The sequence below is a fragment of the Salvelinus alpinus genome, chromosome 19 (assembly GCF_045679555.1).
Source record: "Salvelinus alpinus chromosome 19, SLU_Salpinus.1, whole genome shotgun sequence".
In the NCBI taxonomy this organism is placed as follows: Eukaryota; Metazoa; Chordata; class Actinopteri; order Salmoniformes; family Salmonidae; genus Salvelinus; species Salvelinus alpinus.
Genome location: NC_092104.1, coordinates 52,005,143 through 52,077,231, shown reverse-complemented (window position 1 = coordinate 52,077,231; position 72,089 = coordinate 52,005,143). Strand labels below are relative to the sequence as shown.

The window sequence follows — 72,089 nt, the reverse complement described above, 5'->3', positions numbered from 1 at the left end:
GCTTGAATCTGGAAAGGAGAGGAGAGAGGGTATGATATGATGTTAAGAGAGGCAAGGATCTGGTCAATAAAGTTCCCTGCAGCACCACTAACACTGTAGACACAGCATATGAGGGACAGTAAACTAGTGTGATGGACACTAAAAAGAGTTTAGCGATAAAGTGATGAAGAGGGAATATTCACTCCTGCCCCAGGAGGTGGAAGATCACGTGACCATCCCTCTGCTCTCGTGGATCCCGGGTTGGGAAGTACTGGACACCGCTGGAGCTGGTGCACTCCTTGACCACAATAAAGACAGAGCCCCAGCTGTCTCCATCTGTGTCGCTCTGCCGCGGCAAAGCGCGTGACCCTTTCCTCCATGGGTTCAGGCTCTGATCCAGAGTGTTCACTGAGGGAGGGAGAGAAGCGATGAGAGAACTGACGCTCCCGAAGTAGGTTATCCAGGCAGATGGCCATCGCAATGAGTGCGTCCAAGGAGAGGTTGTTGTCTCGACAGGCCAGTTCCGTCTAGACCTCCTCTCGCAGACCTCTTCTGAATAGAGTACGTAGCGCCGGCTCATTCCATCCACTGGATGCTGCTACTGTCTGGAAGGTGACTGCGTACTAGACAGCCGTCTGGTCCCCCTGCCGTAATTGGAGTAGGCGCTCACCCCCTTCTCTGCCCTCCGGTGCATGATCGAAAATACATTTGAACAGAGCCACCCTTCATATGAATCTAGCTCCTCCTCTCCTCTCTCCCAGGTGGCCGTGGCCCATTCCAACCCCCCCCCACCCACCCATCCAGCAGAGGAATAACCGTGGTAACCTTGTATTTGTATTTATTATGGATCCCCATTGCATCATCAGGGTTTCAAATGTGGGGCAAGACACATCAGTTGACCATTGGCCAAGGCAGCAGCTACTCTTCCTGGGGTCCAGCAAATTAAGGCAGTTTTTACAATTTTAAAAACATTACAATACATTCACAGACTGTGCGCCCTCAGGCCCCTACTCCAGCACTACCACATCTATACAGTACAAAATCCACGTGTACGTGTCTGTATAGTGCATATGCTATCTTGTGTGTGTGGATGCATGTGTCTGTGCCTATGTTTGTGTTGCTCCACAGTCCCCTCTGGTCCATAAAATGTTTTTTAAAATCTAATTTTACTGCTTGCATGAGTTACTTGATGTGGAATAGAGTTCCATGTAGTCATGGCTCTATTTAGTACTGTGCACATTCCATAGTCTGTTCTGGACTTGGGGACTGTGAAGAGACCTCTTGTGGCATGTCTTGTGGGGTATGCATGAGTGTCCGAGCTGTGCGCAAGTAGTTCAAACAGACAGCTCGGTGCATTCAACATGTCAATACCTCTCATAAATACAAGCAGTGATGAAGTCATTCGCTCCTCCACTTTGAGCCAGGAGAGATTGACATGCATATTATTAATATTAGCTCTCTTTGTACATCCAAAGGCCAGCAGTGCTGCCCTGTTCTGAGCCAATTACAATTTCCCTAAGACCTTTTTTTGTGGCACCTGACCACACGACTGAACAGTAGTCCAGGTGCGACAAAACTAGGGCCTGTAGGACCTGCCTTGTTGATAGTGTTGTTATCATGGACATACTTCTCCCCATCGTAGCTATTGTTGTATCAATATGTTTTGACCATGACAGTTTACAATCTAGGGTAACTCCAAATAGTTTAGTCACCTGAACTTGCTCAATTTCCACATTATTTATTACAAGATTTAGTTGAGGTTCAGGTAGTGAATGATTTGTCCCAAATAGAATGCTTTTAGTTAAAAAAATATTTAGGACTAACTTATTCCTTGCCACCCACTCTTAAACTAACTGCAACTCTTTTTTAAGTGTTGCAGTCATTTCAGTCGCTGTAGTAGCTGACAGGTATAGTGTTGAGTCATCCGCATACATAGACACTCTGGCTTTCCTCAAAGCCAGTATAAATTCATTAGTAAAGATTGAAAAAAGTAGTGGGCCCAGACAGCTGCCTTGGGGAATTCCTGATTCTACCAGGATTATGTAGGAGAGGCTTCCATTAAAGAACACCCTTTGTGTTCTGTTAGACACAATATAGCAGGGGGTGTAAAACCATAACACATACAGTGGGGAGAACAAGTATTTGATACACTGCCGATTTTGCAGGTTTTCCTACTTACAAAGCATGTAGAGGTCTGTAATTTTTATCATAGGTACACTTCAACTGTGAGAGACGGAATCTAAAACAAAAATCCAGAAAATCACATTGTATGATTTTTAAGTAATTAATTTGCATTTTATTGCAAGACATAAGTATTTGATCACCTTCCAACCAGTAAGAATTCCGGCTCTCACAGACCTGTTAGTTTTTCTTTAAGAAGCCCTCCTGTTCTCCACTCATTACCTGTATTAACTGCACCTGTTTGAACTCGTTACCTGTATAAAAGACACCTGTCCACACACTCAATCAAACAGACTCCAACCTCTCCACAATGGCCAAGACCAGAGAGCTGTGTAAGGACATCAGGGATAAAATTGTAGACCTGCACAAGGCTGGGATGGGCTACAGGACAATAGGCAAGCAGCTTGGTGAGAAGGCAACAACTGTTGGCGCAATTATTAGAAAATGGAAGAAGTTCAAGCTGACGGTCAATCATCCTCGGTCTGGGGCTCCATGCAAGATCTCACCTCGTGGGGCATCAATGATCATGAGGAAGGTGAGGGATCAGCCCAGAACTACACGGCAGGACCTGGTCAATGACCTGAAGAGAGCTGGGACCACAGTCTCAAAGAAAACCATTAGTAACACACTATGCCGTCATGGATTAAAATACTGCAGCGCACGCAAGGTCCCCCTGCTCAAGCCAGGGCATGTCCAGGCCCGTCTGAAGTTTGCCAATGACCATCTGGATGATCCAGAGGAAGAATGGGAGAAGGTCATGTGGTCTGATGAGACAAAAATTGAGCTTTTTGGTCTAAACTCCACTCGACGTGTTTGGAGGAAGAAGAAGGATGAGTACAACCCCAAGAACACCATCCCAACCGTGAAGCGTGGAGGTGGAAACATCATTCTTTGGGGATGCTTTTCTGCAAAGGGGACAGGACGACTGCACCGTATTGAGGGGAGGATGGATGGGGCCATGTATCGCGAGATCTTGGCCAACAACCTCCTTCCCTCAGTAAGAGCATTGAAGATGGGTCGTGGCTGGGTCTTCCAGCATGACAACGACACGAAGCACACAGCCAGGGCAACTAAGGAGTGGCTCCGTAAGAAGTATCTCAAGGTCCTGGAGTGGCCTAGCCAGTCTCCAGACCTGAACCCAATAGAAAATCTTTGGAGGGAGCTGAAAGTCCGTATTGCCCAGCGACAGCCCCGAAACCTGAAGGATCTGGAGAAGATCTGTAGGGAGGAGTGGGCCAAAATCCCTGCTGCAGTGTGTGCAAACCTAGTCAAGAACTACAGGAAACGTATGATCTCTGTAATTGCAAACAAAGGTTTCTGTACCAAATATTAAGTTCTGCTTTTCTGATGTATCAAATACTTATGTCATGCAATAAAATGCAAATTAATTACTTAAAAATCATACAATGTGATTTTCTGGATTTTTGTTTTAGATTCCGTGTCTCACAGTTGAAGTGTACCTATGATAAAAATTACAGACCTCTACATGCTTTGTAAGTAGGAAAACCTGCAAAATCGGCAGTGTATCAAATACTTGTTCTCCCCACTGTACATTTTGCCAGCAGCAGACTATGATCGACAATGTCAAAGGCCGCAATGAAGTCTAACAAAGCCTTGGACCTCTCGGTGGTGGGGGATCCCATCTGGTGCACAAAGAGGAGGGAATACTGAAGTAGGAAGCCACGGCATTTAGATGGGGTGCCGTCATATTTATCCGGGAGGGACAAATGGGCATCCGTGACCTGAGTGGGTTGCTGAATGGGCTGTTGTGCAGGCTCGCTGGGTCGACTGGTCGTAGAGTATCCTTCGCTAGTTGATGGCAACGCCTCCTGGATATGTTCGAGACATTGCACACTGCAAAGAACCTCTTCCATAGCCGTCCCCAGTTGTGCCAGTTGGTCGTGGTGTTGACGAAGAAGGTATCCCTCCTCGTCGACCGTCTGGGAGATATACTGTTTTCCTGCAACTGAAACATAAGGTGATGGCGGCGGATGAATGGCACGACTATGGGCCTCAGGATTTTATCACGGTATATCTGAGCCTTCACAACAATGACATCAGCGAACCGCTCACCCATACGACACCATACACACTCTCTGCCATTTGCCCGGTACAGTTGAAACCGGGATTCATCCGTGAAGAGCACACTTCTCCAGCGTGCCAGTGGCCATCGAAGGTGAGCATTTTCCCACTGAATTCGGTTACGAAGCCGAACTGCAGTCAGGTCAAAACCCTGGTGAGGACAACGAGCAAGCAGATTAGATTCTCTGAGCCGGTTTCTGACAGTTTGTGTAGAAATTCTTCGGTTGAGCAAACCCACAGTTTTATCTGCTGTCTGGGTGACTGGTCTCAGACAATCCCGCAGGTGAAGAAGCCGGATGTGGAGGTCCTCGGCTGGCGTGGTTACACGTGGTCTGCGATTGTGAGGCCATTTGGACGTACTGCCACATTCTCTAAAACAACATTGGAGGTGGCTTATGGCAGAGAAATTAACATTCAATTCTCTGGCAACAATTCTGGTGGACATTCCTGCGGTCAGCATGCCAATTGCACGCTCCCTCAACTTGAGCAATCTGTGGCATTGTAGTGTGTGACAAAACTGCACATTTTAGAGTGGTCTTTTATTGTCCCCAGCACAAGGTGCACTTGTGTAATGATAATTCTGTTTAATCAGCTTCTTGATATGCCACACTTGTCAGGTTTATGGATTATCTTGGCAAAGGAGAAATGCTCACTAACAGGGATATAAACAAATGTGTGCACAAAAGTTGAGAGAAATAAGCTTTTAGTGCTTATGGAACATTTCATGTTTGTTCAGTATAACAGCCTTAAAACGTTTGTGGTGGTATTATAACACCAGTCACTGTAAGGATCAACACTGAAGACGAGAAGCAGGTACAGGGAGTGAACATTTAATGAAACACAGACATGAAACAGAACAGGAACAGCGTCTGGACAGGGGGAAAATAACGACATCAATGCTGACACAGGGCACAAACAAATATAAAGGGGGTAATCATCAAAGTAATTAAGTCCAGGTGAGTCCAATATTGCGCAGCTGCACGTAATGATGGTGCCAGGTGTGCGTAATGAAGGGCAGAGAGGGAGAGCGGGAGCAGGTGTGACAGGTCACCAATAAATATGACCACCTTCTGTCTCTCTACTCTGACATATATTTCACTTTATCTCTCTGTTTCGCTCTCTCTCACACACACTCGCTCACACACTAACAGTGGCGTCATGTCCATAGGGGACACAAAGGCATGTGCCCCATCAGATGTATCATTTTTTTTAGTTTTCAGATGTAAACTTAATTACAAAACTGCATTTTTAAGCCCACGTTTTATCATCATTATTTATAAAAGAACTGTCAGCTGTATTTTGTGGAGGGGGCACACTGACTGAACCAAGAAAAGAGTACCCCCGCCCCCTAGTAAGTGGTTCCTTCCAAGGTGCACAGAGCAAAGAGATGCCTAGGCAGGTGGAGGAGGAGAGAGCGTGTGAAGTGACACATGCAGTATTTGATTTGATTTTAGCTGCTGGTGATGGGCAGGAGGCATGCTTGTAAATTAATTTTATCATCTAATTAAGTTTACATTTGAAAAGGTACTACAGATGAAAATTTGCTATCTCGTTAAATCTGGTGCATTGACATCTTGGTCCCTGACAATTAAACCAATTAAAAATACAAAATCAAGCTATGTAGCCTATTGATCCCTTCTTGATGAATTAATCAATCTAAAATGTTTTGTTGTTTCTCCGTAATACTATCCACCTAGAAATTTTATGAAGTTGGCTTTAGCTAGCCAGCTAGATATAGGTTCCCAATCTCCCAATCTCATAACTACATACCAAGCCATTTCAGGCCATCAATCAAGTTACCGTAGCTTGTCTAACTAACTATGCCTGCTGGCAATGTTGCTAGACTTTAGGGAAATACCCTGACTTCATCGTTCGCACCGCATGCGCGAGCATTGCAAAAATAAATGTAGGAATCTATGTTATTCAATTATTGCACCCACACTGCTCGCGCGTGCGCCAACGAGCGTCTGCGTTGCCAAGGGCTAAAATAGAAGTAATTCCTATTTCTGACGCAGATCGCGCTGCAAGTCCTGCCTCTCCCATCTCCTCATTGGTTTATAGAAGCAGGTATCCATGTGCCATCTCCTCATTGGTTATACCCACGTGGGTGATTGAAAGATGAACTGTTTTGCCGGTTGTCGTGGTAATACTATGAAAGTGTAGATGCCAATCACCATATAAGTTCAAAGATGGAAAAAGCCTGGAAGGAGGAGAGATGACTAGAAACTATTCGGTTGGCCGTTTTATGTGTGGATTAATTGTCGGAGTAGAGGACCTTGTGCATTTCAGGTAAAATAACAACTCAATGTTTTTATCCCAGGACAAATTAGCTAGCAACAGTAAGCTAGCTAAATAGGACAAATTAGCTAGCAAGTGCAAGCTAACTAGCTAAATTGCCATACATGTTTAATGCTTTTCGACCTGTCCCCAAATTAGTGTCATTGGTTCAGAGTTTGTTTTGATATTTTAACCTGCGTGTAGTGATCGCATTTGGTGTAGGGGGACAAAATAAATGTATGCACTATGGCGCACGCGCGCAGCCGGTTTGAGTTCCGTGTTAGGGATTGACAGACATTTTGATTGTTATTTTCAAAACTCAAATGACAATAAATAGATACACAATTTACTAAATTTACTTTAATTATTGGGTTATGATACTATATACCAGTGTGGCAGTTGTACTAAATTCACAAGGCATAAAATATAAAAAATCAATGTCCATAATTTATTAAAATGCTAATTGAACAGGTAAAGAGGTATGCTTAAAAAACAATGCAGAAAAAAACGTTTTTTTTTACACATAATTGGGCATAATTATTATGGCTCTAGATTGCAGGAAAAAGCTGTTTCAGTTCTTTGAAAAATGCAAAATTGCATGATGCCCCTGCACACACCCATACACACACACACACCCTCTGGGTGAGCCATTTTGAAAGAGGCCTTGATTAGTGTTAAAACTTATTTGGGATAGGGGGCGGTATTTTGACGTCCGGATGAAAAGCGTGTCCAAAGTGAACTGCCTACTACTCAGGCCCAGAAGCTAAGATATGCATATTATTAGTGGATTTGCAAAGAAAAAACTCTGAAGTTTCTAAAACTGCTTGAATCATGTCTGTGAGTATAACAGAACTTATTTGGCAGGCGAAACCCCGAGGACAAACCATTCAGAATTTTTTTTGTTTTGAGGTCACTCTCTTTTCAATTAGATTTCATTGGGAATCCAGATTTCTAAGCGACTTTCTTGCAGTTCCTATCGCTTCCACTGGATGTCAACAGTCTTTAGAAATTGGTTGAGGTTTTTCCTTTGAGAAATGAAGAAGTAGCACTGTTCAGAACGAGGGTAGAGGGAAGTGTAATCTTTGTTAGAGGCGCATGACCTGAAAGCTTGCTACACTTCGTTTTCCTCCGGTATTGAACACAGTATATCCCGTCTTAAATTTTATTGATTATTTACGTAAAAAAAATACCTAAAGATGTATTAGGAAAGTAGTTTGAAATGTTTGGACAAAGCTTACAGGTAACTTATGAGATATTTTGTAGTCATGTTGCGCGAGTTGGAACCGGTGCTTTTCTGGATCAAACCCGCCAAATAAATGGACATTTTGGATATATATCGACGGAATTAATCGAACAAAAGGACCATTTGTGATGTTTATGGGACATATTGGAGTGCCAACAGAAGAAGCTCGTCAAAGGTAAGGCATGAATTATATCTTTTTTCTGCGTTTTGTGTCGCGCCTGGAGGGTTGAAATGTGATTGTCTATGTTTGTTTGCTGGGGTGCTATCCTCAGATAATAGCATCGTTTGCTTTCGCCGTACTCTTTTTGAAATCTGACACATAGGCTGGATTCACAACAAGTGTAGCTTTAATTTGGTGTATTGCATGTGTGATTTCATGAAAGTTAAATTTTTATACTAATTTATTTGAATTTGGCGCTCTGCATTTTCACTGGATTTTGGCCAGGTGGGACGCTAATGTCCCACCTATCCCTTATTAATCGTGGATCAGATTGGGTTAACAGGAGCTGCTCAGTCTTGGCCCTACAGTGTACACTGTTGTTGGATAACAAGCTCTTTTGAACTACTTTTGGAGTATGTAGTGCAGACCTGCTGTGCTTTATTTGTACTACTCCTGCTGAGACTGAGGCTGTCCTAATATGGACACCGTACTTATGGATCACACAGTGGCTTCATTGTGATTCATCCCAGTCTCCTTTACTTCTATTGGACAAGTCATCATGGGTCAGTGTTTTATCATACATCCATGTGGGTCAACATGTACTGTTCTGAAAGAGCTGCAAAACCTGGACCCGTATAAATCAGCTGGGCTAGACAATCTGGACCCTCTCTTTCTAGAATTATCAGCCGCCATTGTTGCAATCCCTATTACCCGTCTGTTCAACCTCTCTTTCGTATCGTCCGAGATCCCTAAAGATTGGAAAGCTGCCGCGTTCATCCCCCTCTTCAAAGGGGACCCAAACTGTTACAGACCTATATCCATCCTGCCCTGCCTTTCTAAAGTCTTCAAAAGCCAAGTTAATAAACAGATCACTGACCATTTCGAATCCCACCGTACCTTCCCAGCTGTGCAATCCGGTTTCCGAGCTGGTCATGGGTGCACCTCAACCACGCTCAAGGTACTAGACTATATCATAACCGCCATTGATAAAAGACAGTACTGTGCAGCCATCTTCATCGACCTGGCCAAGGCTTTCGACTCTGTCAATCACCGTATTCTTATCGGCAGACTCAATAGCCTTGGTTTCTCAAATGACTGCCTCGCCTGGTTCACCAACTACTTCGCAGACAGAGTTCAGTGTGTCAAATCGGAGGGCCTGTTGTCCGGACCTCTGGCAGTCTCTATAGGGGTATCACAGGGTTCAATTCTCGGGCTGACTCTTTTCTCTGTATATCAATGATGTCGCTCTCTTGATTCCCTGATCCACCTCTACGCAGACGACACCATTCTGTATACATCTAGCCCTTCTTTGGACACTGTGTTAACTAACCTCCAAACAAGCTGCAATGCCATACAACACTCCTTCCATGGCCTCCAACTGCTCTTAAACGCTAGTAAAACCAAATGCATGCTTTTCAACTGTTTGCTGACCGCACCCGCCTGCCCGACTAGCATCACTACCCTGGACGGTTCTGACCTAGAATATGTGGACAACTACAAATACCTAGGTGTCTGGCTAGACTGTAAACTCTCCTTCCAGACTCATATCAAACATCTCCAATCCAAAATCAAATCTAGAATCGGCTTTATATTACGCAACAAAGCTGTATGTTCTAGTCGGCTGGCCCTCGCCACATATTCGTCGCCAGACCCACTGGCTCCAGGTCATCTATAAGTCTATGCTAGGTAAAGCTCCGCCTTATCTCAGCTCACTGGTCACGATAACAACACCCACCCGTAGCACGCGCTCCAGGAGGTATATCTCACTGGTCATCCATGTGTAACTCTGTGTTGTTGTTTGTGTCACACTGCTTTGCTTTATCTTGGCCAGGTCGCAGTTGTAAATGAGAACTTGTTCTCAACTTGCTTACCTGGTTAAATAAAGGTGAAATAAAAAAAATGTATAATAAAATAAATGTACAAACCTACATGGACAACCGTTGTACAGTCGGTCAACCTCAGCTGTAGTACAGTGACCTCCTGGGTGTTTGCTTTGATGCTTCGTTGTGTGAGAAGTTAGAAGTAGAGCAATCATTTCAGTGAAGAATTAGTGTTAACAAAGAGTAAAGTCATGTGTGTACACACACGCAGGCACATGCATACATCCATGCGCACACACGCAGACAGACAGACAGACAGACAGACAGACAGACAGACAGACAGACAGACAGACAGACAGACAGACAGACAGACTTTTAATATGAAAATTAGTGGTCTGTTTTGTGGAATGCAGGATCAGTCATGGGACGTGTTTGATGGCTCTAATAAACACCATGGATCATTGTAGAACATTAGATTAGGGCAAGAATGTGTCACAGTGGCTAGTTGCCATGATGACGGAGGAGCTTTATTGCCAAGGAGGTGATGTGGAGATCAGAGGATCAGAGAGAAGCCTTGTTCCTAGAGGAAGTAAACAAGAAAATGGATTCCGCACCATAACACATTACACAATACCCCATTGTGTCTTCAGAAACATCAAACCATGAAAAATACCTGAATGTCTGGTCTATGGCCTTTCTCCTTGTCAGGCAGGCAGAGAAAGGGCACCCCTCCATCCCTCCAGTGTAGGCTGTATATCTTGTGTTTTTTCCCCTTTGTAAATCTCATATTTTATTTAGTAGGGATTCATCAAGCAAACAGTGGATCTGTGCCCCTGTCTACATCAGGGCTAAGGGGGGGGGGGGGGTGTAATCTGATTGTTTTTTTCATATTGTTTCACATATTTCCCTGGGTGTAATCTGCTGTTGTGACCCCCCCCCCCACCCCCGCCCGGGCTCTGTGATCCCGTCTGATCTGCTGTGATCCGATTGCCTGGCAGGCAATGTGGGATGCAGGGCTAAGCCTCTTTAGCACAAGTGTTTAATAACTCAGCAAAATCTGCTTACGTATCCCTCTTGTCCCCCCCCCATACAGTCACTGCTCACCGTGATAGTCAGGATTTTGCACCCTTCCACACCAACACACACACACACACTCCCACCCTCACGGAATAAGCATGTGTTTTGAAACCAAGGTTATCATATTAAACTAAACTATTATATTTGACACCAAAACTAACATCATAAATTATGTTCCGCTTTAGTTTTTTCTCTTCTAAACTTTGGTGAATCCAATTAGGTTTTTGTGCTTTTTTCAAGCAGGTAAATGCTGCCAGGAGATGGCGATGTTTCTAATAGGCCTAGTTTGTGCATCACTTTCACTTGCAGTTTCTCTAGACAGGCGGATTGTCTCCTGCAATGTACCAATGTTCCAGCATATACGTCTGTAAAAGTACTTGCGTCAGTCAAGGCAGAAAGGAGTCAGAACATGGGAAGACAGTCACTGCCTTTTCCAGTGACGTCACCCCCTTATCCGCTTGCTGCCCTAGCATAAGCATTCCCGCCGGACACAAAGTAGTAGCTAGCTAGCGAGATGGAGAAGGCAGAGGTTAATTTTAATGAGTGCATTTCGCTAGTTTGCACCATCTACTACGAAAACCGCGGCAAAGGTTTTGCCTTCAAACCTTGGTTTCAAATCGCAACGGTCTGAAATGTCTGCCTACAGACTAGAGGTCGACCGATTAATCAGAATGGACGATTAATTATGGACGATTTCATGTTTTCATAACAATCGGAAATCGGTATTTTTGGACACCGATTTGGTCGATATTATTATTATTTTTTTTACACCTTTATTTAACTAGGCAAGTCAGTTAAGAACATTCTTATTTTCAATGATGGCCTAGGAACGGTGGGTTAACTGCCTTGTTCAGGGGCAGAACAACAGATTTTTACCTTGTCAGCTCGGGAATTCAATCTTGCAACCTTACGGTTAACTAGTCCAACTCTCTAACCACCTGCCTCTCATTGCACTCCACGAGGAGCCTGCCTGTTACGCGAATGCAGTAAGAAGCCAAGGTAAGTTGCTAGCTAGCATTAAACTTATCTTATAAAAAACAATCAATCAATCATAATCACTAGTTAACTACACATGGTTGATGATATTACTAGTTTATCTAGCGTGTCCTGCGTTGCATATAATCGATGCGGTGCGCATTCGCGAAAAAGGTACCTAACCATAAACATCAATGCCTTTCTTAAAATCAATACACAAGTATATATTTTTAAACCTGCATATTTAGTTAATATTGCTAACATGAATTTCTTTGTGTCACTTCTTTTGCAACAGAGTCAGGGGATATGCAGAAGTTGCCTGGCTCGTTGCGAACTGTGTGAAGACTATTTCTTCCTAACAAAGACAGCCAACTTCGCCAAATGGGGGATGATTTAACAAAAGCGCATTTGCGAAAAAAGCACAATCGCTGCACGACTGTACCTTACCATTAACATCAATGCCTTTCTTAAAATCAATACACAGAAGTATATATTTTTTAAACCTGCATATTTAGCTAAAAGAAATCCAGGTTAGCAGGCAATATTAACCAGGTGAAATTGTCACTTCTCTTGCGTTCATTGCACACAGAGTCAGGGTATATGCACCAGTTTGGGCCGCCTGGCTCGTTGCGAACTAATTTGCCAGAATTGTATGTAATTATGACATAACATTGAAGGTTGTGCAATGTAACAGGAATATTTAGACTTATGGATGCCACCCGTTAGATAAAATACGGAACGGTTCTGTATTTCACTGAAAGAATAAATGTTTTGTTTTCGATGATGTTAGATTCCGGATTCGACCATATTAATGACCTAAGGCTCGTATTTCTGTGTGTTATTATGTTATAATTAAGTCTATGATTTGATAGAGCAGTCTGACTGAGCAATGGTAGGCACCAGCAGGCTTGTAAGCATTCATTCAAACAGCACTTTCGTGCTCTGCATGGGTAACGCTGCTTCGAGGGTGGCTGTTGTCGATGTGTTCCTCGTTCGAGCCCAGGTAGGAGCGAGGAGAGGGACGGAAGCTATACTGTTACACTGGCAATACTAAAGTGCCTATAAGAATATCCAATAGTCAAAGGTATATGAAATACAAATGGTATAGAGAGAAATAGTCCTATAATTCCTATAATAACTACAACCTAAAACTTCTTACCTGGGAATATTGAAGACTCATGTTAAAAGGAACCACCAGCTTTCATATGTTCTCATGTTCTGAGAAAGGAACTTAAACGTTAGCTTTCTTACATGGCACATATTGCACTTTTACTTTCTTCTCCAACACTTTGTTTTTGCATTATTTAAACCAAATTGAACATGTTTCATTATTTATTTAAGGCTAAATTGATTTTATTGATGTATTATATTAAGTTAACATAAGTGTTCATTCAGTATTGTTGTAATTGTCATTATTACAAATACATTTTTTTTAAATTATTATTATTAGTTTTTTTTTTTTTTAATCGGACGATTAATCGGTATCGGCTTTTTTTGGTCCACCAATAATCGGTATCGGCGTTGAAAAATCATAATCGGTCGACCTCTACTACAGACTACGGAAAGAATTCCATTTTTCAGGATTGGCCGGAGAGTCTGGAGAGTTCTCTGTCTGAAGAGGACCCTCCCAGGAATTTTTTCCCTCCGAAATGTCCAAGACAATCTGACATCCTCCTCAGACCTAGTGCTGTTGCTTTCCAAGACTACTAGCTATCACTCGCTAACAGGAAAGAAAAACAACCTACACCACAACCATGGTTACTTGCCTCCCACGCATAGGCTACTTTCTGTTCCTAACACTTAAACTAAAACTGAAACTTAATAATATAAAAACGAAATAGAAATGTTTTATCAAACTAAAACTGAATAAAAACTAGTAAATTAAGTCAGAAAACTAACTGAAACTAAACTAAAATTTTTATAAAAATAGAAAAACACAAAACTATAATAACCTTGTCTGAAACTAATCACTTTGAATTTAGCCACATACAACAACAAACAAGCTGAGTCGTTGAGTTAACTTCTCTAGGATATGTGGGACGCTAACGTCCCACTTGGCCAAAAGCCAGTAAAAATGCAGAGCGCAAAATTCAAATATATTACTATAAAAATCTAACTTTCATGAAATTACACATGAAAGACACCAAATTAAAGCTACACTTGTTGTGAATCCAGCCAACATGTCTGATTTCAAAAAGGATTTAAGGCGAAAGCACACCAAACGATTATGTTAGGTCAGTACATAGCCACAGAAAAACACAGCCAATTTTCCGGCCAAAGAGAGGAGTAACAAAAAGCAGAAATAGAGATAAAATGAATCACTAACCTTTGATGATCTTCATCAGATGACACTCATAGGACTTCATGTTACACAATACATGTATGTTTTGTTCGGTAAAGTTCATATTTATATCCAAAAATCGGAGTTTAGGTGGGACGCTACTGTCTCACTTGGCAAAAAAACAGAGAAAATGCAGAGCGCCAAATTCGAATTAATTACTATGAAAATTACTCTAAAAATCAAACTTTCATTAAATCACACATGAAAGTTACCAAATTAAAGCTACACTGGTTGTGAATCCAGCCAACATGTCAGAATTCAAATAGGCTTTTCGGCGAAAGCAAACAATGCTATTATCTGAGGATAGCACAATAGTAAACAAAGACAGAGAAGCATATTTCAACCCTGCAGGCGCGACACAAAGCACAGAAATAAAGATATAATTCATGCCTTACCTTTGACGAGCTTCTGTTGTTGGCACTCCTGTTACCTGTAAACTTTGCCAAAAAATGTCAAACTACTTTTGTAATACAACATTAGGTATTTTTTAACGTTAATAATCGATAAAATTGAAGACGGGATGATCTGTGTTCAATACAGGATTAAAACCAACTATAGCCAGCTTTCTGGTAACGCACTTCTATCTAACAGGACACTTAATGTGACTCTCGTTCAAGATGGCCGTACTTCTTCATTACACAAAGGAATAACCTCAACCAATTTCTCAAGACTGTTGACATCCAGTGGAAGCGGTAGGAACTGCAAGCAGGTCCCTTAGAAATCTGGTTTCCCAATGAAACTCATTGAAAAGAGAGTGACCTCAACAACAAAAAAATCTGAAAGGTTTGTCCTCGGGGTTTCGCCTGCTAAATAAGTTCTGTTATACTCACAGACATGATTCAAACAGTTTTAGAAACGTCAGAGTATACAAATATACTAACAATATGCATATCTTATCTTCTGGGGATGAGTAGCTGGCAGTTGAATTTGGGTATGCTTTTCATCCAAACGTGAAAATGCTGCCCCCTATCCTAGAGAAGTTTTAAGGTGACATGAATAGAGTGAGAAAAACAGAGGGATTTAGACCAGCTTAAAGAGAGAGAGAGAGCGAGAGGGAGAGAGAGCAAGAGAGAGAAAGAAAGAAAGAGGGAGGGTAGGTCAGTAAAGCATGCACAAGCAATTGAAAAGCGAGGTTTGGATACAGGAGGCTGAGAGGTTGTAAGGCATATGTTTTTCCTGATGCTGCTTCTTACTTTATCCCATTTCTCAGTGTGTGTTTTAGTTTAGTTTAATTGTACTAGAGGTTACTCATAGGGCTGAGAGTCTCAGTGTCTAAGCCTGCCTACTGGATTAGCAAGTCAGCTGAGGAGATTTCACACACATAAACACACACCATCCGCACTCACCACATTCAAATTATACACACACAAATGCAGACATGCAAAGTCTACAAACATATGAACCTCCCACAAACAAACAAGAATATACAAATAATATGCTGTATGCGCACACACACACATGCATGCACACACAGACACACAGGGCAATTAGTGTGAGTATAGGCCCATATAGGGGCACATGACCACAGCAAGTTGCCATTATTAGCCTGAGTTAGGGTATTTCCCAAAGTGTGTTTTCATTAGTGTTAAACAAATGCTGTTTATCCAACTATGGAGCCATCTTTGTTCCCCTTGAGCTTTACAGTAACCCATGTCACTCAGATCGCTGGTTCATTATAACTGAGCTCTCTGTAAAAAACACAAAGTGAATGCCTTTTACAGAGAAACGTTTCAATGTACAGAGACGCATCAAAAGTTGATTGAGCTAAATACATTTTTTTCTTTTACAGACATAAAATAATCTTATGCTGTTGAATGAATTGACAAGTACAGCCCAGAAAAAATACTGCTTTCTTTGTTATGTCGTCAGAAAGAGAATGTTTCAAAGAGAATGGGGAGATCAAGCAGAATGCCCTAACATACATTAGCACTGTCATGGTGTTTGCTTGAAAGAAAATGTACTTCTCGTGTGTGTGTGTGTGTGTTACTTAACCCCCAACCCTCTGTAGGGAAAACATGACCAGTGCAGTTCAAACATAGCCAAACCACAACAAGTCAAAATAAAACTGGTGCTGGTGTAACGGATGTGAAATGGCTAGCTAGTTAGCGGGTACGCGCTACTAGCGTTTCAATCAGTTACGTCACTTGCTCTGAAACCTAGAAGTAGTGTTGCCCCTTGCTCTGCAAGGGCCGCGGTTTTTGTGGAGCGATTGGTAACGACGCTTCGTGGGTGTCAGTTGTTGATGTGTGCAGAGGGTCCCTGGTTCGCGCCCGTGTCGGGGCGAGGGGACGGTCTAAAGTTAAACTGTTACATTGATGCTGTTGACCCGGATCACTGGTTGCTGCGGAAAAGGAGGAGGTTGAAAGGGGGGTGAGTGTAACAGATGTGAAATGGCTAGCTAGTTAGCAGGTATGCGCTACTAGCGTTTCAATCAGTTACGTCACTTGCTCTGAAACCTAGAAGTAGTGTTGCCCCTTGCTCTGCAAGGGCCGCGGCCTTTGTGGAGCGATGGGTAACGATGCTTCGTGGGCGACCGTTGTTGATGTGTGCAGAGGGTCCCGGGTCGGGGCGAGGGGACGACATAAAGTTATACTGTTACATTGGTACTCTGTCCTAACTGCACATAAGTACTTCTACGTTTCATTGATGAAATGAAGCATCTATCTTTATGCTTTTGATAAACGTCATGCCCTCCACCGGTTAGAGAGCTGTGAGCAGGACAGGGTTGCAGTATGGCCTGTGTGTTGTTGGGTGGTGTTAAGCATTTCTAATCAGAGGGCAAAGCCCCATCTCTTCACAGAGAGTTTATGAGCCACTCAGGCGTTGGACACCTGATTTGCATTATGAGTTCCACAGCTACACGTGTAAGGAAACACAGACAGAGCAACCACCACCCCCTCCTTCTCATCACATACACAAGCATGCATGCACGCAACCATGTCACGCACACACACACACACACACACACACACACACACACACACACACACACACACACACACACACACACACACACACACACACACACACACACACACACACACAGTGTTATATTCACAAATACCCTACTGAAAGTATCTAATCTGTGCGGGACACCCATCAGAACGGCTGTCGCCCATCTGGGCCCAATATCCCGGTCGGAACCAAAGCAGCTCCACATGTTGCCTTTGAAGTGGCTCTGAGCCCAGCTGAGGCTAATAAACCAGGGGGGGTATTTTGGTTCAGAGGTCGGCCTGGAGGGGTAGGGAGTGGGGAGGTGGGGGTGCACAGCGTGTCATTTACATATTCTCTGGTATTCGCCCCCCACATGTTTTCCTTTTTTTCTTTTTCAGCCCTCCTGTGAAATCTCATAGCGCTTCTTGGGATGGGGCTGCTGTGGCTGCTATGTCACTGTGTGATCATGGGGTCCGTCTGCTAGTGTCTCTGGTGGATTCACTCACCCCTCTGTGCTGTTCCTAAGTCAGTGCTAGACAAACACACAGACAGACAGAGTTTATTTTTGTCAAATTATGCCCTTGGATATTAAGACAAGACAGACAGGAATTTTGCCCCCTTTTTCTTTTCAGTTTCAACGCAATCAAACACAATGCATTCAGGGGCTATAAGAGAAATTAGTGCAATATAATGTGGTACCATCTATCAAAAATAAATATCTTACTTAGTCTTCACAATTGAATAACACCATCGTGTGGAACGTCCACCGCTATGCCTGAATTACTGCACCATGAAGCCGAGTGAAACAAATGACTGGCTTCATAGAACAGCTCAACTGAAAACCTCAAGAAAATGTCCATTGCTGACACACCTCAGGACCATGAATCCTGCGTAGCAGCCCTCTCCTCTTCTATTGTGGTGAGTGACTAGAGTGGGATCACTCCATTTAGCCTCCCACATGAAGTTGCTTGTTCAGCCATTATCTGTGAGAGTTTCTCATCACTACAGCAGGACTGACACGGTCACTGCTGAAATAGCCACTTCTCCTGGCTGTCTCTCTTGTTCTTTATAAAAGCACAGTAATTTGTTTAGCCACCAAATCAGAAATGAATGAACATTTGCAAACCAAATAGAGGCTTGTATGCTGGTTATATCTGTCCTTCAAAGCAGGTGATAATGGTGTGCGTCTCCACTCTAAACAAATGTAGGTGGGGGGAACAGAGAAATAGGCCAAAGAGTGGTTTGCGAGGAAAATAAAGTGACAATGATCATGTCATGATCATGTCATGTCAATATCTACCCTGTCTGTCAAAATACAAAAAGACCAAACGTTGTTGAAAATGTCAGGCAGCGTTCTACCTTTGGGGTTTGCCTGGAATACACCTTCTTGTTTACGCTAAACTGGATAGCACAGATGGAATCAACATATAGGATTGGATTGTAGGGTTAGTAAGTCATGCACTTACATCACTTACTAATTTCGACAAGCATAAGTACTTAGATGTCTCTACGGATAAGGTGTACGTATCTAGACGTATATGTGTGGCAGAAAGCGCCATCTAGTATACTTAACAGCTTGTTAAAGTCTACCCAGAACTCCCAATCCCCTTATCTACTCACTCAATACTATAGTTTCCAAATCTTGCCACAGGACAAACATCAATGAGAAAACCATCACATATTCTAAGGTTGAATACATATTGTAAGGCTTATCCCACCTGTTTTATGACAAGTCCCGCATTGGGTAAAGACACGCAAGATTCAATCATAATGTCTATCTATTATCTATACATGTCTATTATGGTTGGGAGAGGCTATACGGACACGCCTGCTGCCCAAATTGATGACGTTTGAGAGTCGAGTGGATACGAACTAATTCGGTTTAGGCAGTTCAGGCAGTGGCTACACTATCTAGCTACTTCCCTCTCCTTACTGCGGCAAGTGGGAGCGAAGGACACTGTGCCCGGTGTTGTTGTGTTGTAGACTTGCAGCGCAAACTCTCCCCATTGAGCAGTGTAGACTGTTTCCCTGTGGCATCAGATAGTTAGTATCAATATTACAAGTTATTAGTCATGTAGGCTGCTATCCTACTCCAAATAAAAAGAGGGATGGAACAAATTGGAGATGGTGACCAAATCCAAATGGTGACCAATACTACACATTTTTCTCCCACGCCCATCAAAATAGACATCACTTTACTTGACAGGTTTTAACTAGCGCCATGCTGCTGTTGTTGCCATCTAGCCAGCATAAACTAGCAAGCTGCGATGGGCTTATCAGGACAACCGACTGAACCAAATCCATTTGTTGCCACACTCAACTGTTGTCATGTGTTGTGTTGTTGTGTTAGGTTTCTCTTTATGTAGTGTTGTGGTGTCTTTCTTGTCGTGATGTGTGTTTTGTCCTACTTTTTTATTTATCCCAGCCCCGTCCCCACAGGATGCCTTTACCTCTTGGTAGGCTGTCATTGTAAATAAGAATTTGTTCTTAATTGACTTGCCTGGTTAAATAAAGATTAAATAAATAAAAAGTTTAATTCTGCTTCTTCTTCTTTGGTATTATGGCGGTCCACAAACAAATGTTATAGGTGCATGCCGCCACCTACTGTATTGGTTGTGTATCAGCCTACTATTCTGTATGAATTCATTACACTTTGTGAGAAAAAAAATGTGCCCTACCAACTAACCCTACACCCATTAAAACCTCACCCCTATTCCTTTACATTGTCCCCATCTAATCCTACAGAAGGCCAGCAGACTGGGAGGACAAGACATTATCGTTCAAAACACCTTGTAACTCTTCTGCAGTAAAATCTCGTACACCCAAGTACTTACCTGCTGCTGCCACCGCAACATCTAACATCTGTGATTTATGTTCCTTTCCTGATGTACAGTTGACAACCATGGCCGTGAGCACCAAAAAAAACACACAAAAAAACCTTACTGGAGCGCGTTATTCCTATCACTCTCTATTGGCCTCGGCCAACTCACAGGGATCCTCTTAGGATCTCTCACCCTGGACCCATCTTCCTCTACTACTCTCTTCACTGCCTCAGCATACAACACCTTCTGCACTACTCTGGTACTATTCTGATCCTGGCAACCTCAAACTGCCTTTCTCTCACCGGCCTCCTCTGATCTCCATCACCATGGGTATCCCTACAGTTTACACATACACATTCTTCCACCGATACTTACTACACATTCCTTTGTCTCATGTCCTCCTGCACACTTCTCACATCTAGGAATCTCCCTCCTACACATTACTGCCACATGACCATCAGCTTGACACCTAAGACACTGTAATGGGTTCGGGACAAATCTCTCACGGGATAACTGACACATTCTAACTTGACTTTATCTGGTAAAGTCTCTGCATCAAACCTCAGTAGTACCAGACAGTGTCTTCTCTGTTTCACCACTCTCTCCACTGGGTCTGCGTTGCACCAAACGGCGGGCGTCACAGACACCGGGAATCTTCAACTTCAGTTGACTCTCCTGAACATTTAACGCCACTCCAGTACTGACTCTTTTCAACGGCGCCCTGAGAGGAACGCTAGTCACAGTTCTTGTCCCCAGTTGCGCGGGGCAACGCACAAGCTCCCCTCTGGATGACAGACACCCAACAAAATCTACACAATTCCACTTCGAGTCACTTTCACCGACCCAACATTCCCCGACCTCTTCTCCACCCAACCTGACACCACACATGGATCAGCCAGAAGGCAAGGATCCATTCTTCAAAAATCTTACTCCAACTGGGCTCAAACTCGGCGGTCTTCACCGCACCTGCCAGAGCAGTTAATTCATCCTCACTCTTGTCGTGTTCAATTTCCTTCTGCAGCACACTATATTTACTCTTAATATGTTCCCCTTTCTTCCCTTTTTCTCTTCCAGCCTTCTTACCAACCTCTATGGGTTCCTCTGACTCCATTCGGGCGTACTTGCCATCTTCCCTCTTCCTCAAGACCGCTGAGAAAACTTGAGACGACAACTTGTTCTTCTATACTATTGTTGTTTTTATCCCCACCAAGTAAATTATGTTTATTTCACCTCCCTCATGGAACCCAGCCCTGTCAACGAATTCACTTTGTCAACCGGGCTCATCACTGGTTACCACCCAGCTCCAAACAAGACTCTCAGCTTCGTGACATACGTCATTCATTTGGGAACCAGGCGTGTCTGTTTAACCTCCCATTATGGCTACAGTATATTCACCCGGTGAAGACACAACTACAAATTTCAAATAGCAGGGCGTTCAAAGAATTGGTCTGATGGGGGATTCGTGATATCATCGCGCATTTAAGGACCTTTAACGGCACCACGTTACTTTGATTGACAGCTGAGATCTGTCACTCTTCAGTAGCTAGCTGTTTTGTGCGCCATTCCTCGCTAAACCTATCTGTCATTCGGGATTGGCTAGTGTCTGTGTTGCTCAAACTAATCGCCAGGCTTGAATACATGTATAGAACATCTATTGGAGGATTCTACCACTCGCATCATTTTGCCACGTGAAAAGACCTGTGGCTATTGGCCTGTGCAATTTTCGGGGGCGGTTCATTTTTTGGTTAGCTGGGTGGAGGCGTTCGATTATCTGGCACTGGCTTTCCCATGAGGGGAGCATGAACCTGGTTGAAAAGGGATTGCATTCGTTATGGAACTGGGTTACCTCCGGGCGTGTGCCAGGTTCCCCATCCAAAGCCCACGGCTAAATAGGTTCAAAACAAAAGTGAAGTAGCCTAGGCTAGATTAAGCACTTGTAGTAAAGAGTATGATTCTGTGTTCTGACATGCAAAAGTGATTGCTTATTTGCTTGATCAAAACGCTTTATCTACCTTCCTAATGAAAATTCGTTTAAAAAAAAATCGAACATATATTTTATGGAAAAGAGATTTTTATGGACGATGGTTCTATGCTGACAAATTGACCAAGTGGTGCAGATTGGTGTTCGATTTGAGTAGGGCGCTCCTCGCTGCTTTTGCCCGTTCACCATAGAGCGGTGCACCGCGGCTCAGGTTAATAGAACTCCCTCCGTCTGAAACCGCGTGAGAAAGTTGCTTTTGAGGCAAGCTAACGTTATATTTTGTTGTGCTGGTAATTATCAAAACAACAAAAACATTTACGAAACCTTTCTTGCACTACAGCCCCCCGCCCCATTTATTCGAATACAGGTTATTCTTCGGTTAACGAATATTAATTTATACCGAGCATTCACCACAAGCTATTGCGGCAACTCAAATTGCAATTAACTTCTGTCGATTTGTTTTAGTAGCCTACGCTTCTCATGACCGCGTTGTGGGTTTGGCTTGTTGACTAACTGGAGTTTAGGGCTATTTGGATATTGTTGCGTGGACAGGATTACAGTCTACATGAATAGGAAGACTAGTAGGATACTTTTTTTTGTCCTCACCTGTTTTTTTCTCCCTTCTATGGTTGATACATGATCGTATGCTGGAGTAGCCTACAGCGAGAGAAAAGGAGATTCTTACACGCATCATTCACCGGAGCACCGCTGATAAAGAGTTGACGGGAGATCTATGAGGACAAATGGTCGGACGTGTTTGTGTCATTTAACGGACAGTTTCGGAAGGAGCTAGGATGAATTTATCGTAATCTGGAGCATCCCCGCGCCTGTCCCTATTTTGTTAGCAGACGGGTTTATCAGGAACCGGGCATCTGCCGAGGTAGAACGATGTATCCCCAGGGTCGACACCCGGTAAGGTTGGCCAGTGAAACGCATTCCTCATCCGCAGATTCTCTGCACTCATTTGTCATGTTGAACCATTTTAGCATTTGTATAGCTCTGTATGCCCACGATGGCGGGTCGGTCGAAGTTCCTTTGTTTGTCATTGCCTTAGCGGCTGTCGGCCTGTAACATTTCTGTAATGAGTTTATCATGATTCACTCCCAGTAATTAGGGCAAGGCGTATATCGCACATGGCAGCGAATGCCGTATTGCTTTTTGTGTAATTCACTACTAATTAGCCTACAGCTGAAGTATTTGAAATGCTTCATCAGATGCAGAAACACCGGTTTTGAATGATGTGTTTTCTTTTTAAAAATGTCCTATTTTTACAGACACCCCACCAGGCCCCAGGCCAACCTTTCAAATTCACCATCCCAGAGTCACTGGACCGCATCAAAGAGGAGTTCCAGTTTCTCCAAGCTCAGTACCACAGGTGAGTGGCTGTTCAACACACACACACACACACACACACACATACACATACACATACACATACACATACACACACACAAATACTCTGAGGCCAAGATGTCACAGTTTTTGTGCTCAGACAGTATAGGTCTAAGACATGCAGATGTGCTTGAGCCAGAGGGGTGGCGTCTGAGGTCAGATTATTATAAATCCCCTCTTATTCCCCATGTGTGCAACTGCATGTTGCTGTATTTGGGACTAGTGAGAGGTAAAGCAGTGAGCTGGAATGCCCTGCATTCACAGTAGCAGGCAGTAGGCTATATTGCTGCTGCTATAGCCCTAGACCTATAACTTCTGTTACTGGAAAAAGGTAAACAAATATGGCTCTTCCATGATTCCAAGAGGTTTTCCTGACCATGTTTATCTGAACTGAATGTTGAATGTTTTCTGGTTGTGTTCAGGATTGGTGATGGTATCTGAGGCCTCTTGCTTTGTTTTGATTGTGTCCCTGTCTTCGGCAGTTTGAAATTGGAGTGTGAGAAGCTGGCCAGTGAGAAGACAGAGATGCAGAGGCACTATGTTATGGTGAGTCCAATCAGCACAATCTATGTTCAACTCTCAACCAATCAACTCGTAGATGTTAACACTGTCAATGTGTGGCTAGATATTATTGCCACATTGTACGTGCAAGCTTACTGTTATCTCTTATTGTTGCTCACACACACACGAACAGGACTACACGCACACTCATCATTCACAAACACACATTGTCTCTCACATTCTGTGCTCAATGATCTCCAGTACATTATTGAGTTGGAGTGAATGTCACATTTTGAGGTTGTTTTGTCCTTTTCAAACACCAGTAGTATTATTCACATATCTCTCTTATGGCCAAGAAGCAGTCTACATTGAGATGTAGGAAATTGGAATTTACTGTAATCCTAGTAACTCCAACTCTGTCATCCACAGTACTATGAAATGTCTTACGGGCTGAACATTGAAATGCACAAACAGGTAAGCCTCACACACTCTTCTCTATCTCTCTTCCATAGTGTGTGTGGGTTCACCCAGGGAATGAGCTTTTAGCCTGCCAGGGAACTGGAGTGTGTTTTATCAGAGTTTATCAATGATAGATGGTGCTCTGTTTCTCTCTAGTTAGACCCGGTGGTACGAGCCCATAGGCAGGATGAATTACTCTGATTGATTGGTATTGTCTGGGGGAGTAGCCTGTTTTATTGCATTGAAGAGGCTGGGCTGGGGAAGGCATAGGAATCAATCACGGAACTCCCTGATCCAGGAAATGCAAAGGAGCACTCCCATATATCTCACACACAAGTTTGCCCCACAGGACCAGAGCACTCTGGCTCACAGCATTTACCAGTAATTACCACAGAAATCGATTGGTCAGGACAGAGGAAATTGGAGGTGGATTGGCCTGGGTGGTTTGCTGAGGAAGGATTTTTGTGGGTTCTATGTCTCTCCCCCTCTCTCTTTCTGATACTAATGCATGCCTCCTATTGTGAGGGAGATGCCGTTTCTGTTCGTTGTCTCCAGAGGGGGGCGTATTGTGAGTGATGTATCCGTACTGCCTCCTCACTGTAGCCTGTTGCTCTGGCCACTCCAGCCCCAGGCTAATGTGGCCTCCCCTTGGAGCAGTGGAAGCTGCTGAGGGGAGGACGGCTCATAATAATGGCCGGAACGGAGCAAATGGAATGGCATCAAACGCATGGAAACTATTTAAACTATGACAATTTTGTCCGATAGCTGATATTTTCCTTGCCCAAAAAAACGATACCGATATTTAGAATTTTAGCGCCTTTTTAAGCATAATAATACAGTTTAAATAGTTAACACACACATGGACGCAGCGGTCTAAGGCACTGCATCTCAGTGCAAGAGGCGTCACTACAGTCCCTGGTTCGAATCCAGGCTGTATCACATCCGGTCGTGATTGGGAGTCCCATAGGGCCGCGCAATTGGCCCAGCGTCATCCAGGTTTGGCCAGGGTAGGCCGTCATTGTATGTCCCCATTACCAGTAAAACATAATCAAAACCTATTTCTTCCACTTACTTGCTGTGCTGTTTCGTTGTTCCGTCGTTTCATTCTGAACCAGGATTTCATCATGCATGTCAAGCAGTGACGTTTCAGCTGTGTCTGTCCATGGCCTCTCTTCCTCGGTGCGCACTGTGTCTGTTTCCATCTTGTCCAGCTGTGTATGTAACATTTCACATGAACCCATTTTTTGTTGTCTGCATTGAAGTAGCGGTCCTTGTACATAGCATTGAGCATGGTGGCGACACAGTAAAGCGAGTGCCACCGAATTGCTTGTTCACAGCCTGTATGCAGTTTTGTTGCGCAGGTGTTTCAATGCCATGACAGTGGGTATCACATCTGCTGCAGGCGCAGTTGATGAACTTATTTCTCGAGTCAGTTGTTTGAATCGAGCTAGTGAGTGTTCATGTTCTCAAATTCCATTCAAATGGCAGCAGCGGTATGACAACCAGCACATTCATGAGCATGCAATACGACTTTTCTCAGTACGAAATCCTCAGCGACCCGATGTGCTGTCAGACTCCACATGATCATGGGGCTGATATCGCTGGTCCAAATGTCAGTCGTGAAGCTAATAGCAGTGACGCAATTGTATTAAAATGTTTTATTATTTTTTTGCAGTGATGCTATTACTGTGTAACTCCGGTAGGGCAACATCTGAAAAATAGCGCACTTGGTAGTATGTAAATCAAATCAAATCAAATTTTATTTGTCACATACACATGGTTAGCAGATGTTAATGCGAGTGTAGCGAAATGCTTGTGCTTCTAGTTCCGACAATGCAGTAATAACCAACGAGTAATCTAACCTAACAATTCCACAACTACTACCTTACACACACACAAGTGTAAAGGGATAAAGAATATGTACATAAAGATATATGAATGAGTGATGGTACAGAACGGCATAGGCAAGATGCAGTAGATGGTATAGAGTACAGTATATACATATGAGTAATGTAGGGTATATAAACATAAAGTGGCATAGTTTAAAGTGGCTAGTGGTAAATTTTTACATAATTTCCATCAATTCCCATTATTAAAGTGGCTGGAGTTGAGTCAGTATGTTGGCAGCGGCCACTAAATGTTAGTGGTGGCTGTTTAACAGTCTGATGGCCTTGAGATAGAAGCTGTTTTTCAGTCTCTCGGTCCCTGCTTTGATGCACCTGTACTGACCTCGCCTTCTGGATGATAGCGGGGTGAACAGGCAGTGGCTCGGGTGGTTGTTGTCCTTGATGATCTTTATGGTCTTCCTGTGACATCGGGTGTTGTAGGTGTCCTGGAGGGCAGGTAGTTTGCCCCCGGTGATGCGTTGTGCAGACCTCACTACCCTCTGGAGAGCCTTACGGTTGTGGGCGGAGCAGTTGCCGTACCAGGCGGTGATACAGCCCGACAGGATGCTCTCGATTGTGCATCTGTAGAAGTTTGTGAGTGCTTTTGGTGACAAGCTGAATTTCTTCAGCCTCCTGAGGTTGAAGAGGCGCTGCTGCGCCTTCTTCACAACGCTGTCTGTGTGGGTGGACCAATTCAGTTTGTTCGTGATGTGTACGCCGAGGAACTTAAAACTTACTACCCTCTCCACTACTGTCCCGTCGATGTGGATAGGGGGGTGCTCCCTCTGCTGTTTCCTGAAGTCCACAATCATCTCCTTTGTTTTGTTGACGTTGAGTGTGAGGTTATTTTCCTGACACCACACTCCGAGGGCCCTCACCTCCTCCCTGTAGGCCGTCTCGTCGTTGTTGGTAATCAAGCCTACCACTGTAGTGTCGTCTGCAAACTTGATGATTGAGTTGGAGGCGTGCATGGCCACGCAGTCGTGGGTGAACAGGGAGTACAGGAGAGGGCTCAGAACGCACCCTTGTGGGGCCCCAGTGTTGAGGATCAGCGAGGTGGAGATGTTGTTACCTACCCTCACCAACTGGGGGCGGCCCGTCAGGAAGTCCAGTACCCAGTTGCACAGGGCGGGGTCGAGACCCAGGGTCTCGAGCTTGATGACGAGTTTGGAGGGTACTATGGTGTTAAATGCTGAGCTGTAGTTGATGAACAGCAGTCTCACATAGGTATTCCTCTTGTCCAGATGGGTTAGGGCAGTGTCGTTGCGATTGCGTCGTCTGTGGACCTATTGGGGCGGTAAGCAAATTGGAGTGGGTCTAGGGTGTCAGGTAGGGTGGAGGTGATATGGTCCTTGACTAGTCTCTCAAAGTACTTCATGATGCCGGAAGTGAGTGCTACGGGGCGGTAGTCGTTTAGCTCAGTTACCTTAGCTTTCTTGGGAACAGGAACAATGGTGGCTCTCTTGAAGCATGTGGGAACAGCAGACTGGGATAAGGGTTGATTGAATATGTCCGTAAACACACCAGCCAGCTGGTCTGCGCATGCTCTGAGGACGCGGCTGGGAATGCCGTCTGGGCCGGCAGCCTTGGGAGGGTTAACACGTTTAAATGTTTTACTCACCTCTGCTGCAGTGAAGGAGAGCCCGCAGTTTTTGGTAGCGGGCCGTGTCAGTGGCACTGTATTGTCCTCAAAGCGAGCAAAAAGGTTATTTAGTCTGTCTGGGAGCAAGACATCCTGGTCCGCGACGGGGCTGGTTTTCTTTTTGTAATCCGGGATTGACTGTAGACCCTGCCACATACCTCTTGTGTCTGAGCTGTTGAATTGCGACTCTACTTTGTCTCTATACTGGCACTTAGCTTGTTTGATTGCCTTGCGGAGGGAATAGCTACACTGTTTGTATTCGGTCATGTTTCCGGTCACCTTGCCCTGGTTAAAAGCTTTCAGTTTCGCGCAAATGCTGCCATCAATCCACGGTTTCTGGTTTGGGAATGTTTTAATCGTTGCTGTGGGTATAACGTCTTCGATGCACTTTCCAATGAACTCGCTCACCGAATCAGCGTATTCGTCAATGTTGTTGTTGGACGCAATGCGGAACATATCCCAATCCACGTGATCGAAGCAGTCTTGAAGCGTGGAATCAGATTGGTCGGACCAGCGTTGAACAGACCTGAGCGCGGGAGCTTCTTGTTTTAGTTTCTGTTTGTAGGCTGGAAGCAACAAAATGGAGTCATGGTCAGCTTTTCCGAAAGGAGGGCGGGGGAGGGCCTTATATGCGTCGCGGAAGTTGGATTAACAATCATCCAGGGTTTTACCAGCCCTGGTAGCACAATCGATATGCTGATAGAATTTAGGGAGTTTTGTTTTCAGATTAGCCTTGATAAATCTCCTGCTACAATGAATGCAGCCTCGTTATGTGTGGTTTCCAGTTTACATAGTCAGATAAAGTTCGTTCAGGGCCATCGACGTGTCTGCTTGGGGGGTAATATATACGGCTGTGATTATAATCGAAGAGAATTCCCTTGGTAGATAATGCGGTCGACATTTGATTGTGAGGAATTCTGAGTCAGGTGAACAGAATGACTTGAGTTCCTGTATGTTGTTATGATCACACCACGTCTCGTTAATCATAAAGCATACCCCCCCGCCCCTCTTCTTACCAGAAAGATGCTTGTTTCTGTCGGCGCGATGCGTGAAGAAACCAGCTGGCTGCACCGACTCCATTAGCGTCTCTCGAGTGAGCCATGTTTCTGTGAAGCAAAGAACGTTACAGTCTCTGCTGTCTCTCTGGATTGCTACCCTTGCTCGGATTTCATCAACCTTGTTGTCAAGAGACTGGACATTGGCGAGTAGTATGCTAGGGAGTGGAGCGCGATGTGCCCGTCTCCGAAGCCTGACCAGAAGACCGCTTCGTTTGCCCCTTTTACGGCGTCGTTGTTTAGGGTCGCCGGCTGGGATCCAATCCATTGTACTGGGTGGAAGGCAAAACACAGGATCTGCTTCGGGAGAGTCATATTCCTGGTCGTAATGATGGTGAGTTGATGTTGCTCTTATATTCAGTAGTTCCTCCCGACTGTATGTAATGAGACCTAAGATTACCTGGGGTACCAATGTAAGAAATAACACGTAAAAAAAACAAAATACTGCATAGTTTCCTAGGAACGCGAAGCGAGGCGGCCATCTGTTGGTGCCGGAAGTAGTCCGGACTTAAACCCGATTGAACATCTCTGGAGAGACCTGAAAATAGCTGTGCAGCGACGCTCCCCATCCAACCTGACAGAGCTTGAGAGGATCTGGTGCTCGACCAGTCGGCAAAAGCCATCATCACCCACGACAGAGAACGGTTGATTGTCAAGGGCAATGAATTCCATTATCTTGGCATTTTAATGGATTTTGCTTTTGAGTTGTCTAGATGAAATTTTCTTACTCTTTCAAATGACTGCTCAACTTGTTGACTGCTCGATCCACACAGCAGATATTGTGGGCTAGGTTAGGAATGCTGTGCGTCATTACGTCATGTACCTACATTATATAGGTATGCACATCAGCTTTGATATCGGTTTTGTACATCGGCATTAAACCAGACATCGGGCTGATGCCGACGTTGGCATTTTTAGCTAATATCGGCTGATTCCGATAAGTTCACCGATTATATTGTGCATCCCTAATGAAAACCATGATGTATTTGATACCATTCCAACTATTCCGCGCCAGCCATTACCACAAGTCCGTCCTCCCCAATGAAGCTGCTACCAACCTCCTGTGAATTGGAGCTCCTGTCTCTGCTGCCTGGGTGTATTGAGTTTTAGGAGAATGGAGAGCAGCCCCGTTCTCCTGCTCAAATAAAGGTATTGGGGCTGAATTCTAAACTCACTCCTAGGGACTTTACGTAGATCCTAACGGAATTGAATGGAGCTCCATTAACTGGTATGGTACTAGGTCTAGCTCCATCTTGCCCTCTGATAGGTTGAAATTTAGCCTATCCAGTCCTCAGGTGAACTACAGAACCAGCAGTACCTGGGAGTTAAAGGGCGACTGCACTTCCTGATTTGGCCTTGTTTTTCATCACTGCTTATTAAGAAATGCTAGCGGCCATGACTGAAGGTAAATGAGAGTTTGATTTGGGAGTCTTTGACATTCAATCACAGCAAACAGTAGCTAGTCAATTTGAGTTACAACATTATTGAAAGCAAGCTGACAACATGCATCAAACATGTCACCAGGTTTGCTTGATGATGAGCTAGCTAGCTAACATTAGACATGCAAATCTTCCTCTCACATTACACGTTAGGGAGAGGCTATGTAATCTCCTCTCACTGTCAACTCCATTTATTTTCAGCAAACTTAAAATGTGTAAATATTTGTATGAACATAACAAGATTCAACAACTGAGACATAAACTGAACAAGTTCCACAGTCATGTGACACACAGAAATTGAATAATGTGTCGATGAACAAAGGGGGGGAGGGGGGGTTCAAAATAAAAAGTAACAGTCAGTATCTGGTGTGGCCACCAGCTACATTAAGTACTGCAGTGCATCTCCTCCTCATGGACTGCACCAGATTTGCCAGTTCTTGCTGTGAGATGTTACCTCACTCTTCCACCAAGGCACCTGCAAGTTCCCGGACATTTCTGGGGGGAATGGCCCTAGCCCTCACCCTCCGATCCAACAGGTCCCAGACGTGCTCAATGGGAATGAGATCCGGGCTCTTTGCTGGCCATGGCAGAACACTGACATTCGTGTCGTGCAGGAAATCACGCACAGAACGAGCAGTATGGCCGGTGGCATTGTCATGCTAGAGGGTCATGTCAGGATGAGCCTGCAGGAAGGGTACCATATGAGGGAGGAGGATGTCTTCCCTGTAACGCACAGCATTGCGATTGCCTGCAATGACAACAAGCTCAGTCCGATGATGCTGTGACACACCGCCCCAGACCATGACGGACCCTCCACCTCCAAATCGATACTGCTCCAGAGTACAGGCCTCAGTGTACTGCTCATTCCTTCGACGATAAACGCGAATCCGACCATCACCCCTGGTGAGACAAAACCGCGACTCGAGCACTTTTTGCCAGTCCTGTCTGGTCCAGTGATGGTGGGTTTGTGTCCATAGGCGACGTTGTTGCCTGGTGAGGACCTGCCTTACAGCAGGCCTACAATCCCTCAGTCCAGCCTTTCTCAGCCTATTGCGGAGAGGCTGAGCATTGATGGAGGGATGGTGTGTTCCTGGTGTAACTCGGGCAGTTGTTGTTGCCATCCTGTACCTGTCCCGCAGGTGTGATGTACCGATCCTGTGCAGGTGATGTTACATGTGGTCTGCCACTGCGATGACGATCAGCTGTCCGTCCTGTCTCCCTGTAGCGCTGTCTTAGTTGCAATTTATTTCCCTGGCCACACCTGCAGTCCTCAAGCTTCCTTGCAGCATGCCCAAGGCACATTCACACAGATGAGAAGGGACCCTGGGCATCTTTCCTTTGGTGTTTTTCAGAGTCAGTAGAAAGGCCGCTGAAGTGTCCTAAGTTTTCATAACTGTGACCTTAATTGCCTACCGTCTGTAAGCTATTAGTGTCTTAACGACCGTTCCATATGTGCATGTTCATTAATTGTTTATGGTTCATTGAACAAGCATGGGAAACTGTGTTTAAACCCTTTACAATGAAGATCTGTGAAGTTATTTGGATTTTTACGAATAATCTTTGAAAGGCAGGGTCCTGAAAAAGGGACATTTCTTTTTTTGCTAAGTTTATTTGGCTAGTTACATCACGGGTATCGTTGCTTAGTATCATAGCGGCATAGCCTATTAAATAATGAGCTGTAGCTGTTAATGAATAATCAACAAATCTTAGCTACTTACCAACACACCAGTCTCAGATTTAACAGTTGACAGCCCAAGTAGAAACTAGTCGGATGTAATCCATATCCTGGCCAAATGCCCATGATTGTTGAACAACTTTATGGAATCCCATTTTCTATAGAGTAGCTATATCCTGAGAAAGGGCAAGTATTAACCACACGTTTTGTCTGGTGAAGAGGTTCCAGTCGACAGGTTCGTTTTGCGTGACCGGGTGCCCTTGGTGAGCAGGACTTGCTCATTTTCAACCATTCCATATGTCCTTCACCCGCACAGGGCACCAGGCCATGTAAAGGCACCTCGCCCAGTCTTTTCACAGAAAACACTGGGTCACAATAGGCAAAAGGGGGAATTAATTGTTGACGTACAGTGCATTCAGAAAGTATTCAGACCTTTTGACTTTTTGTTACATTACAGCCTTATTCTAAAATTGATTAAATTGTTTCCCCCCCTCAATCTCACACCCCATAATGACAAAGCAAAAACAGGATTTTTGTTTTCTCAAATGTGTGTATGTATGTTTTACATAAGTATTCAGACATTTTACTCTACTTTGTTGAAGCACCTTTGGCAGCGATTACAGCCTCGAGTCTTCTTTGGTATGACCCTACAAGCTTGGCACACCTGTATTTAGGGAGTTTCTCCCATTCTTCTCTGCAGATCCTCTCAAGCTCTGTCAGGTTGGATGGGGAGCGTCGCTGCACAGCTATTTTCAGGTCTCTCCAGAGATGTTCAATCGGGTTTAAGTCCGGACTACTCAAGGACATTCAGACACTTGTCCCGAATCCACTCCTGCGTTGTCTTGGCTGTGTGCTTAGGGTCGTTGTCCTGTTGGAAGGTGAACCTTCTCCCCAGTCTGAGGTTCTGAGTGCTCTGGAGCAGGTTTTCATCATGTATCTCTCTCTACTTTGGCTCCGTTCATATTTCCCTCGATCCTAACTAGTCTCCCGGTCTCTGCCGCTGAAAAACTTCCCCATGTGCCCCCATTCACCATAGGGATGGTTCCAGGTTTTCTCCAGATGTGATGCTTGGCATTCAGGCCAAAGAGTTTAATCTTGGTTTCACTAGACCAGAGAATCTCCTTTTTAGGTGCCTTTTAGCAAACTCCAAGCGTGCTGTCATGTGCCTTTTTACTGAGGGGTGGCTTCTGTCTGGCCACTCTACCATGAAGGCCTGATTTGGGGGAGTGCTGCAGAGATGGTTGTCCTTTTAGAAGGTTCTCCCATCTCCACAGAGGAGCTCTGACAGATTGACCATCGGGTTCTTGTATAGACAGGTGTGTGCCTTTTCTAAATCATGTCCAATCAATTGAATTTACCACAGGTGGACTCCAATCAAGTTGTAGAAACATCTCAAGGATGATCAATGGAAACAACAGGATGCACCGGAGCTGAATTTCGAGTCTCATAGCAAAGAGTCTGAATACTTATGTAAATAAGGTATTTCTGTTTTTAAATTTTTTATAAATGTGCACAGATTTCTAAGCCCGTTTTCACTTTGAAAAGATGGGATATTGTGTGTAGATTGATGACGAACATTTTTTTATTTAATCCATTTTAGAATAAAGCTGTAACGTAACGAAATGTGGAAAAAGTCGAGGTCTGAATACTTCCTGAATGCACTCAAGTAAGCCAAACCAAACCCTCAAGTGATGACACAGTCCCTTACCAAACTCTGTTTATGACCCATATTATCCTATTTACACTTTTTAGTCAATTTTGACACTGGAATTCATGTTTCTGACCCGTATCGATGCCACAGGCCATTTCAAACCAGAGAAGTTGGTTATAAAGGGAAGTTGATCTTTAAGAGAGTGGGGTAGTTCTGAAATTCAACATATGTTCTCCTAGTCCCTGTAGGGCTCACTTTCTCTGCCACCTGGCAGGCCCTGCTGCTCAGGTCACACCCTCTGTCCTATGACCTGAAGGCCCCCAATCACTGATATCCTAGGTGATGACTTGAGAACTCATCATGATTGGGACGTGTGGTTTGTTTTGTCACCTACTACCCTAGCTGAACGCACTTATCGTCTTATGCTCTGCGTAAGGGTGTCAGTCTACTCAATGACGACAGGCGATCCTTTCAATGTAACCCTCTGGCATGTGATAACCACCATACTGTCTGAATTTTGGAGTGTGGTTGGGTAAGACACAGGCAGGTAAATCACACTTACCCACTTTGGCCCAAAGCTCTGGGTCACATGATTATTTCCTTAACCACCCCTTAATTAATCCCGTTAGCTCCCTCTAGTGATGTTACGTTTGATGCCAGGGCTCTGAGGCATGCATTGAAATCACTAAGCAGTTTACTTCGAAGCCGTGGGCAGATGCTTGTCACTTTATCAGAAGCGCGTAATCACTGACAATTGAAGCGTTGTTTTGTCGAACAGCCACCTGATTGGTTTGGTAGAAGGCAAAAAGGCACTGTGTTGATCAAAGCCTCAAGTAATGAACCTACTTTTTGACACAATTGACTGGAAATGCTCAATGCTTCAGGAAGCTTAGTTTCCCTGTAACTAGCTCCCTCCCGTGGGTTTAGCTTAGCGGTAGTGTACTGGACACAGCCTATTCCTGGCCTGCAGTACCTATCTGCTGGCTAAGAATGCCCCTCAGACATTCTGGGAAAGCACAGTGGGAGAGGCAGGTATTTTATTGCCCTAGCGAGGTATTATAGGTTATCTGCTGTGTTTCTAGGAGCTAGCCTGCGTGTGTGCTAATGATAAGCCCGTCAGGCCGAGGCTTCTGAGGGTGTGTCACATGAGGACAGGGCCTATAGCTGGGCTGCTAGAAGACTGGCTGGAGGAACTCAATTTATCTAATGTATTTTTATAAAGCCCTTTTTACATCAACATTTGTCACAGTGCTTTACAGAAGCACAGTGACTAGAAAAAACTCCCTAGACGGCCGGAACCTAGGAAGAAACCGATAGGAACCAGGCTCAGAGGGATGGCAAGTCCTCTTCTGGCGCAGCCGTGTTTTTATGTTATGGAGATTTGAGGCCGTATGTATGAGGCGTCCCAGAGAAGGAATGCTGATTTTAGGCCCAGTTTAGCCTTTTAGATCACAATGAATACGATTACATGGACAGGGGGGACCTGATCCTAGGTTGTCACTTCTGCGATGAGAAACTTGATACATATGGCCCCTGAGCCCGCACTCCAGTTTTCTCACCAGCTTTTCAAAGGCAAATGGGCTGTGTCGTGAGTGTGAGTGTCTGTGCGTGTGACTGTCTGTGCGAGTGTGTGCATGTGTCTGAGTAATATCCCATTACTGCATTCGGAGGCTCCTCTAGTTCCCCCTGTACCCTGGCCCGCCTCGTATCAATTTGTTTGGCCGATATGTAATTTCAGCTGGATCATCTGATTTGCCGCCTCCGTGGGGATATAGGGTATCCAGGCAATCGCAGTCACCTCCGGGGGCCGGATGCCCGGCCATGGTTATGAGAGTGGGACCAAATTAAATTAGGAGTGATGAGATTATTTTAAGCGCCGATGGGAGTGGAAGAATAGAAGAGTGAGACACGGTGAAACCTAATCTAAGGCTGACATGATAGCAAGGCTGGGGCCTGTCTTTGATTCACTGCTTTGTGTGTGTGTGTGTCTGCACCAGAGTATGTGAGCAAAGCTGGAGTGGCGCTAGGAGCAGAGCGTGTCCATTTTAAATAGAGCGCGGAGCGAGTTCCCCAATGGCTGGAGCATCGTCCTTCTCGCCTGCTCCAGTAGAGCTCAGGGCATACCCGTCCCAGCATGCATTTGTAGGTTACTTGTGTGCTGCTATAGCCCCTAGCTTTAGCTACTGTCATGGAATTCACAAAATATTTTCATAAGGAAACTGATTAAACACCTGGGTGCAAAATCATGGTGACTTACAAAGATGAGGAAGAGTGGGAGTGCAGTGATGTAGTGTTCACAACAAAAGACTCATTGTGAATCTGAAAATACATGGTGTACTTACGTGCACTTGCTAACAGAAAGGAATGAGGTGGGTAGCTAGTGTGTATAAATAATAAAAAATCTGATCTCTTAAAAGTTGATTTAATTTTTGTTCTATCTATTCATTAGGCTATCGTTGATTTTGGCCCAATAGGCCTGACATATATTACCTCTTTCAAAGGAGCATTCTGTTTTAATAGGGTTATTTTGCCGAAAAACCTTTAGGCCTACCTAATAGAAGGGGAAAAAGGCATCCCTGCCGAGCCTGGCAAGAGTGTCCTGAAGGGTGTTTAGCATCCCTAGTGGCTCTGCAAGAGCGGCGGGTGTGTTCTCCGCTGCCGGCCTGTGGCACCATTGCAAGAGCCTGAAGCTTGATGTTCATGCCAACCTAGTATGTCAACACACGCAAATGCTTCACAATTGTATTTATTTGTAGGCTACAGCCTTGAAATAATTGAAATAGGCTAATCATAATATAGCCTAAATAAACTGAAATATTCAATGCAACAATTTCAATGATTTTGCTGCGTTACAGTTCATATAAGCTGTCTGGGTGGCTGGTCTCAGACGTTCCCGCAAGTGAATAAGCAGGATGTGGAGGTCCTGGGCTGGCGTGGTTACACATGGTCTGCGGGTGTGAGGTCAGTTGGGACGTACTGCCAAATTCTCTAAAACAACGTTTGAGGTGGCTTATGTTATAAAAATGAACATTAAGTGCTCTGGCAACAGCGCTGGTGCACATTGCTGCAGTCAGCATGTCAATTGCACGTTCCCTCAACTTGACATCTGTGGCATTATGTTGTGTGACAAAACTGCACCATTTAGAGTGGCCTTTTATTGTCTCCAGTAGTGTTGCCCATTTTGGGGAATATTCAGAGGCAGAAACTTTCCGTGGGGATATATGGGAATTAACGGAAATATATGCAAATGAATACCATTTTAAATGTAGATGTCTTTTGCATTGGATATATTTACCATATCATATGGATACAGAAACATAAACCATTTACCTTATAATAAGTAGAAATTGCAAATGATTAAATCTCTCCAATAGAAATAAAAAAAACAAGTTAGTTATTTAGTTGACTCTTCACATGGGATGATTTCACCGAACAACAAAAGAAAGAGAATATTGAACGATCCCCAATGATCCATCGCATCTCCCTAAAATGTTTTCAACATATGTATGTAAAATGATAGTGTAGACACTAAAGCTTTGGTTGTCTTCCTCTCAGGCTTCCAGGTCTTCTCCCTGGACCTCCTCAATGTCCACCTCTTGAACATCAGACTCTGAGGCCTCATCTTCACTGTCACTTTCCAACATTGTTGAGGATTGCATGTTGTCAGGCTCAAAATGCCTCAAATTTGGCCGGATAGCCACCAATTCCTCAACCCTTGTATTGGTCAGCCTGTTGCGTGCTTTGGTGTGTGTGTGTTCCCAAACAAGGACCAATTGCACTCTGAGGCGGCTGATGTTGGTGGGATTTGGAGGCTGATGGAGGCAACAGGGGAAAGTGCCTCAGATCCACAAAGTCCCTTCCACCAGGTGGCTGATGAGATGTTGGCATGACTGCCATATTGCATCTCCATCCCAAAGCCCTTGCTTGGAAGTGTACTTCGCCAGACTGCCGAGAACCTTGCTCTCATCCAGGCCAAGGTGGCGAGACACGGTAGTGATGACAACATAGGCCTTGTTGATCTCTGCACCAGACAGGATGCTCTTGCCAGCATACTTGGGGTCCAACATGTACGCTGCTGTGTGTATCGGCTTCAAGCAGAAGTCTTCACGCTTTTTGATGTATTTCAGAACTGCAGTTTCCTCTGCTTGGAGCACAGTGAAATGGGCAGGGCAGTACGGATTTCTTCTCTTACATCGGCAAGCAGAGTCTGAACATCAGACAGGGTGGCATTGTCTCCCTCAATCCGTGCAATGGCTACTGCTATAGGTTTCAGGCTGCTTACCACTCTCTCCCAAAATACATAATCCAGGAGGATCCTCTTGATGGGGCTGTCCATATCGGCAGACTGTGATATGGCCATTTCTTGGAGAGACTCCTTCCCCTCCAGGAGACTGTCAAACATGATGACAATTCCACCCCAACGGTTGTTGCTGGGCATCGTCAATGTGGTGCTCTTATTCTTTTCACTTTGCTTGGTGAGGTAGATTGCTGCAATTACTTGATGACCCTTCACATACCTAACCATTTCATTGTCTCTCTTGTAGAGTGTATCCCTTGTTTTAGGTGCCAGGAAGTCCTTGCGGAGCAGATTCAATGCATGAGCAGCACAGCCAATGGGTGTGATGTGAGGGTAGGACTCCTCCACTTTAGGCCAAGCAGCCTTCATGTTCACAGCATTGTCTGTCACCAGTGCAAATACCTTCTGTGGTCCAAGGTCATTGATGACTGCCTTCAGCTCATCTGCAATGTAGAGACCGGTGTGTCTGTTGTCCCTTGTGTCTGTGCTCTTGTAGAATACTGGTTGAGGGGTGGAGATGTAGTTAATTATTCCTTGCCCACAGACATTCGACCACCCATCAGAGATGATTGCAATACAGTCTGTTTTCTCTATGATTTGCTTGAACTCTGTTGAACTCTGCATCCAGCAATTGAGTAGATAAAGCATGTCTGGTTCGAGGGGTGTATGTTGGGTGAAGAACGTTCAGAAATCTCTTCTAATACACATTGCCTGTGGGCATCAGAGGTGAACCAGTTGCATACACAGATCAAACAAGACATTCATCACCATTTCTCTGACTACGTTCCTCCATTGAGTCAAAAAACTTCTGAATCGAGGAAGACCATGAGATGTTGCTATCGATAAGGTTCCATAAGATTTCGATAAGATTTCATAATTTTCACCTTGAATAGAAGTAGAGGGACTTTTGTCAGAGGTTGTTTGTTGTGAGCGCTGAGGGAACGTTATGCACTTGGCCAGACGGTTCTGCATCTTTGTTGCATTCTTTGCATATGATTTGGCACAGTATTCGCAAATGTACACAGCATTTCCTTTTACATTAGCTGCAGTGAAATGTCGCCACACATCAGATGGCATTTTCCCTTAAAGATTACAAAAAACGAGAGTAGGAAAAAACAAATACAATTCCATGTGCAGATTAATAGTTAAGCAGTTAGATTAAACAACTCCTTTGTAAGATAAATGTTTTAAAATGAAACATGTATGGAAACAGGTGAATTAACACTCAGTTAGCAGGCTCAAGCAAGCTAAAACCCACATGATAGCAAAAACTAACTAGCAGAAATTGTTAACAAGTTAGAAATGATTTAAACACACTTAGCTGTAGGCTACTATTTACTAATTAACAAAAAAATAATATATTTGTTAAATCCCAAATTGTTTGCATAGTCAACTTACACACAGCTCTGACACACGCTTATCCCACCAGACATGCCACCAGGGGTCTTTTCATAGTCCCCAAATCCAGAACAAATTCAAGAAAATGTACAGTATTATATAGAACCCTTATTGCATGGAACTTCCTATCAAATATTGCTCAAATAAACAGCAAACCTGATTTAAAAAAAAAACAGATATAGCAGCACCTCGTTGCACAACGCCTATTTGATCTAGATAGTTTGTGTGTATGCATTGATATGTAGGCTGTGTGCCTTTTTAAAAATGTATGTAGTTTTGTCCTTGAGCTGTTCTTGTCTAATGATGTTCTGTATTATGTAATTATGTTCATGTTTTGTGTGGACCCCAGGAAGAGTAGCTGCTGCTTTTGTAACAGCTAATGGGGATCCTAATAAAATACCAAATACCAAAAATCTCATTAGTGTGCAAGATCTTGAAAATCAGCTGTACATGTGATGGAAGAGTGCACTGCACATGTGATGGAAGATGCAGAGTTGCAATATGTTAAGACCTAGAATTGCCTTATGTGTATCCCACAAAAAAAGGTTCACTGTTATAAGCTAACTTTTATTGATGAATTTTAAGCAAAATTCCTCAAATTCCAGGGCTTAACTTCCCATGGAAAATGTCAGGAAAGTTTCCAACCCTAGTCCCCAGCACAAAGTGTGCCTGTGTAATGATCATGCTGTTTAATCGTGTGGATGGATTATCTTGGTCAATGGAGAATTTCTCACTAATAGGGATGTAAACAAATTTGTGTACAACATTATAGAGAAATAAGCTTTTTGTGCGTATGGAACATTTCTGGGATCTTTTATTTCAGCTCATGAAACATGGGACCAACACTTGACATGTTGCGTTTAGATTTTTATTCAGTATAATTCATTTTCGTTAGGCTGCTTGCCTGGCTCTTGACCTATTTCGAGTTTTTATATGCTGTTTAATATGACATGTAGCCTATTTGAAATGATGAGCCCTTCTTACTGTCACCGTTTCATGTTTATAAAAGTACTTTTCGTTCAAATCATATGGTTTTGTTTCAATACTTCAAAACCATATGGTAGGTCTAAGTAGTCACAAAAATAGTTGGTTAAATTGTGATTTTTAATGAATGGAGCGAATTTGGAGTTGCAGCTTTTCCTCACTGCTCGGATTTCCAACAGAGAAACTGCACTCACATGCTCTGGTTTGCACACGTATGTGTGTGACTTCCCGCGTATGCCTGTGGTGTTCTCAAACATGTGCGCACAACTGCATGTGTTTTCTGTCAACTGTGGCAGCAAGCTGTTCACTAGCCCCCCCCCCCCAAGTTAATTGTGTGTATGGAGTCATTCATACCCATATTGACTAATATGTGTTGTGAGCCCATGTCGTGACCGATAGCAGCAGTTGCTCCTATGAGCAGTTAGATGTCTGCCTATCCTTCAGTAACTCTCCAGCATCACACATACATGGGGATATCAGGTGGAGTTGACCTATGCTGTACTTGGACGCAAACAGGCCGAAACGGGGAGGGACATGCCTGAACTTGTCTAATAAGAAACTCTCTAATTTTCATTGCAAAACCTTTTCTCGTTGCAAAACGTTTTGCTATCGCGTGCACTAATGCATACACCCCAGGTGGAGTTGACCTGAACATACTAGCTGTGAATACAATCGGGAATCCCTTTGGATCTCAGTGCACGGCTGAATGTAGTTGTGCGGCTATTCCAGGTGTTGTTGACATTGCCCATACTTATCCATCCTCTACTCTATCCAACAGACCGAGATTGCCAAGAGGCTCAATACCATCTGTGCACAAGTCATCCCCTTCCTCTCACAGGAGGTAAGTGTGTGTGTGTGTTCACAGTACTATGAAAGGTCTTACGGGCTGAACATTGAAAGGCACAAACGGATAAGCCTCTTGCAATCTTATTTCGCTCCCCTGTATTGTGTGTGTGTGTGTGTGTGTGCGCGCCCATGCAGCACCAACAGCAGGTGATCCAGGCAGTGGAGAGGGCCAAGCAGGTCACCATGGGCGAACTCAATTCTGTCATCGGGGTACGTGGCCTTCCCGGTCTACCACCCACAGTAAATGCACTCTCTACTACAATTTCCTGTGTTTGTGTGTACTCTGACGGTGTGTTTGTGACATTTTCTTTACTGAAATATTACTGCGTTATTTACCCAAGGATATGATACTACTGTGTTTGGCAACCGTAAGATCTGCTGTGTGTAGGCTGCTGTTTTGGATTTTCTCAACGGTTCTGGGAAGCTTTGGAGGGGGTGGGGGCTTTGCTCGATGGCTGTGGCAGGGGGTGGCAGTTGCCATTTGTGTCTTAATTGCAGGATTCTAGTGTGCGTGTATAAAGGGAGTTTGAGCGTCTGGTCCTCTCACCAAGCTGTCAGTCACCCTGTTTATGTGTGTTAAATGAGTGTAATGAAGCGTGGCCACCCTCTCACCTCTCCCCCTGCGGCTTACCCTAAAGGCGTCAGCATTCTTCAGTTCGGCTGGCACATACTCCCTTAAGACCTTTGCTTGAAAAACAAGAAAAAAAAATGGCAAGGGTGTACTGTCTCTATTTGGAGACGTTGTAGAATTAATCTAAGATGACTAAATTTCACATCTATGTAAGATGTTTTGTGCAGTATTTCTCAATTTAAAAAATAATAATATGAAAACGATTCGTCTCTCATTGAAGAATCCCTACTGTTAACCAATCACCGATGAAGGGGCGTAGATAATATATGCACAAACTCTTCCCGAACTGTTTCAGCTGGGAAGCATGTGGACACCTTAACACCCCCTAACACACAGGGCTCCCCTTGCCTCCACCAATACCTCCCCTCCATTGACTCTCACCGTGTGTGTGTGAGAGCGTCCTTTGCTGTGCTGTTTTGGCACAGCGAACAAGGGCTTGGATGGTGCGTGTGTGTTTTGGAGGGCAAGCCCAGGGATTAGCGCTGTGAAAGAGTAGGCATGGAGATGGGGATAGAGTGCTCTGGCGTCTCTCCTGTGGTTCTCTGAAGGGGGGGGGGAATCTTAGTCAATTAGGTGAGATAAAGAGGGTTGACCTTCACCACCGCCCCTCCCCCCACTCTACTGCTGAAATCTCCCTCCCCCCGTGGCAAACCTCAGGGGTTTGATTCCCGTGGCTACTGTCTGAAGACGCAATAATTTATGTTTTGGAACACAAAAGCATTTCACGCTCAGACGAGCACCTGATTTGGTGTGAAAGACACCGAGACCTGACAGCTATACGACCCCAATCCACCAGAGCCCCCACCCTCCCTGGCCTGCAGGCAGCAGCTGTAGCTCTCTAACCCCCTCCTCTCGTATCCTCCCTCCATCCTCAGGCTCTGGGCTGTGATCCCAGCTGTCACTATTGTTTATTGTTTGACCCCAGAGGGAGGTGTGTGTGTGTGTGTGTGTGTGTGTGTGTGTGTGTGTTAAAGGGGAGGTTTACTGCCTCTGACATTATTTGTAAGCATGCCACGTCGTTGAAAGCTGCTCTTGATGGAAAAACTGAAGGGTCATGAATTCCTCTATATATTTTCACATTGATCACTCGGCTCCATTTGTATATTAATGGCTTGTCGTATTGATTGACACACTTTCCAGTGGTAGGCCATATTGATTATGGATGAGTAATTGATTGCTTCTCCCTCTCTCTCCTGTAGCATCAGCATCTGTCCCACGCGCACGGCCCCCATGTCCCCCTCACCCCCCACCCGGCTGGGCTCAACCCAGCCCACTTGGGGGGAGGGGCCAGCCTGCTCGCCCTGTCCAGTGCCCTGGGGGCGCCACCGCACCACCTGGTGGGCAAAGAGGACAAGAAACACCCGGCGGAGGCCGAGCAGCTGAGAGGTGAGCAGCAGCCACACCCACTGTTACTGGGCCTGCACCTAAGGAGGAGTCTGTCTGGCCCGCACAGATAGACAAACTGAACTGACAAGACTGTATCATCATTGGGTTTGTTTTTAATAAATATACTGAAAACCACAAGTGCAGGACTCAGGATTAGAATTTCTCTCTTTTTGTGTGTTTTGTCTTGCCTCCCTCGTGTGCGCCCTGATGACCTTATCACCGTGATGCTGTGTCGTCGTTGCTATGGGAACAGAGCAAGAGCCGGGCACCGTAAGTACTTCCTGTTACCTCTGGCTGCATCCTCCTCCTCATTCCCTTCCCTACTCATTCCAACGTTCACACCTGTGTGCGTGTGTCAAATACCTTGAAACAAGCATTGTAGTTTTAATAAGAAAAGGATGAAACTAGAGAAGCAGCTAGTCCCCGGTGCTTGGGGATCTGATGCTACTTTACAACACTATACACAACGCCCTAGAACTTTTGAACTTAACCCCTGCTAATCATTTCCTAAACCCTCACTATCTTTCTAACACGCACCACTCTGTACAACCCACCATCATTGCTTTGATTCACCTCCATTTTCCCTCATTCTCACAACCACCTGGGCTTCATTTACACATGCATCCATGGCTTTTGAGTGTGTGTGTGTGCCTCTTAGGTAAACATCATGGCTGGTGGGAGGGGAGGGAATGACGCTGGAGAGAATAGTAGACATTTTACGGGCTCCTGACCAATTGTGATATTTTGTTTATTTTGCGCTCATCTTAACTTTTGTACATAATGTTTCCACCATTTCTTATGATTGAAAAAAGCTTCTGGACATCAGAACAGCGATCGCTAACCTCAATTTGGATGATGATTTCTACTTCAATGAGTCCGAGGGAATGGACATATTGCTCATCCCGGACCAGGCCCAAATCCCTGACACTCGAAAAAAGGAAGAGCCGACGTTGAAGGGGTGGATAAACCGCAGCTACCCTCTGTTGGCGAACTTGCAATCTTTGGAAAATAAACTGGACGAGCTCCGTTCGAGACTATCCTATCAACGTGATCTGAAGAACTGTAATATCCTATGTATCTCAGTCGTTGCTGAACAAGGACATGGAAAAACTTAATCTAGCTGTTTTTCCTTTACATTCGCAAGACAGAACGGCAGCGTCGGGTAAGCTCGGGGGGGTGTGTGTCTCTTAACAACAGCTGGTGCGCAATCGCTAATATTATCGAAATCTACTCGCCTGAGGTAGAATACCTTATGATAAGCTGTAGACCAGCTTATATATATAGGTAGGTAGGTGTACAGTTGAAGTCGGAAGTTTACATACACCTTAGCCAAATACATTTAAACTCAGTCTTTCACAATTCCTGACATTTAATCCTAGAAAGAATTCCCTGTTTTAGGTCAGTTAGGATCACCACTTTATTATAAGAATGTGAAATGTCAGAATAATAGTAGAGAGAATGATTTATTTCAGCTTTTATTTCATTCATCACATTCCTAGTGGGTCAGAAGTTTACATACACTCAATTAGTATTTGGTAGCATTGCCTTTAAATTGTTTAACTTGGGTCAAACGTTTCGGGTAGCCTTCTATAAGCTTCCCACAATAAGTTGGGTGAATTTTGGCCCATTCCTCCCGACAGAGCTGGTGTAACTGAGTCAGGTTTGTATGCCTCCTTGCTCGCACACGCTTCTTCAGTTCTGCCCACAAATTTTCTATAGGTTTGAGGTCAGGGCTTTGTGATGGCCACTCCAAAAACATTTCCTTTGTTGTACTTAAGCCATTTTGCCACAACTTTGGAAGTATGCTTGGGGTCATTGTCCATTTGGAAGAGTCATTTGCGACCAAGCTTTAACTTCCTGACTGATGTCTTGAGATGTTGCTTCAATATATCCACCTAATTTTCCTGCCTCATGATGCCATCTATTTTGTGAAGTGCACCAGTCCTTCCTGCAGCTAAGTACCCCCACAACATGCTGCTGCCACCCTCGTGCTTCACGGTTGGGATGGTGTTCTTGGGATTGCAGGCCTCCCCCTTTTTCCTCCAAACATAACGATGGTCATTATGGCCAAACAGTTCTATTTTTGTTTCATCAGACCAGAGGACATTCCTCCAAAAAGTACGATCTTTGTCCCCATGTGCAGTTGCAAACCATAGTCTGGCTTTTTTATGGCGGTTTTGGAGCAGTGGCATCTTCCTTGCTGGGCGGCCTTTCAGGTTATGTCGATATAGGATTTGTTTTACTGTGGATATAGATACTTTTGTACCTGTTTCTTCCTGCATCTTCACGTGTTCTGGGATTGATTTGCACTTTTCGCACAAAAGTACGTTCATCTCTAGGAGACAGAACGCGTCTCCTTCCTGAGCGGTATGACGGCTGCGTTGTCCCATGGTGATTACACTACTATTGTTTGTACAGATGAACGTGGTACCTTCAGGCGTTTGGCAATTGCTCCCAAGGATGAACCAGACTTGTGGAGGTCTACCATTTTTTTTTTTCTGAGGTCTTGACTGATTTCTTTTGATTTTCCAATGATGTCAAGTAAAGAGGCACTGAGTTTGAAGATAGGCCTTGAAATACATCCACAGGTACTGCTCCCATTGACTCGGGCTAATTGACATCATTTATCAGAAGCTTCTAAAGCCATGACATCGTTTTCTCCAATTTTCCAAACTGTTTAAAGGCACAGTCAACTTAGTGTATGTAAACTTCTGACCCACTTGAATTGTAATACAGTGAATTATAAATGAAATGGTCTGTTTGTAAACAATTGTTGGGAAAATTACTTGTCATGCACAAAGTAGATGTCCTAACTGACTTGTCAAAACTATAGTTTGTTCACACGAAATTTGTGGAGTGGTTTAAAAACGAGTTTTAATGACTCCAACCTAAGTGTATGTAAACTTCTGACTTCTTCAACTGTGTGTGTGTGTGTATATATATATATATATATACAGTGCTCAAAAAAGTAAAGGGAACACAAACAACACAATGTAACTCCAAGTCAATCACACTTCTGTGAAATCAAACTGTCCACTTAGGAAGCAACACTGATTGACAATAAATTTCACATGCTGTTGTGCAAATGGTATAGACAAAAGGTGGAAATTATAGGCAATTAGCAAGACACCCCCAATAAAGGAGTGGTTCTGCAGGTGGTGACCACAGACCACTTCTCAGTTCCTATGCTTCCTGGCTGATGTTTTGGTCACTTTTGAATGCTGGCGGTGCTTTCACTCTAGTGGTAGCATGAGACGGAGTCTACAACCCACACAAGTGGCTCAGGTAGTGCAGCTCATCCAGGATGGCACATCAATGCGAGCTGTGGCAAGAAGGTTTGCTGTGTCTGTCAGCGTAGTGTCCAGAGCATGGAGGCGCTACCAGGAGACAGGCCAGTACATCAGGAGACGTGGAGGAGGCCGTAGGAGGGCAACAACCCAGCAGCAGGACCGCTACCTCCGGCTTTGTGCAAGGAGGATTAGGAGGAGCACTGCCAGAGCCCTGCAAAATGACCTCCAGCAGGCCACAAATGTGCATGTGTCTGCTCAAACGGTCAGAAACAGACTCCATGAGGGCCCGACGTCCACAGGTGGGGGTTGTGCTTACAGCCCAACACCGTGCAGGACTTTTGGCATTTGCCAGAGAACACCAAGATTGGCAAATTCGCCACTGGCGCCCTGTGCTCTTCACAGATGAAAGCAGGTTCACACTGAGCACATGTGACAGACGTGACAGAGTCTGGAGACGCCGTGGAGAACGTTCTGCTGCCTGCAACTTCCTCCAGCATGACTGGTTTGGCGGTGGGTTAGTCATGGTGTGGGGTGGCATTTCTTTGTGGGGCCGCACAGCCCTCCATGTGCTCGCCAGAGGTAGCCTGACTGCCATTAGGTACCGAGATGAGATCCTCAGACCCCTTGTGAGACCATATGCTGACACATGCACATTTGTGGCCTGCTGGAGGTCATTTTGCAGGGCTCTGGCAGTGCTCCTCCTTGCACAAAGGCGGAGGTAGCGGTCCTGCTGCTGGGTTGTTGCCCTCCTACGGCCTCCTCCACGTCTCCTGATGTACTGGCCTGTCTCCTGGTAGCGCCTCCATGCTCTGGACACTACGCTGACAGACACAGCAAACCTTCTTGCCACAGCTCGCATTGATGTGCCATCCTGGATGAGCTGCACTACCTGAGCCACTTGTGTGGGTTGTAGACTCCGTCTCATGCTACCACTAGAGTGAAAGCACCGCCAGCATTCAAAAGTGACCAAAACATCAGCCAGGAAGCATAGGAATGAGAAGTGGTCTGTGGTCACCACCTGCAGAACCACTCCTTTATTGGGGGTGTCTTGCTAATTGCCTATAATTTCCACCTTTTGTCTATTCCATTTGCACAACAGCATGTGAAATTTATTGTCAATCAGTGTTGCTTCCTAAGTGGACAGTTTGAATTCACAGAAGTGTGATTGACTTGGAGTTACGTTGTGTTGTTTAAGTGTTCCCTTTATTTTTTTGAGCAGTGTATATATAATCTCACACACACCAGTCAAAAGTTTGGACACCTGCTCTTTCAAAGGTTTTTCTTTATTTTTAGTATTTTCTACGTTGTAGAATAATAGTGAAGACATCAAAACTATGAAATAACACACATGGAATCATGTAGTAACCAAAAAAGTGTTAAACAGATCAAAATATATTTGGGATTCTTCAAAGTAGACACCCTTTGCCTTGATGACCGCTTTGCCAACTCTTGGCATTCTCTCTACTAGCTTCAACTGAAATGCTTTTACAACAGTCTTGAAGGGTTTCCCAGATATGCTGAGCACTTGTTGGTATGCAGTTGCCATACGAAGCGGTGATGCAGCCAGTCAAGATGCTCTCTGACCTTGTAGGCTGTGTCATTGTCGATCAAGATTACCACAGTGATGTGGTCTTCAAACATAATGATGGTGTTGGAGTCATGCGCAGCCACGCAGTCGTGGGTGAACAGTGAGTACAGGAGGGGACTAAGCACGCCATGACCAGCCCTTCAAAGCACTCGCATAGATACACTTCCACACACTTCACATATGCTGCTGCTACTCTGTTTGTCTATCCTGATTGCTTAGTCACTTTTATCCCTACCTACATGTACATATTACCTCAACTACCTCGTGCCCCTGCACATTCACATAGTACCGGTACTCCTTGTACATTATATTTCCTCGTTATTTTGTGTGACTATATCCCTATTTTTTTTCACATTTTTCAAGTCTGCATTGTTGGGAAACGGCTCGTAAGAAATAATTTCACTAAAGTCTACACCTGTTGATTTTGGCGCATGTGACAAATAACATTTGAGGGGGCTGGGGTGTTGGGCTGTATCTCTGATCTGGATCGGCTTCTCTCGGTGGGTGGGTGGGGGCTCTCCCTTCACTGCCCCTGCATTGTGAGCAGATTGCTCCTCCCACTCTCCTAATCCCACGCTTAAAGGGTCTCATTGTGTTTAATACAGCTACTGACAGGGGGGAGCATTGTATGACCTGAGAGAACGGCGGGAAATTGCTTGTGTTTTGTGGGTCAGCAATCTGCTTTCTAAAGCCTTTAAATAATGTTCCCCCTGAGAGGGAGGGTGTGAAGGAGCCTTTGGCTGGGGACAAGGAGAGGGGATGCATGGGGAGAAAGAGGGGGGGCCTCTCTCCCCCACGGCCTGTCGGTTGAGGCTGTGTGTATGTCTCTGCTGCTCCTGGAGGCACATTTTCAATGACAGACTTAGGCCTAAATGGACTCCAACATGATGGGCTAATCCACAGAGTCAGGGGAGCTGGGGGAGGGGATGGTGGAAGTGAATCACACACACACACAAAGTACACACTGCCCTTTAGCTGCCGCTGTAAAAGCTGGACAGGGCTAGGAGAGGGAGGACTGATAGAGCGGCAGAACAACTCACACTAATCAGGGCCTTCTCGCTGTATGGTTGTGTTGCTCCCATGTGCCCGAAATGAATATGTATGTGTAACCCCACCACTATCCAAATGGTGTAGTTGTGGGGACTTCCCTTGGCCTATAGCACATATCTGCTATTTCCTTATTTCTTTCCACCTTGCTTCTTCTCATCCTCTCTTCCTGTCTTTGGCAGAGTAATACCCTGCCGGTTGCTGACAGTTTGAGGAACTCAGACAAGCACCGCAACGGACCTGAACTCCCCAACGACACCAAGAAGAGGAAAGTAGAGGACAAGGACTCTAGTCATTATGTAAGCAGCAGCAGTGAGGGTGATAGCTGTGTGTGTGTGTGTGAACGGTGAATGACATTGACACACCTTTTGTCCCCACAGGATAGTGATGGAGAGAAGAGTGATGACAACCTGGTGGTGGATGTATCCAATGAGGTACGTGTGTGTGTAAGTGTGTCAAATAAAATAAAATTGTATTTGGCACATTTATTTAGATGTTATTGCAGGTGTAGTGAAATGCTTGTGTTCCTAGCTCCAACAGTGCAGTAGTATCTAACAATACACACATCTCAAAGCAAAAGAATGGAATTAAGAAATGTGTTAATATTAGGACGAGCAATGTCGGAGTGGTATTGACTCAAATACAGTACATTACAATATATACATATGAAATGAGTAAAACGGTATGTAAACATTATTAAAGTCACCAGTGTTCTATTATTGAAGTGACCACTGATTCCATGTCTATGTACATAGTGCAGCAGCCTCTAAGGTGCGGGGTTGAGTAACCAGGTGGAGGCCGGTTATTGATGGCTATGCAGTCTGATGGCCTTGAGATAGAATCTGGTTTTCAGTCTCTCTGTCCCAGCTTTGATGCACCTGTACTGACCTCGCCTTCTGGATGATAGCGGGGTGAACAGGCCGTGACTCGGGAGGTTGATGTCCTTTGGACATCCTGTGACTCTTTCTGACGTATACATGCCGGTCTTTTAGGGAAAGGAAAGGGAGGAGACCTAGTCAGTTGCACAACTGAATGCATTCAACTGAAATGTGTCTTCCAGATTTAACCCAACCCCTCTGAATCAGGCCTCGCTAGATGGCTCAAAGCAACTCTATGGATGCCGTATGGGCCCTGGTCAAAAGTAGTGCACTATATAAGAAATAGAGTGCCATTTGGGACGCATTTAATCATTTCACATCAGGGGAAGTAGGGCGCTGAGTGTGAGTCAGTGTGTGTGACACCCCCCCCCCCCCCCCCCCCTCCAGGATCCTGCCTCCCCTCATGGTACGCCCCTGCCCTCCCCCAGAGAGAATGGGCTGGACAAGACACGCCTCCTGAAGAAGGACCCATCCTGTAGCCCCGCCTCCACAGCCTCCTCTGCAAGCTCCTCCTCCCTCAAGTCCAAAGAGATGGGAATGGTGGGTGTGGCCAAAGCTCTCCATACACTGATACTTTTCGCTGTCTGAAGAAGTCTTTAATCCTGGGTCACAGAAACACACACTTTTTAATGGACCTTCCCATTTCCCTCTAAAGAGTGGTGGAATGTCTTATCTCTTACCACCTTCCTCAATCCATCCCTTGATTTCTCTCTCTTTAATGGTGTGATATCTGGGTAACGACAGCCTATATGTTTCCATGGCAGCGTGACAAGCCGGGTACGCCTCAACCGAAGTCGAGCACTCCCACTCACCGAGGAGACTCCACCCCCGGACCCAGTGCCACACCCACTCTCCGCCCCAGCCTATCCAAGCCCCCCTCCATGGAGCTACCTCACCCACCTAGTAAGAGAAACTTCACCCCATTTTGAATTGACCTCAGTACCTTTTCCAATCATACCTAACAGCCTATAGTATAGGCTACCTACTAATATGTATTTGTTTAGTTTAATTAAAGGCGTACTCCACTCAAACTAATATTTTAATATTAGTATCACTGTTAATACAATCCCAAAAATGTTTTGCATGTCAGCAGTCAAGTTTTGAAGATGGAGCACTTTCTGTAAAGAGTTCAAACTTGCCTTTAGGATGCGTTTTGCGTCATATGGTTATGAATATGCTGCACTCTGACTGCACCGCAGATACATTAAACCCATCTGAAAACAGCTCTTGTCTACTCCCTAGCCGCTGGTCTGCGGACTCCGCTGGCGGTGTCAGGGCCGTACCCCGGGCCGTTTGGCATGCTGCCTCACGCCGCCATGAATGGGGAGCTGGCAAGTGCCGGCGCAGGCTACGCCGGCCTCCACAACATGTCCCCTCAGATGAGCGCTGCAGCGGCTGCCGCTCTGGCTGCTTACGGACGCTCCCCTATGGTGGGTGTGTGTGCTCGGGTGTCTCTTATTCCATATTGTGCGATCATTGCGTGTCTAAACAGCTAAATGTCGGTATGTTTGTGTAGGATCCGTTGCGGTATCTACTGACCTCATTTCTCTGGTGTGTGTGCGTGCCTGTGGCTGTTTGAGTATGTACTCCTTATCATCACTCTGTGTGTACTCATCATCCCTCTGTGTGTGTTCTCCCTCAGGCCGGCTTTGACCCTCATCCTCACATGAGAGTCCCTGGAATGACCCCGAGCTTATCAGGCATCCCTGGAGGCAAACCGTGAGTTGCGTGTGTTCCGTATATAAACTGTAGGAGAGTGTCTTTTATAGCACTATGTTCTCTGTAGTAGCAAGACAAATATCCCCAAATGTGTTTCATGCCTCAATTCCACCTGTCCCCCTCTTACTCGACCTTCTCCTCTCAGAGCCTACTCCTTCCATGTTAGCGCCGATGGACAGATGCAGCCGGTACCGTTCCCTCCAGATGCCCTGGTGGGCCCTGGCATCCCGCGCCATGCACGCCAGATCAACACGCTGAACCACGGTGAGGTGGTCTGTGCTGTCACCATCAGCAACCCCACGCGCCATGTCTACACAGGCGGCAAGGGCTGCGTCAAGGTCTGGGACATCAGTCACCCTGGCAACAAGAGTCCTGTGTCCCAACTGGACTGCCTGGTGAGTGCTAGACCTAATATACACACTGTTATCCAAAATCACTGTTAATACAGTTAAAGCACGTATTCGGTAGCATTGTTCTTCAACCAACATCACAGGATGTGTGTTTGTGGGCAGGGTACATGCTTTAAATATACACCTACAGTACCAGTCAAGTTTGGACAAACCTACATTTTTCTTTATTTGTAATATTTTCTACTATGTAGAATAACAGTTAAGACATTAAAACTATGAAATAACACATATGGAATCATGTGTTAAACAATTCTAAATATATATTGGCATTCTCTCAACCAGCTTCATGAGGTACATTAGTCACCCGGAATACATTTCAATTAACAGGTGTGCCTTGGTAAGTTAATTTATGGAATTTCTTTCCTCCTTAATGCGTTTGAGCAAATCAGTTGTGTTGTGACATGGTAGGGGTCGTATACAGAAGATAGCCCTATTTGGTAAAAGACCAAGTCCATATGGCACAGAACAGCTCAAATAAGCAAAGATAAACTACAGTCTATTACTTTAAGAGATGAAGGTCAGTCAATGCAGAAAATTACGAATTTTGAAAGTTTCTTTGTGCAGTCGTAAAAACCATCAAGCGCTATGATGTAACTGTCTCTCATGAGGACCGCCACAGGAAAGGAAGACCCAGAGTTACCTCCGCTGCAGAGGATAAGTTCATTAGAGTTACCAGCCTCAGAAATTGCAGCCCAAAAAATTGCTTCACAGAGTTCAAGTAACAAACACATCTCAACATCAACTGTTCAGAGGAGACTGTGTGAATCAGGCCTTCATGGTTGAATTGCTGCAAAGAAACCATTACTAAAGGACACCGATGAGAAGAAGAGACTTGCTTGGGCCTAGAAACACGAGCAATGGACATTAGACCGGTGGAAATCTGTCCTTTGGTCTGATGAGTCCAAATTTGACTAAAATTTGCGGTTCGAACCGCCGTGTCTTTGTGAGACGCAGAGTAGGTGAACGGATGATCTCTGCATGTGTGGTTCCCACCGTGAAGCATGGAGGAGGTGGTGTGGGGGTGTGCTTTGCTGGTGAAACTGTTGGTGAATTATTTAGAATTCAAAGCACACTTAACCAGCATGGCTACCTCAGCATTCTGCAGCGATACGCCATCCCATGTGGTTTGCGCTTAGTGGGACTATCATCCTGTTTTCCACAGGACAATGACCCAACACACCTCCAGGCTGTGTAAGGGCTATTTGACCAAGAAGGAGAGTGATGGAGTGCTGCATCAGATTATCTGGCCTCCACAATCACCTGACCTCTACCCAATTGAGATGGTTTGGGATGAGTTGGACCACAGAGTGAAGGAAAAGCAGCCAACAAGTGTTCAGCATATGTAGGAACTCCTTCAAGACTGTTGGAAAAGCATTCCAGGTGAAGTTGGTTGAGAGCATGCCAAGAGTGTGTAAAGCTGTCAAGGCAAAGGGTGGATACTTTGACGAATCTCAAATATAATATATATTTTGATTTGTTTAACACTTTTTTGGTTACTACATGATTCCATATGTGTTATTTCATAGTTTTGATGTCTTCACTATTATTCTACAATGTAGAAAATAGTAAAAATAAAGAAAAACCTTTGAAAGAGCAGGTGTCCAAACTTTTGACTGGTACTGTACGTACCATTTTGTGTGCATAGTTTGTGTATTAGAGACAAAAAATAACTTTGTGCACGCGCTTGTCAGAACCGAGACAACTATATCCGCTCGTGCCGGCTGCTCCCCGACGGCCGGACGCTCATCGTGGGGGGCGAGGCCAGCACATTGTCAATCTGGGACCTAGCCACGCCCACTCCGCGCATCAAGGCGGAGCTGACCTCCTCAGCCCCGGCCTGCTATGCCCTGGCCATCTCCCCTGACTCCAAGGTGTGCTTCTCCTGCTGCAGCGATGGGAACATCGCCGTCTGGGACCTGCACAACCAGACCCTGGTCAGGTAAGGACCACATGGGAGAATACATTGCCAATAGGTAGCAGGTAGAAATTAGTAGCCTCTAACCACTGGTCCAGTGTCAGATATTGTTTCATCCCCCTAATGGTTAGTCATGTGTGCATACTGTTTCATATGGGTGGCTCCATATGAATTGAACCCACAGCCCTTGGCATTGCAAGCCAAGCCAACCAACTGAGCCACACAGGACCACGTATTTTTGATAACATCTGTTAATTGTGTTTGTGTGTGTTTATCACAGACAGTTCCAGGGCCACACAGACGGAGCCAGCTGTATTGACATCTCCAACGATGGGACCAAGCTGTGGACTGGTGGGCTGGACAACACCGTACGCTCCTGGGACCTAAGAGAGGGACGCCAGCTGCAGCAGCACGACTTCACCTCACAGGTACATGCACGCACACACGCACTCCTGAAAGACACAGAACAGCTCCAGCAGCACGACTTGAACCAGAGGTTCACACACACCCTGCAAACACACAGGCAGGGCTCTAAAGTGTGACCAATTTGGGTGCGTATACAACTAAATATTTAGCTGTGTGACCAGGGTTTTTATTTTGGGAGCACGGTGCGACTATGATAAAAGTATCCCAGATAATAATTGTTGCAATGATAAGGCTTTGCTGTACCGTTGTTTTTGAGTGCCCTGAAGGGTAAAAGCGAGTGCAAATTCGTTAGCGTCATGGTTGCACCATTACTACAGCGAAAACGGCTTGCTTCTAGCCCTACCAGGTCAAAAGATCTAACCTATTAGACATAAGTAATGGACATTATCAAACAAAACAATGATTTATTGTGGAACTAGGATTCCTGGCAGTGCATTCTGATGAACATAATCAAAGGTAAGGGAATATTTATGATTTAATTTCGTTTCTGTTGACTCCAACATGGCGGAGAAATGTTGTTAATTCTGAGCGCTGTCTCAGATTATTGCATGGTGTGCTTTTTACGTAAAGTTTTTTTCAAATCTGACACAGCGGTTGCATTAAGAACAAGTGTATCTTTAATTCTGTGTAAAACATGTATCTTTCATCAAAGTTTATGATGAGTATTTCTGTTATTTGACGTGGCTCTCCGCAATTACTCAAGATATTTTGGAGGCATTTCTGAACATGTCGCCAATGTAAACCGAGATTTGTGGATATAAATATGCACATTATCGAACAAAACATAAATGTATTGTGTAACATGATGTCCTATGAGTGTCATCTGATGAAGATCAAAGGTTAGTGATTAGTTTTCTCTCTCTTTCTGCTTTTTGTGACCATCTTTTGCTGGGAAAATGGCTGTGTTTTTCTGTGGCTATGTACTGAGCTAACATAATTGTTTGGTGTGCTTTCCCCGTAAATCCTTTTTGAAATCAGACATGTTGGCTGGATTCACAACATGTGTAGCTTTAATTTGGTGTCTTTCATGTGTGATTTCATGAAAGATAGGTTTTTATAGTAATATATTTGAATTTGGCATGCTACATTTTTTCTGGATTTTGGCCAAGTGGGATGCTACCGTCCCACCTATCCTAGAGAAGTTAATGGTGTTGTAGTAGTGCTTGGTCATGCAGTTGTGGGTGAACATGGTGTACAGGAGGGGGCTAAGCACGCACCCGAGGGGTCCACGTGTTGAAGATCAGCATGGCAGATGTGTTGTTGCCTACCCTTACCACCTGGGGGCAGCCAGTGAGAATTCTCACTCCCTGTTTGGATTTTATCTCAGGTTTTTGCCTGCCATATGAGTTCTGTTATACTCACAGACATCATTCAAACAGTTTTAGAAACTTCAGAGTGTTTTCTATCCAATAGTAATACTAATATGCATATATTAGCATCTGGGACAGAGTAGGAGGCAGTTCACTATGGGCACGCAATTCATCCAAAAGGGAATATGCTGCCCCCTATATCAAAGAAGTTAAGGGCTTGTAAGTAAGCATTTCACGGTAAGGTTGTTGTTTTCGGTGCAAGTAAGATTTTTTTTTATACGTTTAGCCTTCTAGCAGGATGCTATTAGCTTAACACCTAAGGAGTGAATTGTAAAGAGGAGAAAGGCAGGGTTGTTTGTTGTGGCAGCTGTGTCTGTCTCTGTGTCGATTTCTCACGCCCCTGAACACACGCATACACTGATTAGAGACCGGTTTCCCAATAGCGATGGAACTTAAATTTCTTTCCTACAATGGCCGAAGATGCAACATGCGTTTCCCCCAAATACCACGCAGAGAGAGAGGTTGCTAAGAGTATATGTCGATACTGATAGGATCGAAAGAAACGAAGTGCTGCTCTCGGATCAGCTTTCTCCATTCACATTTTTCCTTAACATTAGAATTATTTCACAATTCTGACGAGGGATCAGCTCATAGAGAGATTTCCACCTACGGCTGCAAATATTGAGGCAGCTTATTCTGTTTACCCAATAAAAATGCACAAATTCACCATGTTAGGCTACACATCATTAAATGTATTGAGACAAATTAGACAGCCTACAAGTAGCGAAATGGAGCTCAATTGATTGAACGTTAAATTCATTTCAATTGGATTGAAATAGGCCTGTAGCCTACAGTTTTATGTTTTAATGCAGTCAACTAATTTTTCATTTTAAGCGTATTTATTTTATACGTCGCTTGTTTGTATCAATTGCAAACACATTGGTAAGTTTGTATTTGTAGTGATCTTTGTTCTGAAGTTATCGGCGGTCACAAGGAGACTGATAAATCATATGATTTATCAATGTTCTTCTCTGTATAAAGTGACACGGGAGGGCAAAAAAAGCATCTAATGACACACTTAGCTGTTCTACAAGTGGTCTGAGGCAGGTGTTTAGTTTACGAGCGTTTTCAAGTGCAACGTTAATAACGATGCTTTTGGGAAACCGGGCCCTGGTTGTCCCCTGCCCTTTCTCTAAATCTTCTCTCTGGGATACTACTGTATGTATCTGTCTATCTCTCACGCACATGACCACACACACATGGACCATGTTGTCCCTCTGCCCCCTCTCCAGATCTTTTCTCTGGGGTACTGTCCGACGGGAGAGTGGCTGGCGGTGGGGATGGAGAGTAGTAATGTGGAGGTGCTCCATGTCACCAAGCCAGACAAGTACCAGCTCCACCTCCACGAGAGCTGTGTGCTCTCTCTCCAGTTTGCTTCCTGTGGTAAGGCCATGTCACCAGAGCTCTGGGGCTGACGTGCTCAAGATTTGTGTATTTTTGCGTCTCAAATGGCACCCTATTCCCTATGTAGTGCACTACTTTTGACCATGCTCAATAGAGCTCTATATAGCATTGGGGGCCATTTGGGACACATACTATGTCTTTGTTAGCTGTGTACTGTAACTTGATGTACAGTATCAGTCAAAAGTTTGGACACCTACCCATTCAAGGGTTCTTCTTTATTTTAACTTTTTTCTACATTGTAGAATAATAGTGAAGACATCAAAACTATGAAATGGCACATGGAATCATGTAGTAACCAAGAGTGTGCAAAGCTGTCATCAAGGCAAAGGATGGCTACTTTGAAGATTCTTTATGTTCGATGCATCTGAACAACGATGTTACTGGTGTTTGTCTCCATGTATACTGAGGTTATGTTGGCAATTTCTAACTGATGGAACTGGCCCCCAAATGAGTCGCCTTTCCCTGGTTCATTTTCCACTTTGAACCGAGATGTATTAAACTCCCTGTTTAATACAGGTATGCAGTTCAACTATTTTTGTTGACCTAGTAGACAGCCTTATATTCGGTTTTCATTGGAGAATCTCAATTGTATTTCGTTGACTCCTCGTGTCCTCTCTCCTCCTCAAAATCCATTGGAGGAGAAGGTCAGAGGGGAGGGACTTCTGACTTTATCATCCAGTGGGTTTTAAGGAGGTGAGGAGTCAAGGAAATGCAATTGGCTCTCTCCTTGTTTCCTCATATACAGTAGCTCTAATCCTAACTTGATGTGATTGATTGTTTTTTAAATTCATTTTATTTATACTCTGGGTTCTCTGGGATTTGGCCCCTGCATCCACAGTAGTATCTGTCCTAGCTCTACTGTATGTCTATGTGATTCCTAAAGCTCTGTCTCCTATTTCTCTGCCTGCCCAGGTAAATGGTTTGTGAGCACAGGGAAGGATAACCTGCTGAATGCGTGGAGGACACCGTACGGAGCCAGTATATTCCAGGTACACACACACACACCTGTCCACTTGGACAACCGTCTGTTCACTCCGACGGCCTACCTACCAACATGTTTTATTTATCTTGTATCAAGGCTGGGTGTTGATCTTGCACTAATCTTTCCCTCAATCTTTCTCGCTCTCTTGCTCTCTCTCTCTCTAACTCTAGTCGAAGGAGTCTTCGTCAGTGCTAAGCTGTGACATCTCAGTGGATGATAAGTACATAGTTACAGGTTCTGGAGATAAGAAGGCCACTGTCTATGAAGTCATCTACTAGACTGCACTGGTGAGCACTATGATCAGCAACTGACAACCCAAAGTAGCTTTCACTGTCCTAAAACCAACCCTGGGTCAGGGGATACTGCAGAAAATTCTACACCCTTTGACTTTTTCCACATTTTGTTGTGTTACAGCCTGAATTTAGATTTCTTTTTGGTCACTGGCCTACACAAAATACCCCATAATGTCAAATGGGTTTTGAGTCAATAAGTATTCAACCCCTTTGTTATGGCAAGCCTAAATAGGAGTAAAAATGTGCTTAACAAGTCACACAATACGTTGCATGGACTCTGTGTGCAATAATAGTGTTTAACATGATTTTTGAATGACTACCTCATCTCTGCACCCCACACAGACAGTGCAATTATCTGTAAGGTCCCTCAGTCGAGCAGTGAATTTCAAACACCAATTCAACAACAAAATACCAGGGAGGTTTTCCAATGCTTCGAAAGATGTGCACCTATTGGTAGATGGGTGAAAAAGCAGACATTGAATATCCCTTTTTAAATAACTTCCCATAGTGGTTAAACTTCGGATGGTGTATCAATACACCCAGTCACTACAAAGATACAGGCATCCTTGCTAACTCAGTTGCCGAGGAGGAAGAAAACCACTCAGGGATTTCACCATGATACCAATGGTGACTTTAAAATTGTTTAATGGCTGTGTTAGGAGAAATCTGATGATGGATAGCATTGTACTTACTCCACAATGCTAACCCAATTGACAGCGTGAAAAGAAGAAAGCCTGTACAGAATACAAATATTCCAAAACATGCATCCTGTTTGCAACAAGGCACTAAAGTAATACTTCAAAAAATGTGGCAAAGCAATTAACATTTTGTCCTGATGTTTGGGACAAATCCAATACAACACATTACTGAGTACCACTCTCCATATGTTCAAACATAGTGATGGCTGCATCATGTTATCGGTATGCTATTAATTGTTAAGGACTGGGCATAAAAAAAAATACAAATAAGGAATGGAGCTAAGCACAGGCAAAATCCTAAAGGATAACCTGGTTCAGTCTGCTTTCTGCTAGACACTGGGAGATTACTTCACCTTCAGCAGGACAATAGCCTAAAACACCAGGCCACTGGAGTTGCTTACCAAGAAGACAGTGAATGTTCCTGAGTGGCCTAGTTACATTTTTCACTTAATTCTATGAAGAGACTTAAAAATGGTTGTCTAGCAATGACCATAACCAATTTGACAGAGCTTGAATCATTTTGAAAAGAATAATGGGCAAATGTTGCCCAATCCAGGTGTGGAATGTTCTTAGAGATTTACCCATAAAGACTCACAGCTGTAGTCCCTGCCAAAGGTGCTTCTACAAAGTATTGACTCAGGGGTGTGAATACTTATGTAAATGAGATATCTGTATTTTATTTTCAAGAAATTAGCAAACCTTTCTAAAAACATGTTTTTACTTTGTCCTTATAGGATGTTGGGTGGGTGCCTTTAAACAGTTTGGAAAATTCCAGAAAATGTCATGGCTTTAGAAGATTCTGATAGGCTAATTGACATCATTTTAGTCAATTGGAGGTGTTCCTGTGGATGTATTTCAAGGCCTCCCTTCGAACTCAGTGCCTCTTTGCTTGATATCATGGGAAAATCAAAAGAAATCAGCCAAGACCTCCAGAAAAAAAATTGTAGACCTCCACAAGTGTGGTTCATCCTTGGGAGCAATTTCCAAATGCCTGAAGGTACCACGTTCATCTGTACAAACAATAGTAACCAAGTATAAACACCATGGGACCACGCAACCATCATACTGCTCAGGAAGGAGACGCGTTCTGTCTCCTAGAGATGAACATACTTTGGTGCGAAAAGTGCAAATCAATCCCAGAACAACAGCAAAGGACCTTGTGAAGATGCTGGAGGAAACGGGTACAAAAGTATCTATTAGAGGTCGACCGATTTATGATTTTTCAATGCCGATACCGATTTATTGGTGGACCAAATAAAGCTGAAACCGATTAATCTGCCGATTTTTATACATATATTTGTAATAATGACAATTACAACAATACTGAATGAACAATGAACTTTTATTTTAACTTAATATAATACATCAATAAAATAGTTTTAGTCTTAAATAAATAACGAAACATGTTCAATTTGGTTTAAATAATGCAAAAACAAAGTGTTGGAGAAGAAAGTAAAAGTGCAATATGTGCCATGTAAGAAAGATAACGTTTAAGTTCCTTGCTCAGAACATGAGAACATATGAAAGCTGGTGGTTCCTTTTAACATGAGTCTTCAATATTCCCAGGTAAGAAGTTTTATGTTGTAGTTATTATAGGACTATTTCTCTCTATACCATTTGTATTACATATACCTTTGACTATTGGATGTTCTAATAGGCACTTTAGTATTGCCAGCCTAATCTCAGGAGTTGATATGCTTCAAGCATTGCGAAAAGCTGCTGCCAAATGCAGGAAAGTGCTGTTTGAATGAATGCTTACGAGCCTGCTGCTGCCTACCACCGCTCAGTCAGACTGCTCTATCAAATCATAGACTTAATTATAACATAATAACACACAGAAATACGAGCCTTAGGTCATTAATATGGTCAAATCCGGAAACTATAATTTCAAAAACAAAACGTTTATTCTCTCAGTGAAATACGGAACCGTTCCGTATTTGATCTAACGGGTGGCATCCATAAGTCTAAATATTGCTTTCACATTGCACAACCTTCAATGTTATGTCATAATTACGAAAAAAAACTGTAAAATTAGTTCGCAACGAGCCAGGCGGCCCAAACTGTTGCATATACCCTGACTCTGCGTGCAATGAACGCAAGAGAAGTGACACAATTTCCCTAGTTTAATATTGCCTGCTAACATGAATTTCTTAACTAAATATGCAGGTTTCAAAAAATATACTTCTGTGTATTGATTTTAAGAAAGGCATTGATGTTTATGGTTAGGTACATTCGTGCAACAATTGTGTTTTTTATCGCAAATCCGCTTTTGTTAAATCATCCCCCGTTTGGCGAAGTTGGCTGTCTTTGTTAGGAAGAAATGGTCTTCACACAGTTCGCAACGAGCCAGGCGGCCCAAACTGCTGCATATACCCTGACTCTGTTGCACAGAATGCAAGAGAAGTGAAACAATTATTTCAAATAAATTCATGTTAGCAGGCAATATTAACTAAATATGCAGGTTTAAAAATATATACTTGTGTATTGATTTTAAGAAAAGCGTTAATGTTTATGGTTAGGTACACATTGGTGCTACGACAGCGCTTTTTTTCGCGAATGTGCTTGTTAAATCACCCGTTTGGCAAAGTAGGCTGTGATTCAATGATAATTTAACAGGCACCGCATCGATTATATGCAACGCAGGACAAGCTAGATAAACTAGTAATATCATCAACCATTAACTAGTGATTATGTTAAGATTGATTGTTTTTTTATAAGATACGTTTAATGCTAGCTAGCTCCTTACCTTGGCTCCTTGCTGCTCTCGCATAACAGGTAGTCAGCCTGCCACGCAGTCTCCTCGTGGAGTGCAATGTAATCGGCCATGATCAGTGTCCAAAAATGCCTATTACCGATTGTTATGAAAACTTGTAATCAGCCATTCCGATTAATCGGTTGACCTCTAGTATCTATATCCACAGTAAAACGAGTCCTATATCTACATAACCTGAAAGGCCGCTCAGCAAGGAAGAACGGTTTCCAACTGCACATGGGGACAAAGATCGAACTTTTTGGAGAAATGTCCTCTGGTCTGATGAAACAAAAATAGAATTGTTTGGCAATATTGACCATCGTTATTTTTGGAGGAAAAAGGGGGACGCTTGCTAGCCGAAGAACACCATCCCAACCATGAAGCACAGGGGTGGCAGCATCATGTTATGTGGGTGCTTTGCTACAGGAGGGATTGGTGCGCTTCACAAAATAGATGGCATCTTGATGTAAGAAAATTATGTGGATATATTGAAGAAACATCTCAAGACATCAGGAAGTTAAAGCTTGGTCGCAAATGGGTCTTCCAAATGGACAATGACCCCAAGCATACTTCCAAAGTTGTGGCAAAATGGCTTAAGGACAACGATGTCAAGGTAATGGAGTGGCGATCACAAAGCCCTGACCTCAATCATATAGAAGGTTTGTGGGCAGAACAGAAAAAGTATGTGCTAACAAGGAGGCCTACAAACCTGACTCTGTTGCACCATATCTGTCAGGAGGAATGGGACAAAATTCACCCAACTTATTGTGGAAGGCTACCCGAAACGTTTGACCCAAGTGAAACAATTCAAAGGCAATGCTACCCAATACTAATTGAGTGTATGTAAACTTCTGACCCACTGGGAATGTGATGAAAGAAATAAAAGCTGAAATAAATAATTCTCTCTCCTATTATTCTGACATTTCACATTCTAAAAATAACGTGGTGATCCTAGCTGACCTAAAACAGGAGTTTTACTAGGATTAAATGTCAGGAATTGTGAAAAACTGAGGTTAAATGTATTTGGCTAAGGTGTATGTAAACTTCCGACTTCAACTTTATATTTAATCCAATTTTGAATTCAGGCTGTAACGCAACAAAATGTGAAATAAGTCAAGGGGTATGAAAACTTTCTGAAGGCACTGTATATACGTGATCTTTGAACTGTACAACTGACCCTGGGTCATGGGATCCTACAGAACATTCTCTATACATGACCATTCATGGGCAGAGCTTCCAGAACAATTGATGATGGACAGACGGGCGGATGTATGCATGGATATAGAGAGATGGACCGAAACCTCATTATAGACAGATGGACAGAAAGGCGGACCGAAACCTCAGAGGTGCCGAATTAATGGCATTGTAGTTTATTTTTACAGACAAAGAATGTGAATGGCCAGGTGACCTCTACCATTTGTGACCTCTGACCTCAGCTTGCTCTTCTTTCAGACATGACTTTCCACTCAGACCTTTCACACCCTAGTACTGTGTCCTTTCCTACATGTCTGCTATTGCTATTGTGTAATTATTTTTCTTTTCTTTGTATTTTATTGGTCGAGTACTTGTAAAAAGTGTATATATTTGTTTTCTTACAGTAATTGCTTTAGAAATAACAAATGTTTGGTATGTCTTTTACATGGAAAATATCTAACCAGGAAAAAACACTAAATGGTCTTAATGCTAGCTAATATAAATCAATTGAAATGTCTAGACAATAAATGTTCTTTTTGTTCTAACAAATGTCTTTTCTCTGGCTTCCAAAGTGAACTGTGACATTCTTGTTCTTGGGCATGGTCTTTCATCCAACAAGGCCTATATTCAATGACTACATGGGTTAACTCGTATGTAGAGACTGATCAGATATGGGTGAGAATGTCAAATGGCACTCATTGCTATAGTCATAATCTCGATTTTCATCTTTAAGCTCATCAATGGTAGACGTGTTGAGGTTAACGTTGAGAACATAGATGTCTGAATGGTTCCTCTGGGAGGTTCATTAGCTGAACACAGCAGAGCACGCAGTTACAGGTGTTGAGCAGGTCCATTCACACAGTAGTGATAGCATTAACCCACAAACGCAATTATCATTGACGTGCGGTGTGGAGGTTAATTTGCAGACTAATGACCATTCGAGGAGGGCTTCCAGGGGGAAGTGGATGAGGTGCTACTGAATAATGAGCTGGTCTTCAGAGAGCAATGAAACTGGCTACATCTGCAATTGAAGACTGTGTGCAGTTGCGTCAACATTTATTTGTCATCTGCACAGGATACAGCAAAGTGTACACAGGACAATTAAATGCTTGTGTGTGTGTTTGTGCGTGCAGGACTGTGGAGCACTGCTTAGTGCTCTTGACTCTGGGCCTTTGTGCTAGTGTTGCATGGTATACTGACATTTTTAGATAAAAAAATACTTCGGTAGAATTTTTTTATACGTTCGTTAGGCTACTTCTGTGAAATGTGTCTCACATGATTGAGAAGATCAACTCTATCAGTGCAGCGCCTTTTATAGTGACGAGCAAAGTGCCAGGTCCACTTATTTTGGGGGCGGCAAGTAGCCTTGTGGTTAGAGCGTTGGGCCAGTAACCGAAAGGTTGGTGGATCGAATCCCTGGGCTGATAAGGTAAAAATGTGTCGTTCTGCCCCTGAACAAGGCACTGTTCCCCGGGTAGGCCTTTTGTAAATAATAATTTGTTCTTAACTTCCCTAGGGTAGGGGGCACTATTTTCACCTCTGGATGAAAGCGTGCCCAAAGTAAACAGCCTGCTACTCAGGCCCAGAAGCTAGGATATGCATATAATTGGTAGATTTGGATGAAAAAAACACTCTAAAGTTTCCAAAACTGTTAAAATAATGTCTGAGTATAACAGAACTGATTTGGCAGGCGAAAACCTGAGAGAAATCCATCCAGAAAGTAGGATTTTTTTAATTTTTGTCGTTTTCTATTCAATGCCATTACAGTATCCATTGATTTAGGACTCAAATTGCAGTTCCTATGCCTTCCACTAGATATCAACCGTCTTTAGAAATTGTACACTTTACAATGGTGGACGATATCGGTAACGTTCCTTGAATTCACTACTTTGTTTGTGATAATATGCACATTGTAATGCATAATATGCTGATTTCAAAGCAGATTGTGACTAACTTTATTAATTCACTTCGTCTCCCTCGCCACCAAAAATTCATTCACTTCCTCGCCTCCCACTAGATACCTTAGCACTAGATACCTTAGCCACATCAAACTGCTTCTCCAATAGAAATCCCCGATCACACTATCTTTTTATAATATTCATTGCATTTGAATAATGTTAAGTACTAACTAACAATGGAATGTTCCTCAATACAGTTGAATAAGATGGTACTTTAAACGGGTGTCCCAACTCTGTGGTCACTGAAGAGCCCATGGCACTTAACTTCTCTAGGGTAGGGGGCATCATTTGGAATTTTGGATGAAATGCATGCCCAAATTAAACTGCCTGCTTCTCGGGCCCAGAATATATGCATATAACTGGTAGATTTGGATAGAAAACACTCTAAAGTTTCCAAAACTGTTAAAATAGTGTCTGTGAGTATAACAGAACTGATTTGGCAGGCGCAAACGTGAGAAATCCATTTAGGATTTTTTATTTTATTTGTAGTTTTCTATTCAATGCCATTACAGTATCCATTGACTTAGGACTCAAATTGCAGTTTCTATGCCTTCCACTAGATGTCAACAGTCTTTAGAAATTGTTTCAGGCTTGTATCCTGACAAATGAGGAAGTAAGAGCAGTCTGAATGAGTGGACCCTAAAGTGTCACAGAGCTTTTTCATGCGTGAGACGGAGAGAGTGCGTTTCTTGTTTACCTTTTAAATTGACGACGTTATTGCCCGGTTGAAATATTATCGATTATTTAGGCTAAAAACAACCTGAGGTTTGAATATAAACATCGTTTGACATGTTTCTATGAAATTTACGGATACAATTTTTTTGTCTTCCTGTTTTGACTGCGTTTGAGCCTGTGGATTACTGAAGAAAACGCACGAACAAAATGGAGGTTTTTGGATATTAAGAGACTTTATCGAACAAAAGGAACATTTATTGAGTAAATGAATGTCTGCTGAGTACAACCATATGAAAATCATCAAAGGTAAGGGATTCATTTTCTCTATTTCTGACTTGTGTAACTGTTCTACTTGGCTGGTTACTATTTGTAATGATTTGTCTAGTGGGCTTTGTTCTCAAATAATCGTAAGGTATACTTTCGCCGTAAAGCATTTTTAAAATTATGACACTGTGGTTGGATTCACAAGAAGTTCATCTTTAAACCTATGAAAAATGTTTTGTTTTCTGAATTTTTATAATGAGTATTTCTGTATTTGAATTTGGCGCCCAGCAGTTTCACTGGCTGTTGAAGAGGTGGGACGCTAACGTCTCACGTTCCCAAGAGAGGTTAAGCCGCGTTCAAAACAACTGCGAACTCGGAAATCTCTGACTTCTGTGGATTCAAGACAACTGGGAACTCTGGGGGGGAAAAAATAAGCTCCAGCTAGGAAAAATCATTTGGAATGGTCATCCAAGTCGGAATTCCAAGTCAGAAACTCTGGCATCTTTCTAGAGCTCTGACTTTCCGACCTGAAGATCACTGACGTCATGATTTGACCTTGTTTTTTCCCCCGAGTTCCCAGTTGTATTTAAAGCACCAATTCTTTTGCAATTGAGTACAACATTATGAGTCATAATACCCATAAAACGTAGTGGTAAAACCCGGAAATGGTTCCAATCGTTTTTCCACCATTTTAAATTGTAGGTTTAGAAACTCTTTGGCCACGTTCTGCCTCACCAATGACGTCATTACATTCTTAGAGACAATGCACAGTTTTATAAAAGAAGCGATTTGCTTATTTTATGAAAATGTTGTTCAGTACAATAAAATACGCTCTCATAGCAGTTGCCAATAAAATAAGTCTGAAATGGAAGGGATTGTTTGTCATCTGTAGCCCTGTGAAGTCAGCTAAAACAAGCTCAATAACTCAATGCATGCACACACTCCTATTGAATAATATGCATTCACCTGTATTGTGAGTAGACTGGCTACATCTTGATTTACCCAGTTTGTCAGTAGAGATTTACCATTTACATAAATGATTGAGTAGCAGCAGCAGTCAATCGCTCATCGATTATCACATTGCGTGCGAGGGGGGAGATGAAGTTGCACGTACTGTTAGTTTTAACACAGTTCAAAAACCACACGGAATCTGGGAATAATGTGTACATCACTGGTTAGAGGACAATTTGTTAGTGCTGAGTGATTCGTGTTTTTTGAGGTCGTTTCAGTTCGATTATTAAAAAAGAATCACGGATTTTGGTTTTGATCTATGCTTTTTTTTATTTTTTTAAATGCGTTATGAAATAATGACGTTACAATGATTTTAGAGCTTTGTAATGGAAATTCCAAAGCCAAAAATAGTGAACATTCAATTGCCAAAACCATTGATAATATTGTCTCTATCAGGTCCACATTGGGTAGACATCAATAGAAAAATAGGAAATGACTATAAAATATTTCAGCTGTGTATTACTTAGACAAATAAAATATATTTTTCATTCCTTAAAGTCTCTACTCAGGAAGTAGCAGTCAGGCAGCCAGGCCATATAACATTATGTGCTCCCCATATTGTACAGTCATCATATTTAGCTAGCCTGCTGCAGAGCTGTCTGAAATCCTTTTTACTAGTTCTTCAAAGTAGATAAGTCAAATTTCACGAACTGTCTCTGTCCCTCTAGTTATTGTGCTGTGTACATTCCTCTCTCATGTAGTCTATGCAGTCTGTGTGTATTTAACCTAACATAGCATAAAAGTGTATCTGTACAGAGATCTGTATATAATGATGAGATGCTCATGCCTACGCCCTAATAATGGGAGTCATTGTCCCAAAGGCGGGAAGGCAGGTGACAAGCTTAGGTCCCAAATAAGCCCATAGAAATGTATTGGACAGATTTTGGCAAAAGTGAAACTTCCCGCTTCGCCTCTTCCTCTCTGATCCATCGGCTGCGGTAAAAAAAAAAATTGCAATGAATTACGGTCATTGTGCTTAATTATAGTGTTTCTGCTCTGAACTAGGTTTAATATTTGCTTAATGAAAACTACAACTCCCACATAGTTGTTGACTTGATTTCTCTTGTGAATGTATTTACGTCGCACTATATTGGATTATTCCAATATGGTATCCTTCCGCTCTGCAGGATACATTCCAAGTAAGAATTAGTAGTGCTGCGGCTGACCCTGTTAAATAGCTGCCGCCGCACTACTCCCACTTCTTTTTTTTCTCGGCTCGTTCCAGAGAGGATTCGCTTGGTAAAAGCTCTATATTATAAGCACATAAGTATACCTGCATCTATTCAATAACTTGGAGCAGCTAGCTAGCTAGCTTCGCCACCTGAGTGCTCTGCTGTCCCCCAACTCAGTTTGGCTTGTGCCATCTCGTTTGGTCCAGTATTGCGGCGCTGAGGGCTTAGTTGTCTTGTCTGTCCACCGGAACCCTCCCGGTTAGCCTTCGGGCTCGGGGGTATATTGTTTTTGATAAAGTCAAGGGGTCTGAATACTTCCCGAATGCACTGTATTTCTCACTAGTTTAATCATTTAGAGATAAAAAAAAATGCTCCTAAGCACAATTTAACCGGGTGCTCTAGAAAGAGCTCCCCGTAGTTACTGCAGAAGCCCACTAATTTGACTTTGCTAGATGGAGTACCACAGAATTCTATGGCACGTTATTTAAGTGTCAGCCGTTGTTGCCATTAATGCTAGTTAGTGCTAGTTTGACCACGAGGGCATCTTTGAGATGCATTTTACTTTTTTTATATTGGCTGTACTAGAGCATTTAAGTAAGAACATAGTATATGGGATTGATTTTAAGAAATTTAGCTTAAAACTTCTTGCCACTAGGGGGGTGCCATTTCGACATAGTACAAATTCGTTTCCAAATTAAACTGCCTCGTACTCAATTCTTGCTCGTACAATATGCATATTATTATTACTATTGGATAGAAAAAACTCTAGTTTCTAAAACCGTTTGAATTATATCTGTGGGTGAAACAGAACTCGACTTAGAGCAATTTTCCTATGTGTATGTCAGAATGCAGAATTTTACTGGCTGTTCTGAGACCTGTGTATTAATTTGCCTGTCCTCTATTGGTTGAGATGCACTACATACGCCTTCCCCTGGGTGTCAGCGAATAGGGAGACTTGAAATGGAGTGTCTGCGTAGTTCCCAAAGGTTATAAATTGATTGGAATCACGGTGGCCGTTCTTTTGGATCTTCGCTCGGGCGCAAAGAGGAGCTTGGCATGTCGTTGTAGAAGCTCTGGTTTTAGCTCCTTAGATAATTCCGGTCATGTTTTTATTCGATATAGGCTTTAAAGACATCATAATCTTGTTATTTTGAACCGAATTATATCAGTTTGTCAGTATATTGCAATTTTCTGGTATTTATTTCCTTGGCGCTGTAGGAACTTGGAACTCTCTCTTTCGTGCTAATGTTTACTGCTAATTGCAACTCTGAAGACGACGTTCTCCAACCTAGCAACGATTCTTTTGGACAAAGGACACCTATCCCAAGATTCTGATGAGAGTTCATCGAAAAGTAAGAACTATTTATGCTGATAATTCATTGTTCTGTTGAAAAAAGTTAAATGCATGAGACGCCATTTCTTGCAGTGTAGCCTTGCGTTATCGGACCCTGTATTGCGCAGTAAGGTTAATTTAAAAAATGTAATTCAGCGATTGCATTAAGAACTAATTTGTCTTTCAATTGCTGTCTATTTTTTTAGTCAAGTTTATGAATAGTTTTCGATAAGTATAGGTGCCGTTCCAAGATGGCGGTGGACAGATTGCTTGAGATTTTGGACACTTCTCAATGTATAAGCACGATTTGTGCCACTAAATATGCACATTTTCGAACAAACTCTATATGAATTGTGTAATATGATGTTACAGGACTGTCATCTGAAGAATTCTGAGAAGGTTAGTGAAAAAATTAATATATTTTGGTGGTTTATACGTTATAGCTATTTTTGCCTTGAATCAATGCTGGTGTGATGTTCGCTATTGTGCTAAGCTAATATAACGTTATATTGTGTTTTCGCTGTAAAACACTTAGAAAATCTGAAATATTGTCTGGATTCACAAGATCTGTGTCTTTCAATTGCTGTACGCTGTGTATTTTTAAGAAATGTTTTATGATGAGTAATTAGGTAATACACGTTGCTCTCTGTAGTTATTCTAGTCGCTTCGGTGAGAGTTGGTGATGGTGGCTGCAATGGTAAACTATGATTTTATACCTGAAATATGCACATTTTTCTAACAAAACATATGCTATACAATAAATATGTTATCAGACTGTCATCTGATGAAGTTTTTTCTTGGTTAGTGGCTATTTATATCTTTATTTGGTCGAATTAGTGATGGCTACCTATGCAGGGAAAAATGGTGGAGAAAAAAAAAGTTGTGTCTTTTGCTATGGGCTATGGCTAATAGAAATACATATTTTGTCTTCCCTGTAAAACATTAAAAAAATCGGAAATGATGGCTGGATTCACAAGATCTGTATCTTTCATTTGGTGTCTTGGACTTGTGATTTCATGAACATTTGATTATATGATATCCCTGTGGCTTTAGGCTAGGCTATGCTAGTCAGCTCTGTTGATGGGGGGGATCCCGGATCTGGGTTTGGTAGGCGTTAGAGGTTAATTTGATTAAAATTATTAATTTTATTTTACCTTTATTTAACTAGGCAAGTCAGTTAAGAACAAATTATTATTTTCAATGACGGCCTAGGAACAGTGGGTTAACTGCCTTGTTCAGGGGCAGAACGACAGATTTTTACCTTGTCAGCTCGGGGATTTGATCTTGCAACCTTTCGGTTACTAGTCCAACGCTCTAACCACTAGGCTACATGCCGCCCCTATTATGGTGTTTCTATTCCAAGAAAAACGAAACACGAAACCCTCAGGGTTTCCGTTAGGAAAATATGGCGCTGTACGACGTGACCGGTCAGGAGTAGGCTAAGAGCAGTCCACATGCTTGTCTCAGAGCAGCGCGAAACCGTGCTGAAATAGTTGACCACACACAGGTAGGCTATCGCTTCAACTCCTACTGCTTCTATCTTTAAATGCCACAATGTCACAAATAATTGAACACACACAATTCTTAACTCTGAGAAGGGTAATATGAGCTGATCTGCACTGCATATTAAACTGACATTCTTATTGCTATATCCCACACGTTACTGTGTCTTTCGGTCCTCTCTCTCACCCTCACACTCTCACACACGCTGTCTTGACCTCTGAATGCTCAGCTATGACAAGCCAACTGGCATTTACTCTTAAGGTGCTGACCAGTTGCACCCTCTATAACCACTGTTTATATTATTTGACCCTGCTGGGTTTGAACAGCTTAAAAAATTATCTAGCCTTTATCGCCATGTACTCTTAAATCCGAACAGGTTGGAGATTATAAGATTAACTTTAGTATGACTGACACCTTTAGAGAGAGGTCTAATACTTTAATAATTTCTGCCCTCCGAAATAGGCCGAACCGCAACATTGTCGGCTAAAACTATTTAATTCATGAATGCATTTGAAAGTTTTTAATATTATGATAGTGATCTGTTATCCAAAGATTATTATTATTATTAATCCTGCATTTTAATTATATAAAAGCCCTTTAGATATTCTGCTGGAGGCATTTTGTTTTTCCTCAAGCGTGGCAGCCTGTGAATTCTGCAAACAAGCCAACCTAACTAAGAAATACATTTTGTTGGTTGCCATGGTGAATAATCCATTCTTACTCATTTGCTAGAGAACCAGTTAGGATTTAAGTATAACTATTGTATGACTGATGCCTTTAGTGAGAGGTCTAATACTTTAATATTTAATCATTTCTGCCCTCCGAATTCATATTCATTATAGAAATAGGCCCATGTGCACCGTGATATTGGAGACGGAGGCGGGAAGACCTGGTTCACCAGCAACCCAAATCCCCTTCGGAAAGGGGGGATGGAACCGGTCGGGCGCAACCCAGGCGACATGTAGATGCAAGGAACCGAGCTTGGGCGAGAGACGAATTCCGCACCGAGGGACGGGAGAAGCGGAGAGCGTGGGCCCCCGTCCCAGTCCTCAGTCACAGAAACTCCCGCCGTTTACCCGTGCTTCATTGGTCT

The 72,089-nt window shown here is 43.5% G+C and overlaps 1 protein-coding gene across 6 annotated transcripts; it reads left to right on the top strand.

Moving 5' to 3' along the window:
• Positions 1 to 21,671: 21,671 nt before the first annotated feature.
• LOC139545805 (transducin-like enhancer protein 1) lies at positions 21,672 to 63,632 on the top strand. Of its 6 annotated transcripts, XM_071354004.1 has the most exons (22): positions 21,672 to 21,797; positions 22,529 to 22,784; positions 23,147 to 23,247; positions 23,747 to 23,810; positions 24,195 to 24,239; positions 41,030 to 41,092; positions 41,233 to 41,337; positions 42,928 to 43,114; positions 43,368 to 43,384; positions 49,222 to 49,338; positions 49,420 to 49,473; positions 50,305 to 50,457; positions 50,682 to 50,820; positions 51,142 to 51,347; positions 51,560 to 51,636; positions 51,782 to 52,031; positions 53,738 to 53,985; positions 54,242 to 54,389; positions 56,990 to 57,140; positions 58,074 to 58,150; positions 58,314 to 58,430; positions 59,869 to 63,632. In XM_071354004.1, the coding sequence occupies exons 2-21, from the start codon at positions 22,761 to 22,763 to the stop codon at positions 58,419 to 58,421; spliced, it is 2,334 nt and encodes a 777-aa protein (XP_071210105.1). In that variant the 5' UTR covers positions 21,672 to 21,797; positions 22,529 to 22,760; the 3' UTR covers positions 58,422 to 58,430; positions 59,869 to 63,632. The 6 variants fall into 6 exon arrangements, with proteins under 6 accessions (XP_071210105.1, XP_071210110.1, XP_071210108.1 ...); XM_071354007.1 differs by lacking the exon at positions 21,672 to 21,797 and having other exon boundaries at positions 21,823 to 22,784; positions 41,233 to 41,307; XM_071354006.1 differs by lacking the exon at positions 21,672 to 21,797 and having other exon boundaries at positions 21,823 to 22,784; positions 51,160 to 51,347.
• The last annotated feature ends 8,457 nt before the right edge of the window (positions 63,633 to 72,089 follow it).

Coding starts and splice junctions, on each gene's coding strand:
- LOC139545805 (XM_071354004.1), top strand. CDS start 22,761: ATGTATCCCCAGGGTCGACACCCG. Junction 41,338..42,927: donor TTCCCGGTCTACCACCCACA/GTAAATGCACTC, acceptor TCTCTCCTGTAG/CATCAGCATCTGTCCCACGC. Junction 51,348..51,559: donor CTTACGGACGCTCCCCTATG/GTGGGTGTGTGT, acceptor GTTCTCCCTCAG/GCCGGCTTTGACCCTCATCC.